The sequence below is a fragment of the Chaetodon auriga genome, chromosome 5 (assembly GCF_051107435.1).
Source record: "Chaetodon auriga isolate fChaAug3 chromosome 5, fChaAug3.hap1, whole genome shotgun sequence".
Taxonomy (NCBI): domain Eukaryota; kingdom Metazoa; phylum Chordata; class Actinopteri; order Chaetodontiformes; family Chaetodontidae; genus Chaetodon; species Chaetodon auriga.
Genome location: NC_135078.1, coordinates 12,659,466 through 12,731,554, shown reverse-complemented (window position 1 = coordinate 12,731,554; position 72,089 = coordinate 12,659,466). Strand labels below are relative to the sequence as shown.

General features: G+C 41.7%; 1 protein-coding gene across 1 annotated transcript; it reads right to left on the bottom strand.

The window, feature by feature from the left end:
* Window positions 1-17,857: 17,857 nt before the first annotated feature.
* On the bottom strand, window positions 17,858-60,520 carry rtn4r (reticulon 4 receptor). The gene is made up of 2 exons (XM_076730906.1): window positions 59,911-60,520; window positions 17,858-19,951 (listed from the first exon to the last, which is right to left on the bottom strand). The coding sequence occupies exons 1-2, from the start codon at window positions 59,930-59,932 to the stop codon at window positions 18,570-18,572; spliced, it is 1,404 nt and encodes a 467-aa protein (XP_076587021.1). The 5' UTR covers window positions 59,933-60,520; the 3' UTR covers window positions 17,858-18,569.
* Window positions 60,521-72,089: the final 11,569 nt, after the last annotated feature.

Genomic DNA, 72,089 nt, shown 5'->3' with positions numbered 1-72,089 from the left:
GACATACCTGCTCTTCGGAGCTCAAGTAGTTGTATGATGTTGCTGTTATATCAATGTGCTGATTGCCAGAGGTCCTACTTCTGAATTGTTGCTAATTTGTATATATGTCTATAAATGGCCCATTTTTATAACAGAGATGGTTCCTATAAAAAAGTTACTCACTAGAGTTAAAGTTATTCTCCATAATGAACTTAATTGAAAAGATACAATCAGACCACTCACCAGAGTAGCCAGTGCATTTTCGCAAAGATCTTCAATTACTGTCTCTTTAAAGTAAGAGATAGTTTTCATTGTGATTGTTTGTCAAAGTGAAAAATAAATAGAATTAAAACACAAATTAACTTGCCAGCTTCTTTCACAGCCTGTAGCAGTTGTGGCTCCAGCTGTTTCTATGGTTAGCACAGTCTTTCTCCTTACATGAGATGCAGTGAAAACACTCTTTAGACAGCACCTCAGATACGCTTCCTGTATTGGATTTGTAATTACGCTAATGTTGGTTTGGTAACAGAGAAGCACAACTGGCCTAATTGTTGAGCAGAGTAGAGGTGATACGAGAAGGTTCGCAAAGTCTTTCATGTGCCGGATTCTTGTTTAATTCAAACTCGAGATGTTTATTTTTTTGCCAATTTAAATCTACAACCCTGATTCCAAAAATGTTGAGATGCTGTGTAAAATGAAATTAAAAGCAGAATGCAGGGATTTGCAAATCCTTTTCACCCAACATTCAATTAAACACAGTAAAAACTGTAACACATGCAGTACGTGGCTCGGCATTGTGTTGTTGTCTGGATGGCAGCATATGTTGCTCCAAAGTCTTTCAGTATTAATGGTGCCTTCACAGACGTGGAAGTTAGCCGTGCCACGGGCATTAACACACCGCCGTACCGTCACAGATGCTGGCTTTTGAACTTTGTGCTGGTCACAATCTGGATGGTCCTTTTCTTCTTGAAACAGAAGGCATGATGTCTATGATTTCCAAAAACATTCAAAAAGTGGACTCATCAGACCACAGCACACTGTTCCACTTTGCAGCGTTTCTGGTTGTTGTTGGTATTTACTTTTCTCTTTGCATGGTAAAATTCAGGAGTCTTCACTTACATTTACAGATACAGTGATGAACTCTGTTTATCAACAATGGTTGTCCCATGTGTCCCTGAGCTAATATAGCAATATCCTTTCCTGATAGTTTTTAATGCAGTGCAGCCTGAGGGATCAAATTTCATGAGCATTCAATGTTGGTTTTCGGCCTTTTCTCACAGAGATTTCACTGGATTCTCTGAATCTTTTGATGATATGGAGCGTAAATGGTGACATCCTTAAATTCCTTGCAGTTGTGTATTGAAAAACATTCTTAAACTGTTGGATTATTTGCTCACACAATTCTTCAAGTGGCAAACCTTCCTGTCTTGCAAACGATGCCTCTGTCATACCCGATCATGACACTCTCACCTGTTACCAATGAACCTGTTTACCTGTGGAATGTTCCAAACAGGTGTTTTTTGACTTTCCCAGTCTTTAGCTGCTCCTGTCCCAACTTTTTTGAAATTGAAGTCGATGAGGTAAAGTATTAGCTAACTATGTTGTCTTGGAAAGGTTTTCACAAAGCACAACTTAAATGGACATTAAATGATTGACTAAGTGAACTTTCTTTACTGACCTTGCTGGCAAACAGCAGGATTTACACTATCAATACAACTAATCTCCTCCCACACAAGTCTCTGACATGGCATCCTCTGACCCATCACATCGTCTACATTCACCCTGTAATTGACTTCAACAACAAACTCACATTTTCACATCAAAACAAGCCTGCAAGAAAGGACAATGCAGTACTTCATTACACTAAAAGGCTGAGGAACGAGGCTTTAAAATCCTTCTGAATGAAGTGAGCAGTTAAAATTGGTGTCTGTTTGTGCGCGTGTGTGCGTGCATGTGAGTGTGTGTGTGTGTGTGGGAGTGCAGTGGAAGTGGGGGGTGGAAGTGCCTTGAAATCCCACAGGGCGCACTAGTTTTGAAGGCCAGAACTCTCAGCACCTGGTAATTGTTGAGTCGTTGGTATTGATCAACAACCCCATTAACGGCGTCCCCTTCAACGTATATTCTGAACATTTGGTGCAATGGGGCAGTAAAAATCATACTTACCGCTACTAAACGCAGTTTCCACTTGTCTGAAAGGGGACTTTTAGCAGTGACAAAGCTTGCAAATTAAATAACCTCACTGAGATTAGGTTCTCTGGAAAATGACGATCTTAAATGCAGGCTTAGTCTCAGTGGAAAGATGGTGAACTAAGCGGGTGTTCCTTATGTGAACTGCATAAATATTAAGTTTCTAGTCCTCAGAAGTGTGTGGCTAAATGTTGTGAATTTGGCTTGTTCACACCCTCTGCACAGTGTTATTAGAGATGCTTTTAGTCCCTCTGAACTCTGAGGTCATGCTGAAGGATGGAGATGATGACGGCGGTGATATTTTGAGTCTAATCTTAATATTTTCAGTATTTTGCTGTCAGCTATTGTCAGTAACGTTTATGATGAAAAGGGAACATGACAGCTGTTCTTTTTGTTTTGGCCCCCGACGAACTCTTCTGTCATGCATATTGTTTGAGCAGGACTCAAGACATTTAACATCGTGTCTGTCATGTATCAAGGCTTGAGCATTTGGTAAGAAATGTCTCTCAATGCCTGCTTGAAAAATTCCACTGATCTAACCATGTTTTTCTGCAAAAGCGTTTCGATATGAGTCTGGCTTATATTCCCTTAGCTGTCTGTGTGTAATAGCTCGGGCTCAAATAGGGGTAATATATGCATGCCTCTGAAACAATCAGTCTTGTTTATCCAGAGCCCTTGAACCTCCAGGATCAGAAAGTTTTTGCAATGAATTCTGATTTACTAAATCCCTGTCCAATTTATTGCCTCAACTCTGCACAAACATCAAAACAAACTCTCTCCCTTTTTGTGCCACCAGCTGTTAGATTTGGGCGAGAATAACAGAAAGAAAGGGTTAGATGATAGAGACATGGAGGATTCACAATTTGTTTATTAATGTCTCTTTCCTTCGCACCCTGTCTCTGCCTCCCTCCCCTTCATTTCTGAAAAATCTTCTGCATCTGCACTGCAGTGCTTGCTTACTGTGAGGGAACAGTAAAATTTTGATCGAGACCTTGAAGGCTGCCTTCGCAGGTGGATTCATTTGAAAGTTTCCTTGGTTGACTCTCCTGCCACACTCAAGAGTTATATTTGGCGTTCGTGAAATTCTGTTTCCTGAATGTCTATGAAGTTGTTATAAGGAGAAGGAGCAGTGTGGGTTGAGGGCACTGATGCATAATTTGTATCTCAGGTGCTCATTGAAGTACACTCGCTTGGCTGGAGTCACAGCTTTGCCCAAAGTGTAAAATCTCAGTTTATGGTGCATCTGTCCTTTTTCAGCCTTGATGAAAGTAGATGGAAAATGGAATTAAAAGAGTCAGATTTAGTACTCGGGATGTGATTAATTGCTCAAAGCCACAGTTGCTGTTTGGACATCTGCTTACTTGTTTTGTCTCTAATTAAAACGATAAACAATTAGTAATGCAAATCTGCATCCCTTTGGATTTTGGGAAAATGTAAAAATACTCTGCTGGACATGCAGCCTGATTGTGATCTGCATATAATGAAGGAAAAAAATGAATTATAATCCACACTGCAAATGTTTATTCTTATTTGCTATTATCCAGTTTTAAATGATTTGAGATATAGGAGGAATTAGGACAGCCTTCAGCCCTGCCTATATTTAGGCACAGCTGTGCTTTGTGCTAAATGCTAACATGCTCACAATGAGACTGTGATACTAATGCTACACAGATGCATTGTTAACTACAATCACCATCTTAGTTTAGCACGTTAACACCGTAACATTCACTGTAAAGTGAACCTGTGGTGATGATAATGGCTGTATATAGACCCGCCAGGTGGTGCTGGGTAAGGTCATCCACTGGGAATCATGAATGAAATTAATGACACACATCTAATAGTTAATAGATATTTCAGTCTGGACCAAAGTGGGGGACAGACTGATGTCAATGGTAACATTTAGCTCATAAGCTGCAATGTAAACTCTCACTAATGTTCTCTTTAACTTTCAATAACAGCCCAGCCCTGCAAGAAGTTTCTTAAAAGCTTCAATCCTGCATTTGGTGTTCAGTTTGATCTTTAGCCAGACCCTGCGTGTCAGATGTGTTGGATGTGATTCAACAACCTTTTTTGATCTGGAGATGGTAATGGCTGTATATAGACTAGAAAATTCAGGAGGAACATATAACTCTCCTTCTCATCACAAATGTCAGTGTTTTCCTTTAACATCCAGGATCAATTTTGCATATTTCTCATTTTCTTTTTCTCTCTCTTTTTTTTTTTTTTTCCCCACTAAGCTGTCTAGATACAACATTTGACATTCTAGTACAGTAGATAACCCTGAAGAAAAAAAAAATGCAGCAAAGAGGAGAAACTCTGGCTGTGAGGCGGTATATTGCATATCAGTCTATACAAACCTCTCAGATTACACTTTTTAATCACATATCCACATCAGCAGTGCATAAGGTGGTGGATCTCATTGCGATGACGAAGCATTACATTAGGGCTTCGATTGTGTGGGATATTCCATCACTAAATTCCCCCGTTGTTGTCCAGAAGCCCTCTCTGCTGCTGAATTTTATCATAACAGCTTGAGAGTAGATGACCCGCCAGATGTTTGTAATCTCACACCGAGAAGCTTGTGACTGGGGTCGCAATCAGATAACATAGGAAGGGATTATAAAGGCTGACAGTGGGGAAAAAGGCTATAGATTCCACCATAATCGCTGATAGATGGTGAAAGTCCTCTTTCAACCCTATCACAGGCCACTCAGTGTTCACGCCAAACCAATATGTGATATATACGCCTGTTTATTTTCCAGTGTATCTAAATAAAACCCACGGCTCATGATTATGTTGGTGCAGCTGTGAGTAAAGTGAGTGAATTTTAGAGCTCACACACTAGGCGCAAGCTCATTTCTTCTTGCTAGTTTGTAAGGCCCCATTGAGAGTGTATGGTTGTGTGGGCAGGTTAATGATATCAGCCTGAGAGTAGTTTTTAATCACGAACAGACTAATGAGATAGGTTGGGCTGGAGTCACTCCAGCAATAAACAGCATCGCAAGTCATTCCCTCCCTTTCTCTATTTTTCTTTCCTCTTTCTTCACTGTCTAAACCCAAGAATGAGGAGATTTAGAAGAACCTGAGCGATGAATGAGTACACAATGGTGCGTAATAAAAGGAATCAGTCATATTTACAGGAATGAACAGCAGGACATATTCACCCCGTGGCGAGGCACGAGCAGGTTTCTGGCAGCGGAGGAGCGTGATTGCGTGCCAATCCTGGTGAAAAGTAGAGAAAGAATTGCAAACATGTCCTGACTGCTGTTGACAGAAAGAGGTATTTGTTTGTTTACATTTATCCTGTAAATACATAAATAAATATTAATGGTGGCATTAACAGGATTTAAGAGTGAAAAAAATAATGTAAAGCTCTGGTCAAATGGCTTTAAAGGAACGTTGTCATTTATTCATAGAATTATTCATAGTGAATCAACTGGAGAAAATAGACCAATGCTGTGGGGAACGGAAGTTCCTTTTTTTTTTTTTTTTTGGACTCCTTAGTACTGAAACATGTTTCACTCCATTAGAGAGTGAAAATTGGAGGCATGGAACTGTAAAGAATTGGACATCAGTCCCCCTAAGCCCCTGAGGTACATCAAGAAATGTTGGCTTGCCAAGCTCTCCCAGTTAAGAGCATGTTCTGCCCGTGAAGATGGCTTCGCAGGAGAGAGTACATTAATGCAACATGTTACTCCACACCAGCCGAGCCAGCTGTGTTATATTTCATCCTGTAGCTTAAGGGTTTGGAGGGTGGCTGGTCTGATTGAAAAGCCTCACACTTTGCATTCTAATAGTCCTGTCTAAAGAGATCTTCCGTGATATTTTCATATAGATAAGTCGTCTTTTTTGTACTCCATATCATCGGCTGAGTGGTGATTCAACCTACATCCAGTTTACGAAAGCAGCATTTCCTTTTCTAAACATCCAGTGATGGTAGTCAGGAACTATTTTATTGAAAACAGCAACGCATTATGAACAGAAGAACTCGGTTACAGGCATGAGCAGCGATTTGGGAACGACACAATCACAAAAATCAACAGGAAGGAAAGCTTTGTGCTTTGTGAACGCTGCTCCCCTCACCAGCGTTCACCTCACGCACGATTTAAAAAAGTCCGTCATGGATATTTTCTGTCTTGATATACAAGGGGTATGTTGTTTGTTCATAGATATCAACACGCACCTTTCAGCTGTAGTGACAGTTCAATCTAAAGTTTGTGTAACTCAACATCCATCATGTGTAGTGAAGACACCCACCAGGTGATGGTAATCTGTTGCTGTCAGTCATTTACCATTTGAATGATTGACTTCCCGTCTGTCAGTTCCATGTTGTGCACATGTGCTTAGACACCTGTAGGCTGCTTGTGCTGCAAATTTTCAAAGTTCATTTCGACATCAATAGCTTTTTTTAAAATCAGTGTTAATTATAAGCCCGGAGTTGTGTACCTTCATCAGCATGTTGTTCTTCGGCTGCTCTATGTTTTGTGGTGTGTCCATCTTTCATGGTTTGGTTTGATGCTGGTTTGATTCACCGTTTATGCTAAAAAAGAAAGAAGCCACCCTTAAGAGTTGTTTTCAGCATCGACTGATGTGGTCAACAGGAAGTGGAGATCTCACAAATGTAAACTTTGGCTCCTGTGCAAGATACAATTTGCCTCATTGTCCTGCTGCAGAGACATCCACCGAATAAAAAAACAGAGTTATAAATCGAGCATTGCCTTTAATTCCTGAGCCGACAAGGAAAGGAGCACCACTTCCAGGAACTCAAGCTGCTTCAGCAAACAATACGAGGAAAAACGCATCACCGTGCTGGTTGCACTGTTTGAGGGACAAATAATTTGTTCCCAGCTAAAACCTTTTAACACCAAAGATATTGTGGAAGGAAATGAATAAAAAAGGAACACATTATAAATTCATTGTACATGTACATTCATAGTATTCAAGTACATGAATTTGCTTTTCACTTTTATCACTTTACATTCATCCCGGCTGGTTTGTGTTTGTGTGTTATGTCACAGTGGATTAGAGTGCTGCTGGGTGTTTTTTTAAGTAGGCGTGGTGAGAGTCCTGCTCTCAGATTGTGGACATTTGGTTTGGAGCAGATTATGGGAATCTGTGTGTGTTGTTGGCCTCGCGAGGATAACCACACATCGGCTCAAATTGCCGCACAAACTGGCATGGAAGTGGGTAATGTGAGGGGCCTTCGGTAATACAGTGTGTGAGTGTGTTTGCGTATGTGAGGGACGGACCAACAGAAAAAGAGAGGGAGAGCATGTGTATATAGCTTTATTCTTTTTAATCATATTAAGTTGGATCATTAGATGGACCCATTTACACAGTGCTTTCATGAGGTGTACAGCACCAAATCCTACTGGATATCAGCCTAATCTACTGCAAAAGCTCTGCAGCCTCCAGTTGCAGCTTTGGTGGGTACTCTGTGCTCCACTGTGCAGGCCTGGGTATGAACATACGTGCAGCATTAATTCGGCTGAATTAGGATTGAGAACAAATTGCCACTCTACATTCCCAAATCCAGGCGTGATTGAGAAATAATGAGCAGCTCAGCCCACATAAATGGTTCACGAGATTATCCCCCTCTGAATTATACAGCTCACCTCTTTCCTGGCCAGGAAGTCAAATAGTTTCATGACGTATGGACTTACCAGGGACATAACGAGTCTAGATAAAGCCTTAGTGTGAGTCACATAGGACTGTCCTCATTAGACAAATGCTCTCAGTATTGATGTCAATCTGACAATAACTCCACTCTCGTGATATTTAGGGGATGTTTTCCAACCTTGTGTCCAACGCATCACATTCTGCATCACTTTCAGTGTGGTGCAAATGTTGCGATATTGCCGTAGACTTTGACCTTCCCCAGATGGTGAAATCCTCACTCTCAGTCCACTCCCATATAAAATGCTCAAAGATTATCCCTTAGCAGCATTTCACGCTATGATAGCACTAATGGCAAAAATAGAATCATGATCCTCATCGTTTAAAAGAGGATCAGGATGAAGGTCCTGCTGATATGACCTTTTGAGTGGGCTCTGGGGGCTAAAGCCAATACAGTCACAATTCTGGATTTGGCTCAAGAGACCACTGAAATTGGTGATGGCCAGATTTCCCCATCCCAGTGTCAGAGCCAGGGTAAGGTCCAACTACACTCATTATCGTTGTAGTATATGGGAAAAAAAGGCTCTTAAACCAGCCACAATAATGTTGACCGGCACTAGGCCCGGGTGCAGCAATGGAGTCACAGGGGACCTTGTTTAGGAGGAACATTTACACATGGGGAGGCAAACCCTGGCATTAAAATGTCTATGTCCCTGCAAAAGAAAGGGTAACAGCTGCTAGCTTGTTTACATTCGTACTGTTAGCAAGCAGGTCAGGGTTAGGGTAACTTGCCATTTTCAGCATAGATCAGTATGCAGGTTGCTAGCTCGGAGGTTGTTGTTGTTTTCCGTAGTAATGGGGATTTTGAAAACAGCAACGCACAGATAGCAGAAGGGCAGAAGGCTTATACCCACAGTCCTCATCCGGTGAGTCTGACTAGATAGAGGTGTCAAGTCATATGCTGTGTAATCAGCCTTTGGCCAGTATTCTGTGGAAGATAACAGAGTCTGGGTCATCACACTGGCAAAATCACACACACACATACACACACAGTTGATGTGTTCGAGGCTAGTGAGCCTAAAGCTAAAATTTGTGCAGCCAGTGCATTGCCTGTTTGAGGCAAATAAACCAGAGATGAAATGTGAGCATGTGATGAAATGAATTACATAGTAAATACATCAGTAACCCATTAAATATTTGTCACACTCTGTCTTGCTGTTCCTCCTCTCCAGCCTCGTTTCTGTTTTCCCAGGCTCTTCAGTGCTGTTCTTCTCTCTCACTTGTCCACCAGCAGCCCTCACACTTTGTCTCTTTTCACCTGACTGCCCCACCCAACCACACACCTGCTCTCCCGTCTGTCATCCACTCTGCCTGGACCCCCCCCACCCCCCCACCCACCTCCATACCTCCAACTCATTCCATCATCAGCCTCTGTATGTACTGGTCTGCTTCCTTTGCTTCGTGCCAGATTGTTAAGTCAGTTACCATGTGCGTTAGGTCTCGACTCTTTAGCCTCTGTACTTGCATTCTGTTTATCTGTTACCTTGAGACCTGAATCAGGTACCTGCTTTCCCGTGCCTGGCTTCTGTGTCTGACCTTTAGCCTGTTTACTGGAGTTTGGATTCCAGCCTGCTCCCCATTGGATTTGTTTGTTTGCATTGGACTGCCTTCTGGTTTTGACCCTCGCCTGCCTCACTCACTCCATAAGCATATCTACATCAGTTTATGTATTAAAGATACAGTCATTTGCATTTGGACCCATCCCCAGCTACCTTAAGTCCAGTTTGTAGGACTTAAGGGGGCCTATTATCAGTATTGTAATATAATATCCATAGTCATGTTTTCATTAGCATATAATCACCTGAAAATACGAACAGTGTTGAACTTGTTATATCTGCAGAGAGTGTGGGTCCTCCCTCATGTTGCACCACTATGTTTCTACAGTTGCCTTCGGACAAACCAACCTTGGCCACCATACAGGAGGGTAAGACGATCTGTGTTTTGTTGGTTGCGGTCTGCAACCTCACCACTAGATGCCACTAAATCCTACACACTTTAAGAGCAGATAGCATAGTCACAACTGAGTACTGCTTGAATGGGAAATTGTAGTCCAACATTGCATGATTTATTTTTCTTATTTTTTGATGAGTCAGTTTTCTTAAAACACTTAACTTGCACATGATAACTATACTTTTTCAACTTTTCCGACCTCTCGGTTGAGTTTCATGCAGTGTTGACAAACGGTGGAAATGTGTAACAGCCTCAAAACACATCAAACACTTTTTTGAGTGGCTGATCCTCATAGATATTATTCAAAGAGACTTTCCAAGCATGAATTATAGTCTCTGTGCGCTGGTAAAGGTGAGCAAGAGGAGGACAGGTAGAGAATGATGGAAATAAATAGACAGAGATAGAGGGAGTTGGAATGAGATTTGATAGAAAGAGAGCGTGATAGCATCGGAACGTTTAGTATGCAGAACGGAAGGCAACCACTTTTAGCCCTTCTGTCGAAGTCTGGGACTCCTCTGCAGTGAGCGGCCTAAACTTTCTCATATAAGCCTTCGCCTCGAGCCACGAACTCAAATATTTCAGTCACATTCACTGAAGTGAAGGAAAAAATGCCTTATTACTTATGATCAAAGGTTGGTGTTTTCTGGAGGAGACATGGAGCGTCTGCTAGAATTTGCATTAGGAGATGAAGGCGGGTCATTTTCAGTGAATAGAGAGACATCCAGAAACAGGCGGGGATTCGTTGTTTTCCCTGCTTTTAAGCTCGCTTACTTTGAAGAAAGTTTACATGGGTAAACAGAGCTACATGAAATCTAGAGAGGAGTATTAGGAATGAAGTGTTAACTATGTTTCTTCCAATTAAGTTACATGATCTTTCAACCAGCAAAGAAAAAAGTCTGCTTGACCTTTATTTTGTTTAAATCTTTCAGTGAATTTCAAGAGACGCTAGATAGGATTTTTGGTTTTATCTTTGACTGCTGCTCTCAGTACTGTCTTTTGCATCTAACTCATGAAAGACAGTTATTTACATTATATTATGGAATGAAGGGTGGCCATATTTAAAAGGTGTAAGATATTATTAGACAAATGATATGAATAAATGCAGAGAATTTGTGAATTTAACAAACAATTCAGTGTTTATTAAGCCTCATCTTATTAGTATGACATCAGCTGACGGTTATGTTATTTTACTATTGTTGTTCAGGACAATTACTGTATGCTGGTGACATTCACTTAATAACGGGAGAGGTTATGGGTTGTGTGTTTGTGTGTGTGTGTGTGTGTGTGTGTGTGTGTGTGTGTGTGTGTGTGTGTGTGTTTGTGTTTCAGTCTGCCATTTTGCGTGGTTGAGCATAAGAGTGACGAGAAAGAGAAAAAGGGATGAATGTGAGTATGGTACAGGAAAAAAGAAATAAAAATAAAATATTAACAATAGTAATAATGATGAAATAAGCTTGGCCAAAGGTGAAGCAGGACTGGTGACCGCCACTGGAAAGCACTCAAGCTGGTCAGCAGATCGACAATATTGTACTTATTGTTTATCTTTATGACCCCCGGTGCTAGAACCATTTTTCCAATCATCCCTTTACATTTATTGAATTGTTCTTTATATTGATTCTGCTTTGGGACACTCGTGACCCTCAGACTGCCCTCCCACCCCTCAGAAGAGACAACATCAGTCCTATCAGCAAATGCCCAAAATCAACATTCCTTTACAGTCAAGCACCAAAGCACTGTAGCAGCTGTAGGAGTAATGATTATGGTCGATTGAGAAAGAAACCATAAAGTGTGCATTAGGAGGAGGTCAGGGTGGATAGATGGGTCAGCGAACTGTGGGACTTTGCCACAGGAGACCACTGTTCATTTCCCACTTCCTACTTAGAGCCAACACATTGGGTTTTTTTTTTTTTTTTTTTAAACTATGACCACCATCATTTCCTAACCTCAACCAAATGGTTATTATTGTAAGTATGTCATATAACATGATTGCTGCATTAAAAAACTAAACTATATTTTATGGAGTTGTGTACTTACATTATTCCTCATTCTTCATTTACATTATGCGCTTCCTCTAACCTTAACCAAATCTTAACGATGGTTTGTAACAGCTTTGGAGGATACTGACATTGATGTTTTCCTGATGATAGGGGTGTCAGATCACAAAACACTGACGTCTCGTTCTGAGGGCAGTTACAGATGAAGTAACTTGTGGCTCTGTTGGGCTCTGCAGTTTCCCCTCTCTTTTGTCCCCCTGTGCCCTGTGCCTTTGTGTCTCCTGTCTGTGTCTCCCTTGTCTGTCGTGTGTGTCTAACTGCAGGGTGCACCTGCCTCTAATCATGTCATCAAGACTCACCTGCTGCCACACTATTTAAGGACAGGCTTTCCACCCAGTATTTGTTGAGCTGTCTGTTCATCCACGTGGTAATGTCTGAGACTCCTGAGATCTAGCCAAAGTATTTTTGCTACCTCTTTGCCTTGTCTGCTTACCTGCCTTCCTGATTGCTGTCTTTTGTGCTCAGGCGCCCAATCTTCCAGTCCATGCCCTGTCAGTCTGTTTGTCATGAGTAATCTGGATTTGGATACACTCTTCCTGTCTCTTCACTCCCAGTCAACTCACCAGTTTCTGTGTGTGGATCTCCTACCCTCATCCGTTGCACTTTTTGAACCATTCATTAAACCATCTGCTTTTTACATATATATATTTCTCCTGTCTCCATGTCTGAGTTCAGCATTTGGGTTCATTCTCTCCTGTGAAAAAATTCATTTTGGAGGACTTTGTTCGCCCGTCAGGCACATCCATTGGACTGGCCTGAATCACAGAGGAGGAACCACCTCTCTATGTATGAGATGGTGCACTGTTGTTTCATGTCATTTTGTAAGAGTTAGTTGTCACTGATCCGCTCACCTTTCAGCCAAACACATGCCACCAGCCTGTCAGCAGCCGTTAGCTAGCTTTCGTTAACTTGAACGACCAAAGAGACTCCACTCTTTTGGTCCATCTTCTTACACTGAATTCAGTAAAAAAAAAAAATAACATTTGAGTTGAGTGTTAATAATTTATAGACTTTTTTTCATAATGTATTGGTTAATTTTTAAATAGACTTCTGTATTAATATGATTATTTCATAACGTTTTATTTATGCATTTAATATTTGCTATTTTGAAGATTCAGCAGCTGGGCTGTGCACTCTGGAAGTCGTGCTGCGTGGTTTCTCAGCAAATTACACTGGAAAGCTTACAACTGCTCTGGCTGGTTTACATCTCCTTGACTTTTCAGTTTAAAACCTGCTTTGGAAGTGGCAGTCAGTGACACCTGCCTCTCCCCTGCTAAAAAAGCATTGGATTTGCATTAGTTTTTTAAAGCAGCTTTTAGTTTGCTGGAGAGCTTAGTGTGTCATGAGGTCTACCAAGTCCAAAAAAACTAAAAAACCAAAATGATATTCTGCAACAATTAAAATGATTTTCTGTCATTAAAATTGTTAGGTGGATAGCAACGAATAGTAGTTTCTTTTATCCAAAAATATTCACCTCCAAACCTCTTTGAGATAGACCTATGCTCGGTACTTAGGTTTTACTTGAAGACTATCAGGGTTAGGTCCATCTCAAAAATGGCTGTTGGTGTATTGTATGTTTGAAGCATGGTTACATGGGTGTCAGCTGCAGAGTGCAGAGTAACAGCTAAATGCAACATTTTGCTATGCTGTTTATTTTCCTTTACCAGAGTTTCTTCCATAGCCTGTAGTTATCTTGATTCCCTGCCAAGATGCTCATGCATGTTGCATCCGCACCCTCACTGCAGATGGAGGGCCCATAATTAGCTTCATTTCCCTTCATCGGTGCAAAAGGGGGGTAAAGCTGTTACTGAGACCGAGACGTACACTCTGACTGAAGGGATGGGTTTCAGTTGTTGCACCATCTGATGAGAAAGTTCTTGACGTCCAGCAGGAGCCTGCAGGCTCAGGTCATCATGTTTCTAGGCACTGTTAAATGGAGCTGTGGCCCCAGCATGGCACTGCTGTCAGACTTCACAGCCTCTGCCAACGACTTAGGGGGTTTGTAAGGGGGCCAGGGCTGATGGGTTTTTAGTCTCCTTGGGCAGCCACATGTAAGAAAATTGGAACGATCCTGTGGTATGTGTGTTGGTGTGTGTTATCATGTGTGTTGCTGGAAGACACACTTTGAAGGTCCAGAAATAAGGACATGTATATTTATACCTCCGTCTGGTTTGGGTGGGAAACCATGCAAACACAATTGGCAGAGGTTACGTGTGGGAAGCCAGTGAGGCGTCGTGCCCATGTCGCTGCTCTAGTCTACCAACCAAATGGTTGGTCAGAGCACCTGAAGGGAGAGAGATCTTGCAGAGAATAGTCTGGACCTCCATGCGCATTACACCTTATATGACTGAAAATAGCACTGTATTAAAAAGAGGCTGTGGAAGTGTGGGTGTGCGCTACAGAAGATGAACTACAATCTAGAAATTCTAGTTTGACTTGGATTCCTGAGTTGAAGGACATCACATGTAAAAACACTCCACTGTTATTATATTTAGATGAGACAATTTGTAAGAGAGAAGGTGGGAAAAGAGAGCGTAATTTTACCAACCCACCCTCAAATAACTCTAATTCATCATTTCCATAAATGTGAACTGTTATGTATTGGTTCATACCACCATTTCACAAGATGTGATCCTTTATCTGCCTGTGGCAAGTTCTCTGCATTTACTTTTTAATACAATATGTACCTATAGGCACTATTTGCAGGCTTGATTCAAACCCTCTAACAAAGCCACATTTCTATTTTAGAAATATTGCCAAAATATAAAAGACGATTGAAATAAATCACAGTAGAATGTCCAAAGAGAGCTGCATGAAAACCAAGAATTTGCTGAGAGAGTAAAGAGAAAAGAGGAAGTTTGAGAGAGACTATGAAGTCTAATGGTTAAGTATGTGTGAATGTAGAAGGAAAATGCATCCTCCAGTGTGTGAATGAGACGTGATGTACTCATGAGGGCGGATCCTTGCATCTTGCCAAATGTTCCAAATGTTATTCATGCTAGAAGGAACTCTAGCTTCCTCTCGGCGTGAGTCTCTTTTTCAAAGTCTCAAATCCACAGGCCTTGTGTTTGCCAGCATGGAAACGCTTCTGATGATCAAGCTAATTTAAAAGTATGCTCTTGAAGTCAAGACACTTCATAATATTTTTATCGGAGAAGTGCCTTTTTAAGTAATAATCCAGGACAAGGACTTCTATCACAGAACGCAGTGGTGAGTCCTCCCAGTGCATGTTTGCAAAACCATCAGCAGTGATTTCTGCTGAACAGAAAACAGCAGCAGTGATTTGTTTAAATTAAACAGAAAGATACACATGGTCGCATGAGCAGCGACAGCCACCATCACTGAATCGTGGCCAGTAGTAAACATGGAAGCAGCATTAGTGATTTAATCCTTTCCTTTCTGAGTGGACCAAAATGTGCTTTAGCACTTGCTGTTTCCTTTGGAGACAGAGAACCAAACTCTAGGAGGAGGGGAGCTTGGTAACGAATGTATTGGCCAGGACGACCTCAAAACATACTTTTCTTTAAGCCTTATCAGAAGAACAGAAGGTAAATTTTCTATTGCGATCATAACTTCTTGTGGAAAAAATGAGGCACGAGAAACATAAGATACTGTTACTGTTATATGTAATGTATGCATGTAATAATGGGAAATTTGAGTTGAGGAATACTGAACTTGAATTCATACACGGACCTCTATTAAACAGACACACAATTGTTGGACACATGTAAAGATCTTTTTCATCCAAGTACAGAATGTTGTTGAACATATAGAGCCCCATCGAAACATAAGAGAGCATTTGTTACCACACATTCAAATAAATTTGAAATTTTAGCTAAATGTTTTTAGAATATTCTGAGCTATCCTGCAAACATATCAAATTAAAAAACAAACTGCATCAAAAACAAACTGTGATGAGGAGACAATGACCTTGGATCCACCACTTTTTGTTTGTATGTGCGTATACATATTTAAATACATGTGAAAAATGAAGGGGTGCTTTTTCAAAAGAATCACGAATCTGTATTTTCTGCGGCACATTGGAAATGACAACAAAAACATATGCACATTGAAAAAAAAATACTTACAGTACATGACTGTGGAGGTGTAGTTGCAGAGGAGCAGCAGGCCCATTTGCACATGATGGTCGTTTTAACATATGAATGGGACTCAGATTTGGAGTGCTGTTTTGATGATTGCCTGAGCAGATATACAGGAAAGGTTTGACTAAGGCACAATTACAGGCATTCTCTCAGCCTGCCGCTGCTTGTGTATTAGCAGAGGGTATAGAGGGACTCTGCTGGAGGGGCCTTGATTTTCCCTGTTGATTCCTCCTCAAGATCAATATCTTCTCAGGTCCCCTTCAGTCCTCTTCCTTTCCAGGGTTAATTGACGACAATGGGAAGCTGTGGGGATTCGTAGAGACCCTGCCTTCTAATCCTTTCACTTTGTGCGAGATAAATTGAGGGCTGTTGACAAGATCTCAAGTTAATTTGGTGCAGAATGTAATTCTCTACGCTATCCAGGCCCGTGGACACACCAGCATGGACCCACCATGGGCAAATCAGCCCCGGAGAACTATATGACAACGAGACATCTCCAAGCTTAAATGATTTTGTATTCAAATGTTTCTGACTGTATTTTCCATGTCAGGAAAGCAAAGCAGTAATTTATAAGATGCCTAGAGGTTCTCTGCTGCTCACAAAGTCAAGGCAGTGATGTGAGGAGTCACTTTTTGAATATTCCCACAACATTTTCATACACTGTTTAATAATTCACTCAAAATTCTAAGAAATGTGGCAGTGTTTGTAATATACATAACTCGGTCTAATCATATGCTGAATTTCGTTAAGCTGCCTGAGGCATTTCATTCAACATCATCATACTGCATGCACAGCAGTCACTTAAGACTTGTAAATACACTGCATGGATGGATGTTGACTTTGGATGGCGACCTTGTTTTAAATTGCATATTACAGTATAATCATTGATTTGTTTGATCTTTCAGAAAGCCTTAGGAGATTGTACCAAGAACAGAAGTTGCAACTAATAAAGATCAAACACAAGCCTGCTAATTTAATTTCAGTGTGAGTTATTCTGAGGCCAACGCTTCCTTGACCAGTTTAAGATCAAAATCAAAATAGGTGGTTACATCAGTTGAAAAGCAGAGGTGAAAAGTTCAAAACGCATGTCAATGAAAGGGTAATTTATGCCTTCTCTTCATTTCTGCTCTTTATTTCAGCGCAACTGAGCTCATGCCCGTCGTCTCTGGAACGTGTCAAGCGCTGCGATGCCAACGTCCTGAAGAGGCTGAGGAGAAAACAACAAAATCTGGACGCCTGAGGTTTGGGACAAGGCCAGATTTGACAAAGCAGTCAGTCATCACTCTCCCAACAATCCTGAAAACAATGAACACGCCACAGTGGGCCCACCATCTGTTTGGGAGGAAGAATTGTTGTTTGGCTCTCAATGTGGTTAGTGAGACATAATATGAGCTGCTGTTATGTATTTTGTAAATTCAAATATGTTTTGGTACTCATTTACAACAGTTTTGCTGACACAATCTTAGAATTTGGTGCCCTATTATGTAGCTTTTCTTCAGCTCATTAAAATAGCACAGAAGATGCTCACGAGCTGCAAATATTAAGTACAAGAAGTCCAGTAATTACCTTTACTATTCTCTTGGGGGTCCTGGGGCAGCAACAAATTATCATTTTTATCACTGATTCATTCACTGAATATTGATGAGATAATTTTATCAATAAAGCATCTGAAAACATAAAATTTCTTTTGCAAAGTGTTATAATAATGCAGGTGAATGCCTTGAAGTTGCTCAGATTCATCCAACTGACAGTTCCAAACCTATAAACATTGGATTTCTAATAATATCAGAAATTTAAATTTGGAAATATTATTTCTAAAAGCAGGGAGAAAAGCAGCAAGTCCTCACATTTAACAAGCTGGTGACCATGTGCTCTGTGATGCTGGAAAATACCACGCAGTATCAAAAGTTCTACGAAATAAGAACTTTTATTCATAATATATTCATAGTTGTACACAAGTAAAATAAAATGCATATCTATGGTTCCATTGCAATCGCCATAAACAAATTGACAGCATTCTTTTGGTAAATGCTACCCATATACCCTTTCTGTCATGAAAATAGAACAAAAATCAGGGGGAGGTAAAACATTTGTTTAAAAACATAAAAAACATAACATTACCCAACAAATGCATCACTTTGAATAAATAATGGGGGGGAGATCGTTTATCTTCATTAAACGGACCCAACATTCTTTGTGTGCGCTCTGTCTCTGATTTCCTGGATTTTTTTTCTTTTTTGTTGTTGTTGTCTTTGACGTTTTTTTTTTTTTTTTTTAACTCTTCCAGTGGTCTGTCTAAGCAGTAAAAGCTTTTGAGAGGGAAAAAAAAGGGAGGAGTCTCCGAAGTGTAGCTTAGACACAGTACAGTTAAGTACATAGAGAACAAACAATTTTGGGCACCAATTCATTATATACATTAGATCTGTAGTGTTCTGTAAAGGCATCCATTTTGTTAAATGTACTCTAGCGTCCTCATCATCGTTTGTCCTGACCCGTGCTGGGTCAACGTGACTCCTCGCTTTTCAGTCACTGTCTGTTGTAGATGTCACTGCATCTTCTGGTATCATTGTCATGAGCATCAACAATCTTGAGTCCTATGTTCAGAGTGAGATCAGGAGTCCTAAGACATGGCTAGAGATATCCAGATCATGGGAATGAAGAGAAAGCGCAGCACTTGCAAATTAGAACCCCGGCCTTTGATGCACTGGGTGTCTGATTTGGGCTTTTTGGAGCACTTCTTTTTCTTTTTGTTTGATGCTGTCGATGACTCCAGATTGTCTATAAGATCAGGGTTTAGATTTTCCAAAGACTTGTCCAAGGTGTTGGACAAGGTTCCCAGCGGTCCGTCATTCTGCTTGTTCTGGGTCTCGTTTTTCGTTCGTTCCGGCTCTTTATATTTAGTTTTAGACATGTTCTCCTTTTCCTTAAGTGGGTTGTTAGTGATTTGGCGGCTCTTGCCAGATAGGATGGAGGACTTGTCATTATCTCCAAGGCAACACCTGGGAATGGTGTCTCCAAGAGGATTTTCAGTGGAGGGAAATTTCCCAGACTGTGCTTTGGAACTGAATAGATTGGTCTGGATTTGAGGTGTTTCCACACACCCCTCTAAGTCTTCACTTTTCAGTCGTTTCAGGTCCTTCCCTGCCAGGAATTCGGGAATGTTGCACTCCAACTCAGAGCTGGAACCTTTGAAACGTTTGAACCAGTCCCACAAGGTCCTCGCCCTGCAGTCACAGATCCACTGGTTCCCATTTAAACGCAGGTACTGGAGAGACACCAGGGGGTCCATGGTCTCCCCCGTCAAGACAGTAAGGTTGTTGAAGAACAAGAACAAGGATTTCAGCTTACCAAGGTCACTAAAAGCCCTTTGTTGGACATAGATAACTTGGTTCTGGTGTAGCAGCAGCCGGTCCAGATTGATTAAGCCTCGAAACATGTTGTCTGTGACTATCTTGATTTTGTTATTGTGCAGGTAGAGATAGGTGAGGTTGGCAAGGTCCAGAAAAGTGTCATCATGCAGGGTTAGAATGTTATTGTCCTGCAGGTAAAGGTACTGTAGGGAGAACATTCCTCGGAAAACCCCAATGGGGAGCTCTGACAGACCACACCTGTGCAGGTGAAGGGTGTGCAGCTTAGTTAAGCCCCGGAAGGCTGTAGGGCTGATGGTGCGGAGTTTACTGTTATCTCCGATGTCCAGTTCCTCCAATTTTTCTAAGCCGTAGAAGGCTCCAGCCTCGATGTAGCTGATGTTGTTGGAGTACAGCCAGAGAACAGTGAGATTGTGGCAAGAACTGAAGCTGGTGGACCTCACCACCGTTAGCTTGTTGCTCTGGAGGAATATCCGCTGGCTCCGCACGGGGATCTCAGTAGGGATGGAAAACAGTCCTTGTTGTTGGCAGGCCACAGTGGGCCTGGGCTCACTATAGCACACACACTTGGCAGGGCAGCTGTCAGTTTGAGGCACAAGGTTCAGCCACATCACTAGAAACAGGAGTCGCCCCCCTATAGAGACAGAAAAAACAGAAAAAGACATCAGTGGATTAGTAAATAATATATGTAAATATTAAAAGTCACAGTTCTAATATAGTTGCACAGAAAGAGATGAATTCAGGTCAGAATGTAATATGCATAAACCTTTGAAAGAACACCCTCCATTTTAATCAGACAACATAATTGGAAAATCAGTCTGATATAGAGCATGAGCATGGCTCTCATAAAGCATAGATGAAATAGATTTTTCATATTTTTGGTATTTATATGCCTGAAAATATATATATATATATAAAAAAAACATTAAGGACCCTGCTGTATGAGCAATATTCAGTGTACACAATTTAAGCCAACGACACTGTACACACCACCAAATTAAATAACAAACAAAAGTGTTTTCTTGCATTAAGTTCAGCATTCAGCGCACTGCTACATAACAGGGAATCCTCTTCATAACAGTGATTCACCGTGTATTTGAACGGTGGTGTTATGTGGATTGAGGGACACACCTCCTCTCTGCTGCCCCTGCTGACAGGTAGACTCAGCTGAAGAGAGTCCTGTGAAGGCACTTGTTCAAAATGGGTGTGTGGCTTTTACGTGGAATTAGCTTGCTCTAATAGCGCGGACATAACTAATGGTGTTTCAGCATTCCTGAGGTTGACATTTAGTCTGACGCTGGGAGATAAGCTTTCATGCCAGGCTAAGAGATTGATGCCTGGGGCCACGGTGGAAAGAAGGCTACAGAGGCCCTGCTAGAGTTTCCACTGTGCAGCCATGACTGAAGCATTTTGAAGATGAGATACACAAGAGGTGTGGTAGCACTCAGAGCGAGGCTTGTAAAGATTCTTGTATGGCTTTGCCCTGAAGGCATCCATGTTTAAAATGAGGCGTATTCCGCATTTGCTTGCATTAATAATTTCTGCTTGTCCTCTGCCGTGGTTCAGATCAGCTTGCTGCACAGTCCTACGATAAGAGAAATGGGCTGGATTATCACATGTGAACGATCACTTCGAACATTGCACTGTTGTCGCTACCGCTGGGATAAAAATACAGTGCACCTATTGGGGCTCACTCATTCCTTCATGTAGAGATGATGGCATCAAAGTGTCATAGGCATGTCTAGTATCAGCATATAATGGCAGGTACTCCTCCAAATCTCTGAATCCTCTTCAGCACCTGTCCAGACTGAGGATTTCCTATCTCTGCTCCCATACACATGTGAGGAATCCCAGGCTTGCAGGCATGACAGGTAGAGAGCCTCTGGAAAAATGCATGAGCCTTACTCAGCCCTCCCCCCCATTCCCACTCTCCCTCTTCTCATTCCCCTGCAATGTGTTGTGGTGCAGCTCATCTCTGGACCTTGTTAAACGGAGCTCTGGTGTGGCCTGACAGCAGCCCTCTGCTGCACTTTCCTTCCAATCTCCCTGCTCAGCCGTCAGACTGCCACCGGAAAGCTGTCAAGACTTTCCACTCTTTCTGCATCGCAGCACTTTTCCCTCAGCACTGCCTAACAATAGCAATATTTTATCGCACAACACGCTTCGTGTATCTCCTCTGCCGTCTTCATTTTTTCCCTGTGTGCTGTCTATTCATTAACAGGCTATTTCCACCCACGCCTCGCATGTCAAAGCCTGGTTTCCTCAGCTCTCTGCATAATATGTCTTGTCTTTGTAGGCATCTGTTGAATGGCAGCCTAAGCCCCACAATGTCATCAACTCTGTCCCAATTATTTTTTGCTCACTAACAGCATCTTCACATCTGCACCACACTGCATTACCATATGATGCAAACATAAATCTCTAGTCATGACTGACATCTGTGTGCAATTTCACTCTTTCATACGCACGTTTCCCAATAACCTCTGCGTGGCTTCACAGTTAGACCTCTCACCTTCCACTCTAGAGACCTGGGTGCCATGTTCTCACTTTTGATCACCCAACAATGCTGGTCTCCCCCCTTTTATTTTCATCCCTACTTTGTTGTCTTTGCTTCCAAATCGTAGCAGAGATTACACAAAAAGGAGCTAATGTTTAGCGGTTTGTCTTTACAGCTGTTGTTGACACAAACTCTACTATCTTAAAATACAGCATCAAGGTTTTGGGTGAACCAAAAAAAAAAAAAGAGAAACAAAAAAAAATCCACTCCTTATCGTCTTTTGCCAGCTTTGGTTTCAGTACTTAATCTTCCCATATCTGCTGTGTCAAAACAAGGCCCCGAGCACTGCCTTCCTGTTACGGACCCTGCCAGTGGCTTCTCTTCTGAGAGCTATATTGCTGTACAGTAGTGATCATCACTCTGTTTAAGAGCAGACAAGCCTCTTTGTTTCCTCCTCACTGACACTGTTGCCCCTTAAGCTTTGAGTAGAGCACATCACTTCACCCATTCCCTCTCCTCCAAGACAAGCACTTCTATTTACAATAGGTGCCTGACAGTATATGGCAGGTTAAAGAATCGAGGGTGACCAGTGTTCTTGGTGATACAGCTTCATTGCTCGACTAATTAAATTGTCTGTCAAAGCAAATTCTCTAAAATGGCGTGATGCTGCTGAGGACACTCTGGTCAGGACATTAACTTGGGCTGATATTGGTATTCTACCAAAAACTGGATGTTGGTGTTGGCTGGATTGTGATACGAGTTGTGTTATCCAGGCAGCTTCAGGCATGACAACCTCAAATGAATCCTGCTTCATTCTGCATGAACAGCTCACCTTAAAGAATTTCATTAGTATGGACTGCAGGAGAGCTTTGTCCTGTGGTCAAAAAGACAAATAAAAATACTTTGGACTTCATGTCCAAAAATACTGGTATGAGTTCTAAGCCAGAGGACACTTCATTCAGCAGCAAAACACAGAGATGCCCACAGGAGGAGAATGAGTGGGTACAGACAGCTTTGTTTACTTATTGTATGAGTGCATCACTTAGCCAGACTCCTCGCTCATTTGCATGTGTCCCTGGCATGTTTGGAACCCAAAACAAACTCTCAGCGCTCCTTTGTCTTATTGTGAAAATACAACACAAATTTAAACTCTTCCTGTCGTTTCGAAAACCTGCAAGGAACACAGAGGGCATGTCAGGACAGCACATTCACAGGGCCTCCGATTCATCACGGTGGCTTTACTTTGAAGGGCTGGGGATTGGGCAGGGACAGCTAACATGACAGTCTTATCCCCTTGGCCCAGAGTGGAAGTGATGTCTCTGTCAGAGATGAATCACAGTAGTTTTCCAGAGGGACCTCCTGGCCTCTTTCTGAAATCATACATTATTGTGTTTCTCAGAGGCGGGCCCGCATTTAATATAGTCATGATCCTTCTCTCTAAGGTCATGTATCTTGTGTAAATCCATCCATGCATATATAAATTGTTTTTATATCGCATTGAAAAGAATAACTTAGAGAAAGTGTATAGGATATGACAGTTGTATGAAGCCCAATTTTGGCACAGCCATGCCAGCTATAAATGACTTTGTGAGCTGAGAGTAATAAAGGGCAATACCTTGGTGCAGCGCAGACTCAATAACACAAAGTTCTTATGAGGAGTGAATACAAAAATAGGAAGATTATATTCCTCCACTCAGAAAAGTCCTACTTTTTCCAGTTTGGTATTTCTACCGATCTTCTGTATACTTCTGACTGCAGACATAGCAGTGCTTCATGTCACCTACAGAAGTTTTCTGATGACTCTGCATTGGTGGGCTACATTACCAACAATCAATCAGAATGCAGCGTATCAGAATGAGGTGGATATCTTTGTCAGTTGGTGTGATGATGCCCATCTCATTTTAAATATAGATAAAACTAAGGAGCTAGTGTTTGATTTTAAAAGGAAAAAAAAAGTGAGGTAGCCCCTATTCTCATTAGAGGTCAGCCAGTAGAGGTAGTCCCTCATGTAAATACCTTGGTGTGCATTTAGATAGCAAACTAGACTGGAAGGAGAACAGTAGAGTTACTTTAAAGAAGACCCAGTCTAGACTATTTTTTCTTAGGAAACAGAGGTCATTTGATATGGTCAGGCCTATTTTAAACATATTTTATCATGGAATACTGGAAAGTGTCCTTTTTTATGTTGTTGTGTGTTGGGGCGGTAGCCTAACTGCTGAGGACAGGAACAGGCTTAACAAACTCATAAGGAAGGCAGACTCCATCATTGGCTCATGCCCAAGTTCTGTGGAGGAAATAGTAGAAAAGAAGGTGATGAGGAAGATGAGGAGTGTGTTGTCAAGGGATGACCATCCTTTGCACAGCATCTTCACTATGAGTGGTAGGAGCCAAAGGCTCCTTCTACCCACATGCTCCACTGAGATATTTAGGAGGTCCTTTGTTCCCACAGCAATCAGACTCTATAATAAGAGTTGTTGACTAATTTATGATGTGGTGATTTACTTAGTGGTATTGCTGTGATTATTGTGTCCTGTCAGTGTCTATGTGGTACACCTGTTTGTGTGTTGCTGTAGTGTATGGTGTACTGTGCCCTGTCTTGATGTATCTATTGTCCTGCTGATTGTATGTTGTTGTGTGATGTAACTTGGTGTCAAATGAATTTCCCCCTTGGGGATTATTAAAGTGCAATCAATCAATCTACCCGAGTTAGACAGGCAGGTCACTGGGACTCTACCATCTTGTTTCGTATCAAACGTTATGGCACTGTTTTTGTCTGTGTTGAATGTGTTTATTTCTGTTTTCTCGCTCAAGCCTATCGTCAATGGCTGACAATTCCACTTCCTTCTGCTCTCCCTTCTGGTACTCAATATGACATGTGGTCTACTTGGCTATCTAGTCAGGCTAAATCCATTTGAATTACAAATAAAGCAGGTAGTTAGCTACATAAAAAAAAAAAAAAAAATGTTCCTTAATCACACTCATGCAAAACACCGGCAATTTCATCAAAGCTCAGGCACACCCTTGATGATTATGTCTGGTTTATGAGTTTAAGAGATACTATCCTGAATGTGAAGCAACCAATTACACGTACTCTCGTTATTGTAAATGAATTCCTTTTTGTCTCCTTAAACTTTCTCTTAAGTGCATTCTAAATCAGTGCTTCTCCTTTTCACTCACGTAAAGTTTTTGATAAAGTGCTACTTTTGGAAAGGCAAGAATTACAGAGTAGCCTACAGTTACACTGTCATGGCAGACCAGGAGAGTATTCCATTTAAGTTTGCTTTGAAGCTCTTTTCCCTCATAAGCCTGTGAAAAAGTTTTATTATAGAGAAGAAATGATCTTCACTTTCAAGAGCATCACTGAATTGCAGAGGGATTGGTTGGTGGGGCATATTCATATGGAAAAGGTTGTGATCAGAAGGCCACATTGGCCCTTTTATGGCTGCCATATTTACCCTGTCACTGAGAGTGCAATGTTCAAAAGAGCTACTTTACTTCTTTTACTCAGTTTTCAGTGCAATTATTCCTACTTCTAGGTCAAGTAATATTTCTTCACTTGTACATTCCGGGACTTTTTCAACCTTGGCACTGTCTAAATCTGCTTCCTCTTGGTGTCTTCACCACTATAGTGCGATTGTGGTTGCAATGACGAGTGCACAACCATTTGACCTTTGACTTAAATGGCGAATGGACTCAATGTTTGCTATTGAAAAAGGCTGCATATGTTTCTGTATTTCATTCTCAAGATGATTCATCTTCACCCCTTTCCTAGAAGAGCACAGGCACACACACATTGCAAACACACAGACAAGCTCACAAAGACAGATTTGTGCTTGCCCTTACAACATTGATGAACCAGATGCCATGATCTTAAATAAAGATGCACACATCAGATTAAACAGGTTATTTGGGACATGATGGACCACAGCGTCAGGCTGGCGTCCCTTGGCTAACAATGGACCGTTGCAGGGGCATCAGTGGCGGCCTCAGCATGCAGAGGAGGACACAATTAGAAGATGAGCGTGGGGACAGATGAGGTCCTGTTTGACACACATCTGACACAGCACTTGCCCAAGCAGATGGCTCATGAATAACTGAGGGAACCGGAGGTCGGCAGGCAGAAGGAAAAACAGAGCCAGGACCACAGCGTGTGTGTGTGTTTGTGTGTGTGTGTGTGTGTGTGTGTGTGTGTGTGTGTGTGTGTGTGTGTGTGAAGAAAAAGAGGGTGTTCGTAGATTTGTATGTACACATTGCACACATGTTTGTGTGGAAACATGTGTGCATACATGTAGATGGAAGTTTTCTGCAAGAAAGATGAAATCAATCGTGCCCATTCAGTAAATACATCTGTTTCAGCCTAACTGCAGTAGGCAGATAGGCTGTCATGTGACTCTACTGAGAAGTGACAGCAGTAACAATAGGCCGTCGGCTGGCAATATCCTGACAGTGAGAGAATGAGCTTGCAATCAGAGGGCTGTCGGATCGAATCCCTGCTCGGCTAGCGAACAATTGGAAGATAAAGTAGAAGCGAAGAGTTCTCCTTTTCAACAACTGTCATCAAATTACAATCGACCCTTCAGTGATGTAGTGACCTCCGAGCTGCTCAAATGCTCACAGCAGGATATCAGTCAAGACTGTGTTGTGCTCAGCATTTACAAACTGCTCTTGCTTTATACAGTGGTGGAAAGTAGCTTGATAAAGTAAATTTGCTCAATGCTATACACAATCTTTTATTGCCACTTGGCAAATGTTGTTCTTTTCACTCCACTTTAACAGTTTTTAATTAGTTACTTGTATTTTACATACAAACTGTATCATCAGCTCCTAGAACATGATATCTCAAGATTAAATTACCTAACAGGACGGGTGAAAGCAATAGGTTGTAGGAATCTCAGTTTTAATGGAATATTTTACCTTGTGGTATTTAGTTAAGATTACACTGATTTAGTATTGCACTCCTATTAAATTTGCAGTGGGGGACTGAGAATGATTTTTAAAAAGAGCAGTCAAAATCAATGCAGCAGTGGCTGAGATATTCTGACTTTTCGTGCCTTAGGTCAAGCTCCAGAAATGATTGATCCCACACCTACTACTGCAAATCCATAACCATCCTTTATTTGCCCTTCCTGCCTGGTAAATGCCCATGTCTTTCAAACCCAACGGTTTCCATTGAAGGCTTTCCGTTACAAATTGTGTAATATAAAAGTTAAGGCTGAGATAGTCAAGGTTTGCTTTCTGAATATATTTCTCAGACTGGATAAAGCTCCTCCAGAGCCACTGAAAACTTTAACTGTTTTCAGAGGCTGTGTAGTACTCCACATGACTATTACATAGTTTCTGGCATGCACAAGTGGTGAAGTGTCCCTTTAAGCAGAGGATGGATGCTTCTTACACCGCTGACTGTAAATAGTGGCAGCTCTCCTGCAACTATCAATCAACTTAGTTGCTAAAATGACAATGCTTTTTCTTCTAAGTTGCATTTGAAGAAGACTGAAATGGAGTTAGGTATGCTTAAATGCCACTAGAGTGGATTAATTGTAGTGTGGTGGCAGAGAGCCACTGGATTAGGGGGCAAAAATGGCACATTCCTCACAACTCTATTGTATAGTTGGCAGCAAACCAAGGCGCCCTCAGTGCTGCTACAGCTCACTATGTAATGTTCCACGGAAGGCATTGGGAGTCAAGTCTACCCGTGAGGTTTTGCAGAATGGCTCAAATCCAGCTTTGTACCCGCCTCCACATGTCACAGACATGGCCAATTTTCACATGTGAAACCATGTAAAATGCATAATTCAAGTAATGTAAGCTGAAAATAATGCAGGCATCCGCCGAGCATGAGTGTGTGGGGGTGTCCAGATGCACTTTTCAAGCCACAGAGGAGCAAAAATTCGGAATGCCCTACTTTGGATTTTGTGCCGTGCGGTCTGCCAGTAGTGCAGCCAAGCATTTTTGCTTAACAGAGTGTATAAGGCTTTATCTTATCTACACATGGCTGGAGAGAAAATAAATGAGGGTAGCTGCTACAGTGCATGCTCTATGTGTCTTGGTGTTGCTTAGCTCTCAGGCAGACTTTAACACAGGTGTTAACAACATTAGCAGGCACACTTTTTTTTGGTTAAAACAGTATATGTCATCCTCCTCAAGTACTAAGAGGATTTGTGTGAAAATCTACCGTGCAAAGAAATACAGCAATGAGGCTCGCCCTGAATGTCATTATGTCTTCTAGTTGTGCCATACATGGCTATTTCCTGGATAGGTTAGGCTGCTTTGAAATGTTTGGTGCGACATTTGGTATGCGAGTGTTGCTATACATGTTTATGCATGTTGAAGGAAATCTGCAATTTGAAATTGTTTAGGGTTGTTCTTTATATGTCCAAAGTCTTTTCTCCATAATTAACTGCATGTTGATGGATCGAGAAGAACATCTTCTAGTGATTTGACAGTATAAAGGCATATTTTGGCTCAGTATTCCAAAAAAAACTGAGAGTTAATATTAATAGAAACTCATTTGAGTCTATTCAGAGTCTAATCATTATATTTCCCGAAAAGCTTTGTGTGATGCAAACAGAAAGTAATGTGTTGCCTTGGAGTCAGTGAACGAATCCATTTTTCCAATTTTAAATTTTTTGTTTGGCGCAGCCTGGTTTGGCAATCCTGTCTTGGTTACTAGCATTTCTTGTTTTCACTGTAGTCATTGTCAACTGAGCTCTAATTGTATTTAGTAGGTGGTGTTGAATCCAACAGTACCTGGATCATGTACACGCGTTTCCATTTGACTATGACTCTGAGAGGAAGGGATGTATCATATTTTGAGTGAGGTCCTTACATTTCAGGTGCACTAAAAAAACATGATTCACCACTCCCAAAACTGGTCCCTCATGCAGTTCTGGGTCTCTCGTGTCAACAATTTGAAACTGCCGAGGGATGCGAGCCCTCACAGCTAATGCACTGCACTGGCTTGAAAGCAAATGAGGCCTAATGAATCACTGTTGTATTATCTAAAAAGGATAGTGGCCTCAGTAAATATTCCATGATAGCTTCAGATAATACTAACACCTCCTCATATGAAGTGTCAGCTGGAGAGGGAAAGAGCAGTGGCAGCATCCACAGGCAGTACATTTGGGCATGTGAAGATGAGAAAACACATTGAGGTGGTCTGAGCAGAGAACACGCTGTAATGAGTGGTTACACAGTTTGACTCTAGTTTGATGTCACTGTATGCTATGCCTACTTTGCTGTAGGCAAAAGAATGGTCTATTCTGTTTTCAAGGCCTGGAAGTGGAGCGGGTGCAAACATTATACACTCCACATCTTTCTGACAGCTTCATTACTACAAAATTCCTGTGTTTGGCAGCAGCCCTCTCAGACTGGCACTTGTTGTGCTTGTCGAAGAGAAACTAGCTCCGGATGAAGTGTTGTGTTTGTGTGAGTTGCAATTGGGGGAAAAATACATCAAACAAGCACTTAATCTTTGACCAGTCTAGACTAAACCAAAGTCATTCTCTGAGTAATCTATTTAGTTGGTTTGGAGAACTGCTGTGTAGGAAAACATAGCTGGAGAGGAAACCAAAGAATTTCTAAATTGCCAGCACCTTTCCTGCTTTGTTCTTGACATGGGCTCTCTGTTTAACCTTGCAAAGCCCTTGCGCCCAGGATAGAAACAACTGCAAGCACACACATTAGTCATTCCAAGGTTATGCATAGGTGAATGCACTGTACAGTACAGAGAGGTATTTTGAGTAGGCAGATTTCTCATTCATGTGAAATCACAATGAATGATACAGGTATTTTCACTGCCTGAGGCGAGAAGTGGTGAAAATGAGCCTGAGAATGCTTCACAAGACAAACCATTATTGACACCCTTTTTACTGCCATAATGTGTCATCTAACCTTCCCCACTCTTCTCCAGTTTCGCAATATTGCACTCTGCCGGATTGGCCAGCTGACTATGCAGACTGGCTGCAAATGTGTCATATGCAATCACCTCAGACTGACTGAGACTGGACAAGCCCAGAAAGATGTGCTTTAACCAGCAAGTGCGGCTTCAGAGAACCGTAAACATCACTGAACTCATCCTCACTGAAGTGAATACAGTGCATGCCATTCCCATATGTCGTGTCATGTAAAGACACACACACACGCACACAAGATCCATTTGGTTCAAAAGATTTGAGCCTGTGGTGGCATCTGCTGCAACAATATCCACACATGCAATTACGCATGTATGTCGTTCATGAGATTTTTATATAATCTCTTAATCTGAAATCATGTCTCTGTCCTAAAATGGAGAGAGTAGAAAGGGTGAGCTGTCACTACATAACGAGGCATTTAAAGCTGCTAAAATATATACTCTTATATTAACAATGGATCAAATAACTGCATGACTGTGAAAGGTGTTGTTTGATGTGACAAACCCACAGAGTATAATCACCTGACTCAGCAGTTCCCCTCAGCTCTGAAAAGCATTTCCCTTTGAGCTCAGTGATTTACTTTTCCTTCACACCACTTTAATGTTTTTGTTTAATCTCATCGCGCTCGTCAGCGTCGCTTCGCACCATCAGCTCAGCTAAACGCCCTAAAACTCGATGTATGTTACCTGCCAAGCTAGTGAACATATCCAACTATTTATTTGCCGAAAAGTCTGATTCTTCCATCAGGAGCTGGTGGTGAGCAAAAAAGAGCAAAAAGGAGAGTGAATATTGGACTTAATGTTGCTGCATGTCTGCTGGATGTGCAAAAAGGAAACTGTTTGCTAAACAAGTTTGCTACATCAGCTTAAAAGTTGCTAATATGAGTTTACAGTTTGTTTCTCCTTATACAGCCCTCTCCCTGTATCTGTGACTGTTTTCTGTCACAGTCAGGTAGTTTTAACAATTCTATAACATTTTGTTGTGGACTTTGATTTAGAAATTGGCCGTCTACGTCTAGTCATCATTTGTTACCTGATAAAGAAAATAAGAAGAAGGCATTCATTGAAACACCCTGTGGCAAAACACGCAGGTTGAATACAGTGCAGACTCTTCCAGTCAGTCAGTTGGTTATTTTTCACATTAAAAATGCAGCCAGACAGAATGACATAGCTCACCATGAGATGACATGTCATACAGCACAGTGCTCATCAAGCTGTTATTTGTGATGCTAGCCACAAAGCAGCTCAGCTACGCTGTGACATATGAGAGATTTGAAAGAGATGAAAGGGGGCATCATGTGGGATATACGGCCCGCATCTGCTAGAAGAGCAGGACATTTTAATGACGTGTGAATGACAGAGAGCGACCCAAATGGCGCCTAAGAAAAGGAAAGTCGATGAGATCTCGTGAGTGGGAAGATGAATGAGGTAGATAACTGGGGTGAGGAGGGCAGGGGGCATCCTGTTTGCAGTCTGTGGTGACTGACTGCTTTGTTGTTGTGCCGGTGGTATTTATATGGTCTATTTCATCACATCAGGACGTCTGCATGCTTAATTTCTCAACTTCTATTTACAGCATATTCAATTACATCATCTCGCACGACACATGCTGTCACGTACTGTCTCATAAGGTAGCCATTAGTTATCCATTATCTCACACAATGACTGTTTAATTCCTTATTGGCCCCTGTGCATGACTCATCAGACACGCAGCGGAAGGGATACGAAGACACTATGTGCCCACAAGCATCTGGAAGAATCGCTAGGGGAAGAAAGAAGTACTGAGACGAGCAGAAAATGGAGACAATAAAATAAATAAATAAATTAGGTAGATCATTGTGCGAGTGTTAACTAATTCTGGCCAGCTCTCTTGTAGATCCATCTATTTTGGATGTGAAGGCAGCCCTGGAGGGATGCTGACCTGAAAAAGACAAACCCCTCTCTTCCTTTCATCTTTTGAGTCAGTTCCTGCAAGCGAATGTATTAGGGCCAATAACACAAGGCCTACTTCTGCTGTTCTGCCCTGTAACAAGAGCAGCGTTCTCACCAGTGTTTTGCTCCCATCACATTGGATTTTTTTTTTTTTTACTGGCTTTTCTTTCCAAAATAGTGCTGTCAAAGGGATATGTTGGGATTTGTTGTGCAATGAAAACTATTGAAAATCTGGTAAATATTTGTGGAGGCTGCAATACTCTCTGTGAGTGTGTGTAGGTGGACCTTTGACATTAGTGAGGTATAGGATCTCATATCTTGCCATGCCTCCACATACGTCTGATTCATTCTCTCTGCTGGACCTTCCACTTAAACCCAAAGCATGTGAAAACGGCAGCTTTGAAACTGAGTTTGGCTGCTTCTGTTGACTCAAACAGTATTGACTGTATATATTAAAGCACAGCGGAGAATAGAGACTTTCAAGCACACTATAAGGTCTCCATTCTGTGCTTTAAAGAGAGATCCATTGCAGCATTTTGATTGCAAATGTAACACCACTGGAGTGGAGTCACAGAACTGAGTGAAAACAGGAGGTGAATAACAAGAACACTCGTATTTATTTGTAGAGCAAGTGGAAAAAAAAATGTGGACCAGATCAAAAATAAAATAAAGCAAAAGATAATCCATGACGATACTCAGAAGAGGGAGGAAAAGTCAAAAAGGGACATGTCAGAGTAAGTCTCAGCACTTTCATGTCAAGGTTACAGTGCTGCTTGTCAGGAAAGGTGAGCAAGTTTCCCAAACTTGACTTTCATCAACATTGCTTTGAATCCCGTACAGAAGACGATGGCCATCTGCTTCTCTTTCTTCATTTTTTTCTGTTCTAAATGTCAAAGAATTCATAAGCAAGTTGGCAATCTTGTCTATCGGCAAGAGATCAGGCACTACCTGACTGCAGGATCTCTGCAGTGCACCAGAGCATACGTACACTTAGTGGCTTTGCGAGCTGTATGCATCTTCAATTTGGATTCCTCTTCTAGTTTCACTGAGTAAGGGAGTGGGATAATGGGCCCTTGCAGCAGATATTGTCTTTAGGGATATTTTCATTTTTACCTCACCTCGCCCCTAAAAAAGGAATAGAAATGACGCGGCCTGGTTGGTTTAATAAGCCCACTTCAGAGAAGGTCTTATAGTGTGCGCTCCCTCCTTTGGAAGAATTGTGGAAGACTTGTGCATTATTTACCACCAGCCTCAGTACCGCTGCACCCTGCGCAGACAAAGCGGCCTACTGCAGGAAAATGGATTTTTCTGCAGAGGAGCTCAGATAAGAAGGATAGAGGGAGTAAAGGATAGAGAAGAGAAAAGGAGGAGGTGAAGACAGAGAGACATTAGGATCACCCCCGCTCAGCCAAGCCCAGAATCAGTTAAATTTCTTCACACCAGCCTGTCTGCTATCTCCTCCTCTTCCTCCCTGTTGGCCTGATAAGGGCAGTTCTTTACATCAGAGGCTTCCACGGATCAGTCACCTTTTTTACTGGAAAGGTCGAGCACTGGCCCAAAGCTCAGCTCAAGCTGGGAAGTCATCATTCCTGCTCTTTATCTCCCAGGTGAGGGATGATCCAAGGCTGAGTACCATGCCAGTCTGCCCCCAATATGCCCTCTAACCTCTTCAACATCTCTCTCACACCTCCCTGGGCTGCATCCAGAGAGATAGAGGGAGAGCCGGTGACGTGTGAGCACCGGTTTCACAACACCTTACGGCAACATGGCAATCAGATAAGACCAGAGTAAAGATCCAATAGTGGCAAGTCGTCACGGTGGCAGTATCTGAGCAATGGGTTGGTCAGGCTATCTCCTCGCTTCAGAACAAGTGAGCCACGAGATGAGGAGAAGGGATAAACACATCAGCATATGGCAGCCACCAGAGACTTTACCCTACCACCCAGAAAACAAAACTCTCCTGCGCACATTGCTCCACTGGATTCCATCACAGGTGTGCGTGTGTTCATGTGAAGTTGTGAATGTGTGTATCGCTGTTGTCACAGTCCCAAAACGACTGTAGCACTGTAAGTGATGCGCTGGCGCAATTTGCGTGTCACTGTACTGTGGGACGACCCAAATGACAAGACTTCCTGCTTTGCTGCCTGGGTAATGAGTCATTCCAGCCCTGGAGAAAAACAATCTGGTATTTTTAAACTGCATCCTTCAGCTGTTCCTTTCTCCCTGGAGCTCCAGCTTGTAAGCTCTTGGTGACTTGTAATATGAATGCCATTTCTAGTGCTTGTGCTAATGGGCCTGATATGCAGGAATAATACAAATGCATTGCAGTGCTTTTAATGGTACTTATGGTCCATCCATGCCCTGCTGATTAAGACTTAATGCTCTGCACAATGCAACAAACTACCACACACATTTGAGTTCAAAAATCAACCACTAGACTGTCTTTTCAGGTAAAAACACTGTTTTGAATGCTGCAAAGAGGAAAACAGTATTAGTATGTGTGAGGGAAAAAAAAGCCTCAATTTCAGGAGCTAAATAGTACACGACAAGCATGTGAATATTGATTCATAGAATAAATGTAGGCGGAAATGAAAGGCATAAAGTTAAGGAGATTCTGTCCCTGAATTACATAGAACATCAACAATTAAAGAGCAACAACTAAAGATTACAGCAAATCTTCTGTCCTCTTCAAATGGAGCAGGTAACTGCATCAGGGATGGATAAAAGGACATCAGTGGAAGAAGTGTTCAGACCCTTCACTGAACTGAAAGTCCAGGTATTGTAAAAGGTGTTATGTCCACGCATACTCTTAAAACCTAAATGCAGATTTTATTTATGAAATGATGTGTATAGTATTCAAATCTTATCATGTTTTGTAAATATAAACACGATCTGCTTTCTAAGTAGTCATAACTATCATATAATTAGTATGGAATAAGATGTTGAATTTTTGCTGAAATGTTGTGCAGAAGTATAAAATATCATAACCTGGGAATACTTTAAAATTGTACTTGTATTATATTGTATTATGCCGCATTAACAGGCTGCAATTTTCATCGTCTATATGTGATTAGGAGCTTGAATGGTTTGGTGGTTGGTTGTTTTCTTGTCTATGCTAATATCTCTAACAAGTTGCTCAGTCGGTGTGGACACATCCAAGAGACTGGATGTCAAGCATTTCATGCTAGTCCGCTTTTATAATTAACATCCTTTGATTGTTTGTGTTAACATGTGGGGCAAACTGTATACTCTGCTGTCAGTGATACATTTGTATTAGCTAGTGGTTTGTACATGTGCCTCTTCGCATTATGCATATGTTTGCAGGCTGCATGTGGCATGTGGCCCTGACAAGAAACAAGAAAGAAACAGACAGCATAGGACGAAATCCCTCTTGATCCCGTCTCATATGGAAACCTGTAAAGTCTCCTCTCTCCATCTGCATTCTGCTTAGAGAGGCGCCAGTGTTGTGCCGCATCACCTGAGCAGCCATCACCTGACAGCAGGGATTTCAATCATTGTGCTGAGCTCGTAACCCATCTCCACCACCGCCTCCCTCTCACTCCCAACGCAGCCACCCGCCACTGTCATGCTAATTTACGAGTGCACACTGATGCGAGCGCTCACGTTTTAAATCTTTCTCATAGACCCCATCATGGGCTGACAATTAAAGTTATGCATGATTTGAAACAGGAGCACAAAAGATGATAGTTTTGCGCTCTCCTGAGGAAATCCGGCTCAAAGGTCATAAGACAACAGTGCGTGGTTATACACATATATCTTCCAAAAAGAAAAACAGCTCCGGGGCAGGTAATGCACGGAGAGTTAGTTACAGTTCATGCAGCTTCACAGGTATACCAGTGCATTTCTACAGGGCATCCAGAAAAAGATGTGCAGCAACTGAAGTGGTTAACAATAGATTATGTTTGCTCTTCCACTTTTGTTGGCTATATCTATGGTAAACCGCCTCCGGTAAAGTAGAGTACACAAGAAGAGGCTCTGTGTCTGCTCTGAGCAACAAATCATGCTCCCACAGATTATCATTAGTCTCACCAGCCAGCAGTAAGCAAGACAACAGCCTTGTGCCGCAATGAATTGAACACAAATTCAGTCATAAAGAAGAGCAACAAATCACAGCGTATTTGTATTACCTTTTTGCGTGAGTCCAAATTAACCACCTTTATAGGCTAATCTTCATATCCGCAAGGCTCTGCATGGGATTTTGAAAACAAAGCACTTTGCACTTTCAGAGCTCACCGGGAGCTTCTGGAGCTTCCACACTTTCTCATGAACATGACATGCCATTTATGATTAATGGCATTGCTGGCTGGGCCAAGATAAGAGCTCAATTAGCTGTGTGGGCAAGGACCTTGACTCTATCTCCAACAGCTAATCCCATGGCTTTTGTTATGATTAGCAAGAGCAGAGTTTTAATCTTGGCTCCTGAGTGGATGGCATTGGCCCAAACACGACAGATTCATTTGCAGTTAAAATGCACTTCTGCTTTGAGTGGCACAATTCAGCACTGCGTGATGGCGGCTACATGGATGTTTATATCCCCCTCGATCTACCAATCTATGCCATTCATGTGCTTTTGCAACATCAGTGGCAGCATTTATTGGCAGGAAATTAAATTAAGCCTTTTAAGTGAAATTAATTCATCCACCTTGTTAATATTTTAGCAAGAGGAGCCTCTTGAGAGTTACCATCCGTACGAGCCCACTCATCCTCCTGGAGGGGATGTCCTGCCTACATGCTTGAACCGATGCTAGATTCCTACAAATATATTTCTAGCTACCACAGCATCACCCAGGGAGTTTCTCTGAAGCCCATAATCTCTACAGAACTTGGCAACTGTCAAACAACTGTGGATCTCTCAGAGTACTATAGCACAAAGAGGTCCCCTGATGTAGCTCTTAATAATTCACCGGTTATCCACTGAAAACAGTCAAGGACAATTATTTTAATCATACAGCTTTAGTTTGGTATGAAAACTTTTAGCGGGGCATTATGATGATCCTTGATTAAATATTTAGCAAAAAGCTAACACAAGGATAAACCTTTTGAACAAGAGGCAATGCTGCAGTATGCGGGGAAGTATAGAAATAAGTTTGGAGATGTGTGCATGCAACATGATGTATTAGTGTTTATCTGTGCCGTTGGAAGGCACAAAGTATAAGAGATCTACTGTGGTATTCTTTTATGCAGTAAGACCTATCTTGCATGATACTGCACTTTGTAGCGCTCACGCTCTGCAGGGGGAAACGTAGCGCACCATCTGTTCGCCGATCCCCAGGAACAAAACAACAGACAGACCAACACAGCAGACAGACCAGCAGACACAGGCGGGCACCACTCCCGCACCAGCAAAGGATTGTGGGAAGCAGGGAGGCAGCTACACAGACGCAGGGCAGCTAAATGCGGGATGAAAGCAGTCATCAGCTGCTAGGATTTGATCAGGAGGCCTGAGCTGACACCGCACACCGAGGAATGATGCAAATTGAGGCAGACACTGCAAAGGAGCCGCCGTGCAATGAGAGACACTCTCAGAGCAGGAGAAAGAGAGACGAAGGGTTGGGGCAAGAGACGAAGGAGAAAGAGGGAAAAAAAAAAGAGAATGTAGCTGCCGTACAATGAGAGAGCCTCAACACACAGTATAAAAGCAGGAGAGATTAGAGAAAGAGAGAAAGGCTAGCGTATTTTAAGAGGCAGTCCGCAACAACAGAGGCTTGACAGTGCTGTGTAGGGGTTGAACAGAGAGAGAGAGAGAGAGGGAAAGAAGGGAGGGGAAGAAGGAGAGAGGAAGATTTGGGGATGCAATCCATTTTTAATCCGAGATGCCAGAAGTCCACACAACTTGCCTCAATCAGAATGGTAAATAGCCCTACGAATGTTATTTTTGGATTAAGATTAATGTGGCTCACCACAAGGAAGCCCACACCCAAACAAATATGAACAAACGTGTGAGTTCACAGTCTGTGACATAGCACTGTGACGCCCGCGTGCGCACACACACACACACAATCCAAATTGTTAAAGGATGGGAGAAGAGAGAGGAGTACTAATTGCCTAAAAATACAGTATGCTATGGACATGTGAGAAAGGCTTAAGCTTGCCCCCTAGTGTTCATCCCAGTCCCTGATGGCATCACAGTGCAAAGATATCTCCATCTTAACAGCCATCATGTCTGTTATTACATCCTAATATCCAACTTCTCTTAAAACAAGCACAAGGGTGGTTTTTGACCTGATTTCAACAAATACTGATTCAGTATTTTTCTTTAACCAAGTGCCATTTTCTTAATTCTAGTGCAGCTGTCTGCCTTTTTCAGTCTGGTTTCAAGATAAGTGATGCTCACTTCAAGACATTTGCTCACACAAGGAATGCTGCATTGAGAGCAAGTTTAGTTTTTTTGTTTTTTTTTTTTTTTTGGCTTACTGTTAATGGGGAAAGATCCTTTTAAAGCTATTAATCTTCATGTGAATATTTTCAGTGCTTCAATAGAATAATTTGCATGTTCAAATCTTTGAATCTGCTCAAGCAGCATTTGCGGTAATTACTGTATTTGGCATGAGAATATATGATGTCATATCATGGTTTGTCAAAGAGTGACCACCTACCCAACATAGATAGATAGATAGATAGATAGATAGATAGATAGATAGATAGATAGATAGAAATGCAGATTGGGTTTACAAGTACGTTGATATATAACAAAGCAGTCTGGCATCAAAAGCCATGAAATATGTCCCCCAGTGGAAAAAAGAAGTACAAAATACAGTGAGGAGCAGTCAGCCTCATAACTAATAGTGTATAAGCCTGTGGATCAACATCAAAGTCAGCACTACATTAATAGAAAGATTCATTATTTGGAAGATAAAAAAGAATGTGATCCATTAACTAGACCTTCTTCCGCTCAGCTCTGGAAATTCTCCATTTTGTATCGCCAGCAGCACATTTGATTTAATACTGTGCAATGATTCAACAGTGAAAAGCCGGCGCCAGGCAAGGCAAACAAAGAAAACACATCAAACTGTTTACATTCAACATGCTTGGACTGGGGAAATGACATAAAGTTGTTTCATGAAAATGAAACTGGATGGAGAGTTTATGCCCTCATATCCTTCATAATCATAACATCTGTGAAAAACAGCCCAACACTAAAGGTGCAGTTGTTTAACTGAACCAAAACTAGCATCATACAACACTGATGTCATACACATAAACCATGATCATCTCTAGTGCAGAGAAATATCTGCAGTGCTCTTTGTCTTCATGCAGCTTATTTCCATTTTTGTTAACCTTTTCCAGCTGCCCAGGCAACATCTTTCTGTGTGTGTGTGTGTGAAAAGGCATATTCATGAGAAACGCTGCCCTTGTGTCCATGCTGTACACCAGAGAGATGTTCTAAAATGTTTTCGTGTTTTGCATCTCTTTGTTTTGAGCTAAGCGTTGCAGTTTGACAGCTCAAATCCCAGTAGCCAATGGTATAAAAGGCAAATCACAGCCAAGTGACTGTAGCAGCTTATGCTGTCATCAGCTCAACGTGGTTATCAATGGTGTTTTTAAAAATATCACTGAACAGTGTCAATAGCCCTAATCATGGTAAATTCCTATTATCAACACCTTGTCAAGAAAGGATTTATCCTCCAGTTAGGCGATTATATTAGCAGACAAGAGGACAGAATGCCGATCAATACTCCATTTGTAAATGAAGCAGTCGGTGGAAACCACGCGATGGCATGGATTTTATTCATTTTTCAAATTTGGTGCTTCGCATAAAAGTAGTGTATGCAAAAGATGCACTGAAATGTTGGCAATTTTTCTTGTACAAAACCAAAACGTAACTATGTGGGTTCACTTCATGAAACAGAAAGGACACAGACATTAATGGCAGGAAACGTATCAACTAAAAATGAAACCAACAGCCCAAAACTGAAAGATCTCCAGGTTATAAATGGTACATGGCTGTGCTTTCATCCAAAACGCTTTACAATTTGCCTGTCATTCACACACATACACATGCACGCACACACTGATGGCAGCCAGCAGTGCAAGGTGCTGGCCTCATATCTGGAGCAACTTGGGGTTCTTTCCGTGTCTTGCCGAGGGACACTTTCACAATGGACAGCGTGCACTGGGGACCATACCGCCGACATGTCCTGAGCCGCAGCTAAGATCATGAGGAAAGGAGCAAATCCTCACATTTGAGGAGGTTGAGCCACAGATTGTTTGACATTTCTGCTTGAAAAATGACTCAAGGTATTTTGTCAGTAAACTGATCAATAACTCGTTTCAGCATCAGACCACTGCACACCACAAGAGTCGATTGTTACTTCAGAATCTCACATTTGTATTATATATTCTTGCATATTAACATGCATTTGGACCTGACTGGTGTGGTGTTGTTACTGTTTTACTCTGTGGTGTTTTTATTCCCAGACTGCAGTCTGGGAATCCTAACACTGGAAACCTGTCTATGATGCTGGCTCCCATTCAAAACTCTTGCTCGTTGAGGGCCAATTCTTGGTTGGGGCAGGAAACGCCTACATGCAACAACAGCCTGCGTTTAAACAAGCTGCTTCTTTTTCATCGTATGATTTCACAATTAAAATTCTACCATTTAAAGTCATGTTTTAGACTAAATATCAGAATGAAAAACATTCTTTAATGAGTCTAGCAGAAAAGCAGTGTCATCAAGACAGGAAGGAATGTGATAGATGACCATGGTAACAGCATGAAACAGGCAGCTTTGGTAGCATAATATGATGGAAGGTCATTAGTAAATCCTAATCAAAAGTTGCTAACTCATTTCTACCTCAGTCTTTTAACTTTTAGTCTTGTCTCTTGTCTTCTCATTATGATTAAACAGGGCATAGAAAAACAATGCTGACAACCCCCTGATACTTAGACCTATTATCTAAGCATTTCTGCTTCCCTTAGTGGAACAAATTGGTTGTCTTAACCATGACTCCCTTACACAGTGCAAGACACAAAAGGGGAATGGGGCCCAGGAAGAAAAGCACATGTTTCTCACAAAAGAGAGCATCTCGTTCAATAGATTCTTCCACAGTATTTCCTCCAGTTTTTCACTTGAGAGCTTGTTTCCCCGCTAGAGATGGTTGGCCATCACAGAGCTGGACATGAAGGTTATGATCTCGTGTCTCCAGATCTGTCTGACCAAAAGATGCTATACGGACAAGATAAGCACCAGCCCTTTATAAACGAAGCAGCCCATTACACAGAGTTGTACAATCTCGTCTGTGCGGGCTGCCCTCTGATACAGCCGGGCAGAGCTTAGGAGTGAAAATGCAAAGCCATCATCTTATTGCAAGCAAAGGCAGACTGTGTGGATTACATTTTTTTTTTTTCCTAGTGTATCACAACACAAAGCGGGGATAAGCAAACAACAGCAGGAAAATCTGCTTGTACGTTTAAATGTACTATCAGGCCTGTTTGTGTTTGAAATAGTTTCTTGTTTGGCATTTCCATATATGTGAGCACACGTAAAGGGATTAATTTCTCTGAGAAGCTTGCAGGATTGCGAGGCAAGCTGACCAGCTAGACATTATTGGCGGCAGAATGGAGCCAATAGTGAGGGTGGAGAAAAAGACTCCAGATCAAAAGCAAACATCAATGGACTGTTGTCACCCTCACTAATGCCATTATTCAAGCCCCAGTATTTCCTGTTCAGTCAATAGGGTCTGGCACCGGGCACTAACAGTCGGTTGGTGTCTGCCCTCTCCTCGAGACTAATATCCTACCAGGAGAACTTATCTGATGGGACGTTACACTTAAATCAACACTTTGAAGATCAGGGCTGAGGTCACCATTTGGAGTCTATTCCCTAAAAGATCTACTTCCTTGTGAGAGGTGAGACTAGACACACTCCCCAAAATGGAGTCGATAAAGTATCTGCTCATCAGGAGAGTGTGACAGCCTGAGAGATGAGACCACATCAATCACATGGACTGCAATAGCTGCTCTGTGGCTCAGATAAAATAGGGAGCACAGACTGGAGGCTCCTTAAATAGGCACCAAAGGAGCCAACTGGAGACCTTCTCCATCTCTCTTATTCGGAGGGAGGTCAAGAGGTCATTATGCCCTCAAGAACTTTGGGTTTTTTGCTGCTGTGTTGATTGAGAAGCAAACACTTTCTGAATCCCAAAGCAAGCTCTCCTTCTTCTTCTCTTTTTTCTTATCACTCACACCGAAGTCAAGCTGACTTCTCTGAAGTGATCTAAGCGAGATTTGCCCATACCTTCAGGAAACAAATCAAACGCGATGCAAGTTCCTGTATAAAAAGGAAGATATTAAAAGGCCAGTTCACCCCCTCCAACCCCAACCCCACCTCCCAAACGTAACTTCGACTTCCACTCAGCCTTTTCATTGTCATGTCTCATTTCTGCCATAACAAACTTTGCAGAAATGTAAAATGGGATGCGCGATGAACCCAAACCAGCTCTGGCATCGCACTCCCCAGGGCAATTTCAGAGCAGGCGAGTCACAGCAGCAACAGCTGTTGTGCTCTGGCACCTGTTGACTACGATGTCACCCGAAATCTGAACATGTGTCGGTGAGCTACTTAGAAGCACATTGCCTTTATATTGCTGGGGAATCCTGGAACTTGTTTTGAAGGTTTGTGTTGGTGGTGTGAATGTATTTAGAGAGAGGCCCCATGCCAACTTCCGACCTACTTTCTCTTTCAGAACTCTATTTTGACATCTTCTGTCCAACATCGAACCCTGCAGTTAAACATTGCCATTTGGTATTTTACACATTTTCCAAGTCAAGTCAAATCTTTTCATACTGCACATTTACTTTAAAAAATACCATCTGACCATACTGTGCCGCATTCCTGTCAGCTTAACAAAAGCCAAAAGATTTTGAGCCAAACAAAAAGTTTCTAAATAACAAAATTTAGTATTTACTCATTGCGACTTCTTCTTCTTGCCAGTCCAACAGTTATCAAGAACTTGTGTTGAAGAAAAGTAAGCCTTTCTTGACTGATAGGTGCAATCTCACTTTACACATTCAGTTTAATTTACTGGCAATTAGGTGAAAACAGCTCAATAATGCCCTCCATGGCTGTGAAGGGAGGACTCCAAGCCAGAAAAATTACCCTGCTGATGTTGTTGTGATGTCATTTGGGTTGGGCTCGGAGAACACATATATTTGTTGTTTAGGCTGCCATTTCTATCACTTTGGGAAGCATACTAATAGAAAAAATAGTAGAATAGAAAAAGTATCATCCTCAAAAAAACCTTAACTTATTTGTTGATACAGTGACAGAGATAGGAAAGACAGAGGAGAGAGAGGGGATGACAATCTAACCTGGGCCACTGTGGTAAGGACTCAGTCTTGATACACAGTGAGCTACCGGGGGCTGTCCCATTTGACTTCTTTTTCCTAGATCTCATGAATTAAGTAGGTGATTGATGCCAAAACTGCATGAAATCAATAATTTGTAGTGTATGTCAACATATGACCGCAGCTATGTGCCTACAGGCCTTTGAGAATCAACCCATATATCTCCTCCTCCATGCTGACAGGACACCAGCATGAGTCACAGTAATCTGTTTCCATCACATCTTCTCAGATAACCCATTTGAGCGCCTCCTCATGTATTCACTGTAGTACAGTATGCAGCTAATGACGCAAATATACTGCAGACACCCCGCCATTCATCTCCTTACTACCATCATTTCTAAGTCAATTAGCCCAGTCAATATTGCTGTGTCAGTTATTACCTACGATACACCATAGGTGAATTACTTCCATGCAGCGCAGACCGCTCTATCGGGTTGACACCAGGGTAAAGGCCTTTGGATGGGAGTCAGGAAGACGGATTAATGGCACAGAATGGAAACAACCTCAGCTTGGTGATTCATGTGTGCTCTAGTGTGGAAGTTGTATGCAAAAAAAAAAAAAAAAAAACATTGTGAGAGGCATCATTAGATATAGAGAATGAACCCTAAAGTTGAAGACCCCTACACAAAGTAATGAAAGAGAGACAAGGATCCAGAGGGCGGCATTAGTATGCATGCTTCCCCTCTCTTTCCCTGCCTTTCTTAGTTCCCAGAGTTCTCTACTGCAGTCTGATCTTGCGTGCCATCACCAGCCCTGCTACACCGTCTTCCGAGATCCTCTATTCCCTGTTTTATCTTAAACATGCTATGTCGGTGACAGCAACATCGCATGGGGAAAGAGCAGCCGAAATCTTCTTTTGAGAAGCTCAGGAAGCAGTTGTGACACTCGATCTCGGAGATTATGCTGGCAGCCGGCTCCGCAGAGGAGGGCGAAGGACGTATACTCCTGCCGAGGGGACATGGTTAAAATTTACTACAGGTTTTCGAGATACAAACACAGAAGGCAAAGAAACTTTCAAAGAAACGCAAGGCCCATGAAATATACAGTATATGGTGCTGGGGTGACAGCGGAAGAAGGTTTTGTCTTGCAGTCACACTGATAGATGTATGTTTTGTTGTGCAGTGGCAGTCGATGCAGAATGGGCTATTTCCATTCCCCTGCTGATCTGAACAGCCTATAGGACGCCTGTGCCGACTTCCATGGACTTTATTTAAAACCACTGTTTGGTATTCAGAACAGGTTGCACTTGGCTTAACTCTTTTTAATTTCCACACCACATTTGGGAGGCAGCATTGCCTCATCAGAAGCTCATTTTTTAACAAATTGAGTGGGGAACAGCTGCAAATGTGGAGTTTTTGTTGCCGACATGGAAAACAGTCATTAAAGCAGTTACTTGGAGTGTTTGTGGAGCCCATCTTGCGTACCAATGAAACAGGAGTCACCTGGGAATCCAGCGAATTCACAAACCAGCTCACCCTGGAAAATATTGAAATTTAGTTTTTTTTAGAGTGTTATTAGGTTTACCGCTTGATGTTGTTGCCAAACATTTCAATAATAATTTCTTTAAACAAGAATGAAAATAACAATACAGCTCCAAGTGTCCCATTTGGCATGGCTCAAATTCCTTGCAGATCCAACCTGCGTATAGCTGAATGTTAATGAACCTGATAGTGCTGAGATTGAATTATTAAACCGGCAACTGACTCATATGGTTTCAAAATACCTTCTCCTCTGTAATCAGTCAAGATTTACAAGAGTCCATTAGTTTTTAATATCTAGACTGTTAGAACATCAGCACACGTGATTTGGTTTGTTATAATAAAATGTGGACAGTACCAGACTGGATTAGTGGGGAAATAAGGCCTGAGATGGTGCTGTTAATGAGAGAGATGTTTTCTTTCTGTCAGATCAATGCTTCCAACCTGCATGTCCTCTTTTCTTTTCCTTCCTTCTCTCCTTCCTTTGTGTCTCTGATATTTTAGGTTCATTTCAGTCGCGTTGCATTTTAATTTGGGCTGGCATCCTTGAAATTAAAGGAAGATAAAAGGGAAACTGGCGCTATGTTAATATCTCTTTGAAGATGGAGTCAATCTGGCAACAGAATGCCTAGCCCTTATTTTCCCTTCCCTTTCCCCTCTTCCTGTATTCAGCACAGTGGATAAGAGGTAACTGCAGACTCAGCTTAGCAACAGCTTACCTTAGGTGGAGGAACTGTGAAAGCCCTCTGCTTTCATCTTGCTCCTTGTGGCAGAAACCCAGCTTTGTTTTGTCTTTTTAATCTGCATCTGGACACTGAATATTTATCTATGTAATTTCTGCTTATTCCTACATCATTCCCTGCAGAGGGACTCCGGCTGCACCTGTCTGGTTGGATTTTCAACAATATACACAGAGGTGGAAGAAGTACTCACATCTTTTACCTAAGTAAAAGGAGCAATACCTCAAGGTAAAAATACTTCAGTATTTACAGCAAAATGTATTTTAAGTGTCAAAGGTAAAAGTACTCATTATGCAGAACAACACCATATCATATAACTGGATTATGCAGTATTGTATATGCAGCATTTTAGGTTGTAGCTGGTTAATTCAATTATAATAAATTTATATACTGTTAGGTTTTTTAATGTGTAACAATGCATCATATTTGTAAACTGACCATGACTTCCTATCACTGGTTGTAGTGTCCATATTAAGTAGGGAAAGTATACAACACTTTCTGCTGCACCACAGGCTGCAGGCTGTCGTCAACTGCTGTTTCTGGAATAATGGCTGCACAGTAACAACAACTACGTGTGTGCAGTCGTAGCCATTATGCAAGTCCTTCATGCATTTAACCTCCATAATCCCCCATTAGAACTCCTGATAATGAAAAGTAGAAGCATCTTGGTACATGGCAGTACAAAATTCAGTTAATCACCAGACAATTTTATGTAAATTCTGATGATGTAACCTATAATTTTTCCCAAGAGTTACTCTTGAGAATTGCTCCAAAGCGAGGCAGAGTTTCAGCAAATACTGCAATACAAATGAGTGTCAGCAAAAGCAGCATCTGTAGTCGTAATACCTTTGGAAGCAGCTTTTTCAAAGCTTCCTCAAGCACCTAATTCAACTGTTTTCCCAACTTTCTCCCACTGCAGCTTTTGCATTTATATCTTATCATATTCTTATCACCACTGTATGAATGCAGATGTTTGGATGTTGATCTAACATTTAAATTAAAAACCCAAGAGTTATACTCATCTGATACTCTGATATATCTTTGTTTCAGTACAGACTCAAGGAGAGATTTTCAAAGAGTAAAGTGTGAGAAGCAATCTGCCAGAGTTTTGATGACACCCGTATCAAGACTCTGCACCCAAGCCTCCATCTTGTCTCGTCTAAAAGCTGCCGCACGCGTCACGCTGCGACTTTAATACCCAGTTAATTACTCTCATCTTGACCTGCCGGTAAAATGAGCTTGGCTGCCACTGCCACCCATGTTTCTGTTATCTGTGCAAAAATGCATTAGCGTGTGCCCCCTTTAATGGCTTTAATTAGTCGTAAACGGAGCTGATTCTCCTGTTAAGTGGATGAGGAGTCGATACTGTAATACAGTCCCAATATGCACAGCTCCAACTCTATCTCATTGAGAAGGTGGTGCACAGGAGGATACTTTACACGGCAATAGCAGAGGGCAGACTGGATAAACCCATTCAGTAATAAAGAAGGTATCACATACTTCAGAACCATATCAGGCAGAACTCACCCACTGCTCTGATAGGAAAAGGACACAATTAGAGTGCTGCTACACTGACAGAGTAATCCTTGTAGAGAAGCTGTTTCAATGTCAGTTACATAATGTAGAATAAGTTTCCACTGGAGGAGACAAAACATCAGCAGGGCCTATTGTCGGCGGAGGGTAACTGGCTTGATTATGACATCTTCCTGTCATAATAAAGTAAACATATCCCTGGAATGAGTGGGAAGAGAATGAACATGGGCACAGCAAAATTGGAAAAATAACATAAGAGCCTGTTTTTTCAGTCTTTCAAGAGGGAAGACTGTCTGAAATAATACTGTCAACACAAAGACATTGTTACCTCAGCTTTGGTCTACAGTGTTTTCCCATTAAACGCTAACCCAATAAAAACCCTGCAGATTCAGAAAATGAGCCTACTTTGAGGAAGAGATACTCATAAAGTCCATGTCAGTAAACCATATCTCCTTTCATCTGCTCATCTGCAATAAAGTTTCCAGTCTCCAGTGCCTCCATTTGCTGAGTAATGCCTTGCCCAGCTAGTGGTGAGGTGCAGTGCCCTCACACTGGACGAAGCTAATGGCTGTTTATGGTTTATAATGCATGATGCTATTGCTTTTGAAATAACAGGTCTCTATTACGACACTGTGAGCAGATAGAAATCATTGACAGGAAATACTGTGATACCACAAGTGACCTCCTGGAATTTCTAAATGTATATGTCTTGACATTTCTAATGGAAAAGTACCAACACATTAAATGTGGCTACGGACAGAAAGAGCTTATAAAGTAGATTAGCTTACCAGGCACAGCTAAAGTGTTACTTATAGTTGGTGACTGGTAGAAAAGATAATTTGTTATGGCATACACAGTCCTCTATATGGAGCCAACAGATGGAAATGCTAACTGCTGAAATTCATCCTATTCCCCCAAAAATGTCGTAAAATGTCGACAATTGAGACAATTTATAAGAAACTGCAGATATCAACTGTAATGTAAAGCAGAATTTAGGCAAAGATTGTTTGTTTTTGATGAAGAAAAGTGGCCAAAAGAGGTGACATGACATAAAACGGATACATTCTTTTATACATTTGGGCTTACATTTGGGCTTTTTCCTACCTGCTTTTCCTTTGGATTTTCTTTTTCTTTCTTTCTTTTTTTTTTTTTCTATTTTTTGTAATTGGCATCATTTCTGAAACTGCAGCATGTTTCTGCTAATGGAAATGTTTTGAGCCACTGCGGTGTGTTTGCCCTTGTCAGCCACCGTACAAAGGAACTACATAAAAACAAAGACTACCAGCACTGTGCAGAAACCAAGAAAAATTAAATCAAGGCTTGAACTTTTTCAGAGATAAAATAGAATAATAGAACAACCGATAAAAATAGAAACAGGCAAATATAAATGATTCAAGCCATGTTTCAACTGTGAGTATGTTCTACCTTCAGAGGCAGAAATAGTTCTGAATGAGGTCATTGGATCATCCTGAGTTTCAGGGACGTTGTTTCTGAAAGGACATGTTGCTTTTCAGATGCAACTCTTTTCCATTCACCTCCATTGTATTAGGGTGCAAACAGAAATCTCAACAGCAGATATGACAGTCTCAGTGAAAATGCAATATTGTATTTGGTTCTTAAAGGCATGCATTCAAATACTTTATGCTCTCTTAAGTTTTACCCTGATATAGAATCTAATTAATTTGTACATTTATACAGTTAAAATAAACAGTTTTTTACTACTCAGTTCTTTTATTGTTGTCCTGACTACTTAATCTACATAATCTATTTAAATGTATTCATCCATTTTTTATACTTTTGCAATCTTCTTTCTGTGATTTTTATTATCTACTGTTTACTCGAATAACTAATGAAGACGTATGGACGTTAGAGGCCTTTCTTGACTTCTCAGTCTATGTTCATGTCAATAGATTGTACAGAGTTCAACATTTTCACGTCGATAACAACGTGGCATAATTGACTTGAAAGCCCCTCCTTTAGACTTAATACGTTAATGGTGAATGGACTGCATTAACGCATTTGGTGCTTTTTCTTACCAGCCACTCAAGGCACTTTAAAACATCATTCACCCATTCACGCACACATCCATACGCTGGTGGTAGAGGCTACCACGCAAGGTGCCGTCTGCTCATCAGAAGCAAAAACCATTCACCCTCACACACGATGGCACAGTTATCTGAAGCAATTTGAGTTTCAGAGTCTTGCACAAGGACACTGCAACATGTGAACAACAGGAGCCAGGGATTGAACCCCAGACCTTCTGATTGGTGGATGACCGCTCTACCTCCTCTACCACAAAAAGCTGAAAGTAGCCTTGGTAATTCTGGAGAAGTACAGTTTAATGATGATGAATTCTGCTGCTGCTTATGTGAGTTAAAAACCCTGAGGAGCTCATGATAGACTTTATTATCCCTGATAGGGGAATTTGAGTGGTCATGATGCAGAAGTACACAAAACAGTCATAAAACATAAATACATATAGGCAATACGCACTCACCCCTTCCATCTCCCTTACACACGCAAGCACATGCAAACACCCACAAAGAGCATCTCCAAACATCCTTGCTCAAGCATACCCTCACACACACACACACACACACACACACACACGCACACACACACACACACACACACACACACACACAGAGCACTTCCACACATCCTCGCTCTAGCATTCACTGGCACACACACAGACACGAACTATAGAGACAAATAAATGTCAGTGGTGCTAATAGACACTGTATGGCATAATTTATTAGCTGTGTCAAAAAATATATTCATTGGTACATTGGGTTGTTGACAGTAAATGTAAACTCTGGTATTGGCTTCTGGAGGAAAAGTAGTCCAGTACTTTGATTTCTGTGTTTCCAGTGGACCCGTATTTGAATTCCTTAGTGTGCTTTTGAACTGCTGATCAGATTCTGTAGAGCTTCCAACGCCAATTTCAGTGTCACAGCAGAGTAGGCAACAATAAACAAGGGAAAAACCAGGGGAGGCTCAGGTGTCTTTAACTTGGAGGGGAAGGTGTACCTATTTCATGGCTGTTTCTTCAGAGTTAACTGTGGGAGATGGGAATGTAACATGTACTACTCACCCCCCTGAAAATACGGTCCGCCTCCTAAACCTTGTGTGAGTCAGCAAGCAGCAGGGGGCTCTTGCAGCCGATGCGTGTGTGTGTGCGCGCACGCATGTCGAGCTCATCTCACTGAAGTGTGTATGAGCTGAGAGGAAAAGTGGAGGAAGAGTGTGTTCTCTCTCCTGTCTCATATTTCTCTGCGGTATAATGTGCCGCCTATTCATGCGATGCCTTTTAAAGGCATGGTGGGAATCGCTTCACAGTCAGGCACGAAACTCAATATGCTAATGCCTTCCAAGGGAGCAATGGAGGGGGAGAAAACATAACCTGTCAATTACCCACGGCAAAACCGCTGAAAGATTTATTGAAAACCACCAGAAATTTCCACAAGACAAAGGAGCTTAAACATGCAATAGATCAAAACACAAGCCACCAATTGTTTGACTAATTACAAAATCATGTCAGTAAAATTAACCTCCTCTGACACATGGCAAAAAGTTGAATTATATTACATTTAAGGGTGCATACGGCAATTGTATCTTTAACAGTTTCTTCTTGAAAGTGCCAGGTTGAGATTTCAAGCCTTGATTTAACAGAGAAAAAGCTGGATCTGTCAAAACTCATTATCCAAACAAGTGGAGCAGAGTCTGCACTTCTGATGAGAGATGCAAAATGGGTAAATACAGCTTGGGAAGACAAAAAAAACAAAAATACATCACAGATACAGCGTACATCTGGAAGGCACTGCTGTTACAGCCAGCTTCCTTCCTGCGGCGGCACAGTTTCACCCCCACGAGTATCTGCTGGCTGAGGACCCCGAGAAGACGCAGCGGGACCATCAGAATTGGTTTCAGATTATTTCGCTTCTCACACCGACATCATCAAGACCCCTCAGCATAATTTGTTTACAGCTCGGAGATGGAGTGTTGGCAGTGCTCATCTCCCTCACTGGATAATTGCTGAGATGATAGGCTTTGCTGGGAACACGGACAGGCATGTGAAAACAAGCACCATTTCTGATTTGAGGTTTTGGAAAGCGAGCCAAGCTGATGCACCCGCGACATATCCCCGGCACAATCTTTTCGCTCATCAGATCAATTCTTCCTTTGTGCTGCCCGATCCTGAATGTCAAAGGGATTCCACGGGAAATTTTTCTACACAGGTCTTCCTCCCACTGTAATGCATTGAGAGTCGAGTCAAAACGCTGCACTGCAGGAACTGTTGTTTCAATGATGCCATGACATAATCATCCACAGTGTGTTCAGATGAATACATGTCCACCTCTATCACTCACTCAGAACACATTAGGGGGGTAAAAGCGTCTATATTTTCTACACCCTTGGGGAAAAATCTTCCGGGGAACAGGAGGTGATGCATTTTGTGATGGTACCAGCAGGATTGGTTGGAATAAAGACAAGAACCAGGGTGTTATCATGATCACTGATTGCTGCCATATGGCTGAACACAAAGATCATCAAACACTGCTGAAGCCGTTGCTTTACGATAGAAAAGACAAGGATGATTATGTCAAACCAGCATTTATGGTGCAGAAACACAGCAGCAAGGACCGCTGAGCACAAAAGTTGGAGTCAAAAAAGAGCGAAAAGGCAAAAAATAAGGGGAAACATCAGCTTTTCACTAACTTGATATGCTGTATACAGTAGTTCATGACCTCATCTTGTGATGTTTCAGCATTGAAAACCACTCTGGTTCATGGGACTTAAACCCATGGATGACATATGGTCCTATAGCCCTCATCAGTGGAGGGAAATCCGTGTCTGCCACTCTACTGCCAGCTCCCAGATACATACTGAATCCCCCTCCATCATCATCCCTCTATCTTCCTACCCCTCCTCCCCACTGCTTCCCCTGAGCCCAGCAGATTACAGATATCATTATAATGGACGTCCTGGCAGGCTAGCTGTGGTCACATTTAATTTGCCGTGGCCTGATATCTACACAAGATAATCAGCATTTACACCTGAGAGTGAAGACATAGGGATGAGCATCAGTGTGTACGTGGGTGAGACAGTAATAGAATTAAAAAGAGAAGAATGACCAAGACGTTGTGCTGGGAGCAACAGCATTCCAGAGTGAAGGAAATGTGAAGAATTGTAGGGAAATACGTATTCGACACACAATCCACAGAGACAAAAGGTTGAAGCACACTTGTCAGATTTGCATTTTAATAAGACTGACCTGCTCTGCTCCCCTGAGATGACTGAGAGCAAAACCTGATTCAAACGAATGACCCTGAACACGGACGTTATATCTTGCAGGGAGTTACCTTTCCCTCGTACTGTATTTTGCTTTGAAGGGGCAGCCCTGTCCAATTACATGCAGATAAACAAGAGTGTTGTTCTTTCAAACTGAAGGTTATAGGGCACTCTTATTGTGGCAGACGAGTGGGATCTTCATTGATTCCACTTTTGTGCTTGTGAGTATGTTTAGAAAGTCTTACCTTGCTCCTGCAGCAGTTGCAGGATTATGCATTTCTTGCTCAACAAATCCTTTTACTCCCACATGCCACTGAGGCCATTGATTTGTGTATGAAAGAAAGTTATATCTGCCACGTAAAAATTGCGGAATTCTTGTACGAAGCCACCAGAACAAGTATATATTATATATGTTTAGCACCTACGGAATGAGCTTTCACATCTATAACAGATCAATTTCCCCTGAGCTGAGGAGTGACGACCTATTTCCTTTGAAGGGCTCCCCATACATATTTCAGCTGTGAACCACCTACCAAGCTCACAGGGAGGCACAATACTGTTGTGAATGTATTGCAATGTGACTGCATGAAAGAATAATCTGTCACAGAGTTCCTGAAGGGCTTTGTTTTACCTCAATTTTCAATGGAATAATGGCACTGTAAAACTTATCTTTTTATCTATTTTTTTTTATCAATGGGTCCCATTTTACTGCATTAGCCATTCAATGTATTTACATTCAACAATTCAAAATCTCTCTAGACAGAAGTTTAGTGGTAGGCTGGAGTCCGCTAATACCACACTTGGATGTGAATCCCTCATGCTAAGCTAAGCATGAGGGAATCGCAGGAGTCCTTGGAAACTCTGCATGCCTGTAATCCAGCCAGTTTTAGCTCATAACAGCCTCACTGTTGACTCTGTTTACACCATGTCAGAGCTGTGTCGAGTTATCCTACAACCTACTGCTTCTTCACATTGAAGGCGTTCAGCTGGCGAAACACTTTTATTGCGATACCGCCACAGAAAACTGATGCTATTAGGTGGACAAAACAAGGCAGAGGTCATTGTCTGCATTTTGTGTCAGAGGATCCTTTTAAAATTTTGCACTCGAGTGATGGAACAAGAAGGAGCTGTCGCCAGTAAGCTGTTGGATGAAGGGCTGCAGGTGACCAACTTTTCTGTGCCCTGCTGTTGTGTGGAAAACTACTCACACTGGCTGCAGCAGGAAGTCAGATCAATGCAGTTACTCTTGACAGACTTCTTTTCTTAAAACCTGAGATTGTTTGGCTGCACTGTAAACAGATACACCAGTTGATCTTATGGTGTATTTCTGAAAAAGACGCTGCTCACGGAGTGTTTGCTGTGGCATTAAACTGTCAAGGAACTTCAAGGAAAATTTCTAAAAATGAGCACCACCATCTTGAAACAAGCCTGGGAAAGGCAGCTAGCAGGACTATAATCAAAAAAGACATTTGACTAAAGAAAAGTCTTGAAACAGAATGATTTGTGTAGGGAAAATGGGTCAGATAAGTCAGCCTATTGGAAGAAAATGAGATTTTAAAGAGTTATAATGGGCACAATACCAAGATGGAGCTCATTTTTCAGTGTGTTACTAAGTGGGCTCCTTAAAACCTAAAATATGCAGTCTCTGCATTGAGAATACAGTATTTGTCCTTCACATAAAAAACACCTATATATGCAGCTATTTTTGCCACAGACTCCTTCTCCTTTATTCTTGAATAAAGACAAATCATGAGGAGAATAGGATCTAACAATGCATACAGCAGAGAAAGGTGAACCCCCCACACCCCCTTTTGCTTAAGCGCCGCAATGACGGGGTGCCAGGGATTGAGTAAGACGCAGCATCAAAACACCAACTCCCATCTGCCCATCTGTCGAGGTAGTAAACTAATCATAACAGGCATACTCACTCTGGATGATCAGGAGGATGGGTAAGGAATCCATTTTGTGTCACAAACACTAATAAGACCAACCCGGCTAAAAATACCAGAGATTATTTATCTGTTCCTGAAGGAAAGAAACGTGAGGATCTTCCTCGGGGTATCCTCCATCTAAAATATTCGCTTGAACATTTTACAGTCCTGCTGTTGAAAGTGGAGCTGCCAATACTGGCTGAGTGCCGACAGATCAGGTCATATGTCAGCAAAACACGGCTAATTATATCAAAATGTCCAGAGTTCATTGAAGCCAAGTATTGACGGACCTGCCTCTTCGCTACGATCAAGCTCTCGTTGTAGATCTATGAGAGCTGATTTTTTTGAAATCTGCACATATTGTACACTGTATATCCAAATATCAACATATCACTCTTGATTTATATCTTTAAAAGATTCATTTATGTATCTATCAGGGTTTGGCAGGAGACAGCGGGTCTGAGATTGTTTTTATTCACTATGTTGCTTAATAGTCTCTCTAGTTTTGAATGACAACTTCTATGCTCTTATTACAAGTAGTCCGTTTTTTTATCCTCTAATCAGCATTGACACTCAAGTATTCAACCTCCACTAAAACCAAAAACACCTTTTTAAATGAAGAACCAAAAGGAATTTCAGGGGTTTTTCGACTGTTGCAGCGTAGGCGTGAATAAAAAAGGAACTTGCAGGATATCATACCAATTCAGTCTTTAATAAAAGGCCAACACCTGAATTACACACAGTATCTATGTGTGTGCGTTTTGGTGTTGATCAGTTATGCTAACCCTCCTCCTAACACTGTGATCAATGACTTTGTACTTGCGCTCACGTCTTGGATCAGCCAGCCACTTTATCTCTCTGAGTGGCACTGCAGCCTGCAAGAAGAGTAGCGGAGCAGGGTTGACTTATAAGGCTGACAACGGCTCCATTCATGCGTCTAATTTAAGAGCGGCTTCTGCTCTGTCTAATTAACAATTTACTAGGCCATCAGTCAGCCTCCCCATTGTGGTATAATCAGCGTCACCGACGTTCAGCCGGCTCGGTGCACACTTCTGGATCTGCAGTGGATTAGAACAACCATGCAACTTTCATGGATACACGGACAGAAAAGTGGGCACGGTGAGTTCCAAGGACACAACAGGAACAATTGTGAAACCCTAGACTGAAAGCTAACACTGTGCAGAGGAGAAAGATTAGCAACATGTTTGACAAATTAGTTAGCTCTGTTTGTGCACGCTATGCGCCGCAACCATCTAATGTTATTGGCTTGTTAAAGGAATCAACAGATGCATTTGCTCCCCTTAGGGGGGGGGCTTTTGCATTGCTGCCTGGTATGTATCACGACTCCTATCACGGTGTGAATGCAGCTCTGATGCAACTGCATATTGTTTCACTTGTCTTTTATTTACGGGTTGGGCTTTTGCACACTGGAGGTTTTGATCGCTCCGTCATGCGTATGCACCTTTAAAGGATTATGATACAGTGTCAGAGTGGATTTTTGTAAAAAGACATAAATAAATCCCCCCATAAAGACTTCACCCGCTTCACCACCCTAAAGTTGCATTCTAATTCTTCTGGTCCTCCCTCTTCTCCCATACCCTCCTTAAGACAAGAGCCAACACTTATTGTTAGTTTTTATTTTTTCATTTTCGGAGACGAGTGGGGGGAGTGGGGGGTAGCATCGTCACTGTGATTTCTGCTCGCTGTCCCTCTAAATTTTCTGACAGTAGAATAATAACCCACAGAGAGGATTAAAAACTGGTAATCTGGGGGAATAGTGTGTTCCATTTCTACTGCTGTCTGTGTATTTTCGCCCCTTAGCTTCCTCTGTATAAACAAATAGAATTTTACTCGTTTATCCACTTAGTTCCTCTGTCTTGCTGATTAGCAGTGAAGGGCTGGGAGGCTGGGATAACCTAGAGCGGATAGTTCCAAGGATATCTGAGGCCAGCATGGATGTGTGTGTGTGTGTGTATCGGTGGGAATCTGTGTGTGTGTGTGTGTTCATGTACTGTATAAACAAATGCAGCGCTACTTGAAGGGCGCCGCCAATTAAAAGAAGCCCCTGAAGGAGTGATGCTCATCAGGATGCAGTGAACACAGCAGATCCGCTCTCGGATAGCCTGCTGCAGTCTGTCACTGTAACTAAAGCATTAATACCACCAAGGCTATGTAGCACAAAATATTGACATCTTCATCCTTTATACATTTAGAAGTCGATAAGAAATATGAATACAATGGCTCACAGGGTCAGAAATTGATAAGGAAGCCCAAACAGTTTAATGTTTGAATCACATTTATTGCACAAACTCCTTTATCTTGCATGTGTTGTGACTGATCATGCAAATACTGTATTATACTGTATATACTGGATATAAAGCCATCACTAAAATTTCTAAACAGTTGAAACAATAATACAATATAACATTAATAAGAAGAATAACTTTTCACTGTTAAGTTTGAAAACTAGAATCTTAATAAATTGTGAGAATTGACTGGAATGAAATGTGATCTTCTGTTATTTTGTATTGATGATGTACAGCATGACCCCAAAACTGTCATCCCTACATAAAACTTGAAATAGAATGCCAAGACCAGATCTCTTCATTTTAATTCAAGAACAACTCTCCAGAGGTGTTACTAGATCATGCAGCAGCATATTACTTAGAGAGAACAATTACATTTTGAATGTGTATATAGAAGGATAAAAACTCTTTCTGGTAAGTTTTAAAACAGCTATTTCTTACTACAAAACTTTAATTATGAATCTGGGTGAACACGTATCTAAATAATTGGATGGACATATTATTGACTTGTGAGGTGAACAAAGAGATCCTGTTGTGTTGGAACAAAAAAGGTAGTGCAGTGTTGTGCAGATAAGACAGAGACAAGTGGAGCCAAGCCTGGGTGTCTGCATTGGGGCCAATTACACTCAAAAAACTACCGTCTCTATTTACCCTCATTGTCCACTTGGTCCAGAGGCAACCCAGAGGACAATGCTGATGTGTATTGTGGAGGAACACAATTCAATTGCCAAACCAAACCTCCCATGTATCTCCAGTGTGATTTGTCTTGGGTTGCAGCCAAATGTTTCACTGATCACACCTGTGTTGATTCGTATTGACCCCCAGAACTTCATCACAAAGGGGGCAATAATCAAATTGTGACCTTTATCGACCTCTATTGGTGACCAGAAGGAACTGCAACAGAATTAGCAGAACTTATTATCTCCTCTTCTTGGAGCTGCTCAGGTCTCTGGTACAAATAATGAGGCTTATTAGTCTTCATAGCTGAAAGGTCTTGCACATAGCACCATCCTCAACTGTTAAAGACTTGGAAAAAGTGAATAAATGAGACCAGAGAGACTGGGAGGGGCTTTGAATCAGGATTAAAAACCTAGAAATGAAAGCCAGAAATCACAGCACCTGGCAGAGTAATCAATGAGTCAGTTGTACTGATCAACAACATTCCCAGCTACAGATATCCTGTGGTCATTTTGTATCATAGAGTGTTAACAAAATCTGACAAATTTCCCCTTGAATGCTTCAAGAAAAGAGTTATTGGTCTCAATGTCGGCCTTGGTTAAGAGAAGAAGGAAAACAAACACACAAAAACTCAAGGAAAATTCACCAGAATGCAAACACATTGTTCATTGACAGAATAAAAGGGAGAGCTGCTAATATGTTTTCTCTCTCTTTGCAGCAACATCCATGCAGCTGACACGTGTGATGAGACACACACAGAAAACACATGCTGGCAAGTCACGATAAGTGGCATTGCGTTCACGCCTCTCAATTTCACATGCATTCTCTCTTCCCTTCCTGCTGTCTGTCTGTCTTCACTGCCTCTCCCTCAGACCTCCCCATACACTCATAGAACCCTGCGCCCACACACACATTATCCCTCCCAGCCCTCCCCCTGTGCTCATATATACACCCATACAAACACAAAGATGGATCAATTTCACATTTCAGGATGCAGAAGATGCTGTGTCTCATTGTGAGTTTATGACACGATGTTTGAGGCCACCTAATGCAGTGATGCAAATTAGCTATTGTTATTTTGCATGCTATCTTTTTCTTTACTGCTCGACACGTTCTGAACAATTATCTCGCCACTTCAGATGCTGCATCTTGTGGCCTATTTCTGGAAAATAGGGCAGGGTTTTTGGCAAGGCACTGCCAAAACAATAACAAAGTTAACTAATTGAAAAAATGCCCTCATTGTGTAGTGGTTTAAAACTCCTGAAGAGAAAGCTTTCAGTTCCACCATAATGGTTTTATCCATTCATTTGGGCTTTATTGGCTTTGCTTGGCAGTAGACAGGGAGCAACGGCACCCCCGAGCAACAGCTTTCCCACAGAGTCATTTGATCATATGCTGACTGGGTGAAAAAGAGTGCAAATTAAAGTCCCTCCTCACTCCGACACCTTAAACACAAGACACGACAGGCCATATTTTCTCCGCCAAATCAGCAGCCTGAAAGATGGATACCAGTTATAATTGCATCAGGAAAAAAAAAATCAGACATAGGTGTGTGTCAGGAGCCTGGTGCTAAATCACAGCAGCAGTTGGATGATGAAAACCTGCCTGACGGGTCTGAGGGACCCAGAGCCATTCTGTGCCAATGAAGGGGTGTGCACTTGAATTTGCATCACCCTGTGACATATCAAAGAGAATGCACAAGTAGAAGTGCCTCTTTGATTTTGCTAGTTGTGAAATGCAAAGTTACTCTGTCGGCCCACAATAATCTGTGGCTTTCTTACCATAATCCTGCAGTTTTAGCCAAGTAATGAGCAACGTGAGAGAGTGTATACAGCATGTTGCATAAGCACTCTGCGTGTGTGTGCGCGCGTGTGTGCTGAGGCAGTGTGTGCAGGGGTGGGGCAGGGTGGAGATGAGGGTTTACCACAAGCTCTTGATGGAACAAATTGGATGTTACATACATGCACTGATCTCATCGTGCTGCTGCTTATCAAACATCACACGCCATGTCAGTGTTATTCTCACTGCACTGCATTAAACATATTTCCACAAAACAGGCACGAGTACACTCAGGCGTGCAGGAACACACACGCCAGGTGCTTCCTCCTCCCTCCACCTAACGGTACACCGGCGCGCGCGCGCACACAAACACACAGCCGACGGCACGCTCCTGCCAAGAAATTAAATTTCTTAGCCATCTCCATCGGGAATGTAAGAGCATTCCTGTCCTCATTAGAATAAATGCGCGTCCAGTAGGTGAGAGCTACACGGCCCAATTTCCTGTCTTTTTGGCGGCACCCTGAGTGGGACGATGCCACAAAAACACCAATTATAAGCCAAGGAGCTGGAGGGTGAAGCAATATTATTGGGCCGCCAAGCGGGCCATCTGTAGACTTCATCAAAAGCTCAGCCCACAGTGTCCAGACGGGCTGATCGGATGCCCGGGTTAAGTTGCGATATCATGCAGAGCATATTGACCGGCACAAACACTACACGGCCTCTCACTCCCTCACGCGCGCTCGCGCACTGATACACACACGCACACGAAGAGATAAAGACAGAGGCACGCACAAAATCTGCTTTGAATTACGACTCAATTAAAAGCCACTGAGTCAAGGTCGTTTACAGCCGCAATATCCATAACTGATATTGACTCTGCGAGTTAGTCCGTTCCTAAAAGAAAATACTAATTTGGAGATGAGATGTGCTTTTTCCGCATATTGTCATCCATGGACCAGTTTAACCAAAGCCCGGAGGAGCCAGCAGAGTAAACTCCAATTAGGACATCTGATTTATCTTTGGTTGTTCTCCACAGAGCAGTGACGCTGCCCGATGTGGATGTGAACATTGCGCAGTAACCAAGCAGGGTCCTCCCGTCTGCTTTATGTGAAAACTTTACAGAGATGCCCTATTGTCTACTGTGTACTCACCATCAATAATAACGGTCTTCATGATTTAGATGGGGGTGAAATCCAGAGGCTGTATAAATCCAAGTCGAGTGAATCCCAGCGTGTGCGGAGACAGATATGATATCCGCTGTTTATTGCAATTTATGGGTAATTGCGAATCCAGTGCACGGTAGGAGACGGACAGCCGAATGCACCCCTGCACCCTTCAAACTTTAGCCGTAGGTCTTCCCGAGTGGGGAGCCACGTCTCCGGCTGCACCCGAGCTCAGTCATTTGGACGAGGGATTAAAAAATAGTCAGCAATAAACATCCAAACTGGGATCAGTAGACTCGACAGACCAGTCGACACCTCCCCAAAATATAGGACGCGCAAGCAGGGAAGACGAGAAGTGTTAACGAGGAGTGGAGAATCAACGGCACAGGCGAAAAATCAGTATTGGATCCATGTTTTGAAACCGCCGCACATATCCAGTCCGATCACTTGCCCCGCTGTATATCTCCAAAGTACACGCAGAAAAGTGTGGTGGATGCGCACAGATGTCGGCCGCACTGGCGAGAGTCGGTGTGCGTTCACCACGGGGAGGTGGGGAGGGAGGGCGGGGCAGAGAGGTGCGTTTGGCGGAAAGAGAGAGAAAGGAGGAGAGAGAAATCTGAGATGAATGTTTTATGGGTGTATATCACGCTGCAAAAAATATCCCTCTTAAACACCAAAGTGGAATCTTCATATCAATCAAAGCAAAGCGAAATTTAGCATTTCATTTTCTGTCTGGGTTCACTCCAGTTATTTATAGAAAATCCCTTACAGACACACAAATGCCCTGGGGAAAGAAGTTATTTTACGTAACTGATGGACTTATAAGATTTCAAGAGTGAGAGACTTAATGACTTATTCAGACTGACATTTCTTTCAGCGCAGGGCTGCGCTCTAATGAATGTTTTATGGGAAGGGGGTGGTGATGGCGGGTGGGTGGGGGGTAAGGTGACGTGAGGCGAATCTATTTGGATCGGACACGGCCAGGCACGCACATGCATACGAAAATACCCCCAAAAGACAGACGGAGAGCCAGGCCTGCTGGTGGGACCCGCGCTCCCTCCCGGGGACTGGACAGTTTGGCTGCTCTGATGTTGTAGGCTGAGTTGTTAAAAACCGACAGAAAAGGCAACAAAGACTTCAGTTCTGCTTGGTTAACCGGAGAGACAGAAACATTTGAAATCCTCAAACTTACCTGAGACCTCGAACTGTTCCCCCCCCCAAAAAAAAAGCTCTCCTGATTTTTTTTTCTAACATGGCAAAAATGCTGCATTTGCCTTAATTTTTTACCATTACAATTTATTGCTCATATTTTGGATTTGTCCGAAAAAAAAGAAGCATTTTTTTCTATTATTATTGTTATTATTATATTACCATTATCATCTTTCAGCCAAGGGAGACATTTCTTTCTCTGTATTTTCCCCGCATGAGAAATCAAAGCACCTGCAAGCATAACATGTTGCAGTGAATCTAACATTACACATTCCGTTTCCCTGCATCTGATATGATAATGGTTGCTTTTACGAAGTGATTAGACTCTTGAGCACCACTGACACACTCGGGCAATTGCTGATTGGACCGGAGACCAGTTCACCGTCGCTTTGGTCTGCAGCTATGCTCGGTTTGTCGGGACCCTGGAGGATTGGAGAACCAGCAGCTGTGCTGTTATCTTTAGGTACCACACGCCCCCTACCGGCAAACATAAAAATAGATGTTCAGTCACCATGGACAGAGACAGAGAAGCCTCATCTGTGGAAGATGATTCCCCGTTCGCCCTAAGAGACAGCAAGAAATCATACTGTAATATGTGTTTGCAAGCTGTGGTATATAAATTGCACACTATACAGCAGTAACTATGCTGTATACATTTATTCAATTTCTTATAAGGGAATTTGGAATATTTGCATTTGCTGGCATGTACATTCATAATGAAATATTGGAAACTTTCCAAATTGCACACTTGGAATAGCAGCATAGCGGTTGAATTGTGACACATACAGAGAATAGCTTGTGTGTGTTATCGGTACGCTGGCACGGGATGAAATGCTTGTGTTAATTACATTACAGTATGTAGACTGAGACAGAAAGAAGCCAACAGATTGCCTTTGGGAGCAGGTGAATGGAAACCACATCCAGGTGGGTGGTATAGTCGGGTGAAATGGAGGTATGTGCAGCAGGCTAATCCCAACCTTACAACTATCACCAACACCGAATCACACCATCAGAATATGTCAGTGAGCCACTAGCCTGGTATTTGCTCACAGTGGAGACCGGCAGGGCCAGATGGCCAGTAGAGGCACAGTCCAAAGCTGCCGCAGTGACCCGCTGAGAACGAGGTCACCCCGTGAGAAAAGGAAATGTTGTCACCTTTCACAGTTGTATCTGTCTCTCCTGCTTTATCTGAATGCATCCGTGTGGGCAAACATGTGTGTGTACGTAACGCTTTCATGCATTTGTATGCTGTGTGTTTGTGTGTGCCCTGGAGTCTACTGTAACAGGCAAAGTGGTAGTTCTTGAGCTGGATTTTATAAGTTGTTTCACAGGAGACAGATAATGATAATGAACTGCCATCACCACCATTAACAAAGATGTGGGGAACAACAGGCAGAAATCACATTCAAACGCTGCATTTCCTAAACCAACATTCATATCTGCTGTCGTCTATACACAGAATTATAGAAAATGTATTCCAGAACAACCCAGTTCTGGAGACATGTTTACGTACTTGCTGTGAAATAACTTTTTGGAATGTGGTAAATGACTCCTAGCTTAAAACAGAAACATCATTAAAAAGACAAGCACATGAGATGCATGTGAAAAAGAATCTTAATGAAGTCACAGCAGAAAGTGTTGGCATGATCATAAAAATTGGCCACAACAAGACATTCCCAGAGTATAACCCTGCCTAAATATATCCTCAGCTAGAAAAACACTGATTTGGCTCGCTGGTTAAGCTGTCTTCTTCTGCCAGGAAGTGAAAGGTATACTGTAACTGATTACTATACCTCCCTCAGCTCATTATACAACATGCCCACTCACTCCTGCGTCCTCCGCTCATTCCATTACAGTACTATATCACAATGATATGCACCAGCAAGTGAAAAGGACACAGGTGAATTGTCATGGGAGCTTTGAGGCTGGAGGCCTTGCACAACGAGCAACTGTAAATTAGCTAAGGGTGGATCATTGCCATGTGAGTGAAAAAAAGAGATTGGGGATCTTTAATTCATGGTAGTAATGAAATGAGTCACTGTTGAGTCTCATAGGCAGCAGATCCTTAGGCTGAGGCTTTACTATTCTTTCATCACAAGTTGGACGGATGAAAAGGAGAACGGCATAAATGACTTCCTTTGGTAATGGGAAAGCTGGTTGTGTCCCACTGCCACAGGAGCTACAGTAAGAGCAGCGTTAATTACAGTCAATGAATGAAAGCTAAACCTGAAGGCCTTTACTCACTGCAGTATGAGGAGTTAGAATAATGTTGGTGCTTCATGTGTGTCTGGGGTCATCCATCCATCATGCACTGACATGAAGCATGACTGTGGCATATTCATTTTTCCTCTTGAATGAGCATTCCTGAGCTCCTTTGTCCTCCAAAACATGTAAAAATTCACCAAAGGAACAAAAGAGGCAGGTATTTTCCTTCATAACACATTCTCTGCTGCATTTGGCCATTGCTCGGTCATAACTGAGCTGGAATAGTACATTTCTCACTTAAGGCAATACCAGTCTTTTTACAACTTCCCCCACAAACCCGCAGCATGGGGTGATTAGAATTTTAAAAAATGTTTGAATTCAATAAATGGAACAAAAGAAAAGAAAAGACAATCAAAAATCTGTGTGTTAAAAAAGAAGAAGACAAAATGCAAATCCTCCTTGGGGAGGGGATCCCTGCTGGCTGAGTCTCACAGTCTGTGAAATATGATAGGTGAAACCAGCTCAGGGCAATACTGCTGTTTTTCCTTTTTGTTGTTGTTGTTGTTGTTGTTGTTGTTGTTTTTACACTATTTGTTGGAATATGCATTATTGGTCTCCTAACTCTGCACATAATAAAGAAATTGGAGGATTGTTCCTGTAGGCCTAATTAAACACACACACACACACACACACACACACACACACACACACACACACACACACACACACACACACAGATGTTAGGTTTTCTTCACTTGTGGGGACATTACATGAACTTACATTCATTTCATAGACTTACCCTAACCATAACCATAACCATAACCACTACTTGCCTAACCCTAACCCTAACCCTTACCCTAACCTTAACCTAAACCTAACCTAAACCCCAGTCTTCACCCTGAAATTTAATGATTTACATTGTGGGGAACTGCATTTTGTCCCCACAAGTAAGGTGAGTCCCCACAATGTGACTGTGTCAACAGATTTATGTCCCCACAACATGAGTAATACATGGGCACACATGCAGACGCACAGACACAAAAGCGGTATATAAAATGCATGAGAAAGTACAAAAGCAACAAAACACATTTGAACAGACTGATTGCACTGTAGTTCTGTACAATTAAAACAAATTCAACTAAAGCGCTACAGATAAGAACAAAGCATGTGTGTCATTGTCAAAAAGCTTTAGTGCTTTGTGCATATTGGCTGTACTTGCTCATAATTTTGGGTCTCGCAGACCACATTTATAGTATTTGTAAAAATAATAATAACTTAAAAAAAACAACCATTGCTCCCTCTAAGTGTACAGTTTATCTTCTGTGCAGTGTGTTATCTTGCATAGTGATTGTGTTTGGGGTCAGTTAGACCCCAGAGAGGCCTCATTTCCTGTTAAACCACTTCATAAAACAGCAATAACAGAATTCCTAACAGACTTATGTGGAATTTGGGAGGGTAGTGCTGCATACACAGTAACAGATGTAGTGCATATGAATCCATTGTATTTATGTCATCCTTTCATAATCATATTTATAAACAATTAGGATAAAATTAGGAAAAGCCACAAAGTAGTTTGAGCTGCTAAAGAGGTCCTGGACTCAGCAGGAGCCCAGACACAAAGATGACAACCCGCCTTTTTACTTTACTGCTTTCAATATAAACATAGCATAAATATAGGAAAATATATATATATATATAGTTCCCCAAAATAGCTGAAAACAAAATAAGAAAAAGTATGAATTATGATGTGGAGACAAATCTGCATCCTTGTAAGGGAAAATATAAAATAAACAAATAAATATATGTAGATCACATCTCTTGCTGCTCCATCAACTCAAACAGAAAACAGCTGTCTACAGTGTGAAGCCATTATACGGTGTGTACTCTATGCATATACTTGCTTTTGCAGCAATGGCTACAGATTTATGCAAATTAAGCATATCCAAACTTTATCTAGTGTTATATTGACAGGGCCCTATAGCAAGGAATTTTCAAATACTGCCTGGGGTATTTTATATGCACAATCAACTGTTCATTTATGTATATATTCTGTAAATTTAATGTCCTAAAAAGTAGGAAAACGTGACTATACTGAGTCCAAAAAATACTCCACCTTGTAGAATGCTTCAATTGTAGAATGTAAACTTACATACTTACAAATAATCCCCAATTTCCCTGGAAATAAAATCCATGGACATGAACTCAGTGTCCTCAGTTGGTTCCACTGTATGAATATTTATGCATAAATAACTACTGTAAGTTTAGGGTGGGTTGTATTGGCTATAGCACAGCAGGTGCAGGTGCTGGACACCAGTAGTGACATTATTACCACTCCTGCTTAGTCTTTGTATGTACTTTTGCAGTGGATGGTGACACACTTTGAGATCATTGTTAGTTTTCCGATTGTCAAGCTGATAAGGCTCCTTTGAATTGAAACTGCCCTTGAGGAGCAGAATCCAATCACAGCGATGCATTCCCTCTCAGGTGCCATCACTCTCTGTGCCATCCGTTTCTTATTTTTATTTTTGTGCTTTTCCTCCTCTTTCTTCTCCAAACTTGCAGGACAAAGAGTTCGCTCTGCTCTCCCAGCTCTTGCTCATTAGGCCTGGGAGTCAGATATTAATTCTGGTCCGGGTGAAAACCCTGTCGCCATTAAGATCCGGTGACAGCTCATTTTCCTTGGTGGCCTGCAGAAGACAAAAGCAGTGATGGAATTGTTTTTTTCCAGTCTGTAACCTCATTAACTCATTGGAATAAAGACAATGTGGAGTTGTTTGCATTAAGCTGTAATTATGCTGATTCACTCTCTTTGTCCCTCTCTCACTCACTCTCTCTCTCTCTTCTCTTTCCATTTGCCATTTTAATTAGATTCTCCTCTGCTCAAACATTGACAATGTGGACTTGCTTTTGACTCATGAATTAAGCACCCACCCACCACATCGTTTCCTATATGGATTTGAGTGCCATGTGTGAGAGGAGAGAGAAAGGAGAGAGGAAAGGGAAGGTCGACGGTAACGAAGGGCCCCATGTAAACATGCCATATGTCTTCACTAGTCATATATTACCTGGCTTGACAAGGCTACATTCTCTGAGACTGTCAGTGGGTTGGAAAGGACAAGTATGTGGAAATTTATTCTCCTGCAACTTCATGTGCTCGGTGGCCTGACCTTGATTTTCTCGTCCTTTTCAACTGAGAGACGGAGAGGGAAGAAAAGGAAAAAGAACGATCAAGAGACATAAAGAGAGAAAGAGTGATGCCTGGATGAGCACAAGCTTTGTGCATCTGTCTCATGTGGATTTGATTTGGTCTTGACTACTGGGTGATAAGGGCACAGATAGCGCGTCAGCTGTAACTTCCTCCTGTTGCTTTTTTTCAGTGCACAGCAGCGTGTGTTCACAATCTTCACATGAGATCAATGAATATTTTCCTGAATTATGTAAACATGAACATACAACCACATGATGTCAGGGATTTTTTGCTTATTCATAGGTATACTCACTGATAGCATGGGTTTCTTGAGGCAAGATGATCATGAGTTTACCCTTAACTTTGCTCGTCTGCCTGCCAGAAAGAAATCTTAAAAATCTGGCAAACTGAGACACAAATTAAGATTTAGTCCCAGGAACATTTAATCACATCTCTTACATCCACACATCTAAAACAAACCCTTGTTTCCAAACTTAAGTCCATCAAGACAATCAGAAAACAGGTACTTACATCAATATGAAGTTGAAAATCAAACCTCCAGTTGTAGCTGTTGGACAATAATTCACCGTTGGCAGACATTTGCAGTATCTGGGTGGTTTTTAGCTAGTATCTCATTACTTAATGAGGAATACCTGTGTTCCTGAAATGAGTTCCAAACAAGCCAGAAAAGTTTTAAGAAACCTGTTGGCAAGTACACACACGTTCACAATTTTATTAGATCAAAAAGAGGTTAAGGTCTAGCTGAATCTCCCAGAGACAGCAGTGTTCTTTACAGCTCATGTGGATGTGTTGAAAGGTTGGAACAACATACTGATGATTTTGCTTTTCTTACCTTGCCTTAGGGCTAAAAGTTTTTCTTGAGAGTTCCAGACAACGAAAGGCCATGTGGCCACTAAAACCACCTGAGTTCGCTCCCTCTGGTAGCATGAATGCGAGCAGCAAATTGCATAACACTGGTACACCAGATATATGTAAATACTAGACTAATGGTGCATAATAAGTCCGGACTGCATATCAGTTTGAAGCAGATGTTGAGTATGTAGTGTGTTCACACTCTGAAAAGTGATAAAATGAAGTGCACTTAAACTAAGCAGTATGCATGCTAATTAAGGTCGCTTTTAAGTGTCCTGACAATGGACACTATTTTTCCACAGTGGATTGCACAAAATAAATGGAGGAGCTGTTCATGGCTGGAAAAATAATGTGGGTATGGGTGAGACAACTCCAGAAAGATATCCTAAAAACAAAAAAGTATTAAATCTTATTTAAGACAGCTTGTTCTCTCTCTCTGAAGTTTAATTGTCAATGGCAACGTTGTACTTTGATTGATGCTGACTGTGTGTTTTGCATCATTTTCCATTAGTCTAAAATGGAAAGAGTCACTATCATCTTTGTGAGCTTGTGCTTAGGCACACTGGTGCTTTGAGCTAAGTAGCTACTAACGTCAGCATGCTAACAGGCTCACAATGACTATGCTAACATGCTGTTCACCATATTCCACAACAACAAACACAGTGCACAATCGAGTTTGATGTGAATTTCATTAGTCTTACAGATATTTCATCATACACCAAAATATTAACAAAAAAAAAAGTTGAAAAACAAATTCATGTTCCCAAAATTCTGTCAGTTTTGCCAGCAGTCATCAAAACATCTTGGTCTGAAGCGAGTGTCATGGTTCTAAATATTCAATTTTAAACACTGCTGTTCTCTGAACACTTAAAAGTCTTTCTTAAATTCAACATCATTTATTCATAAAGGACAAGGATGTACTGGGTCTTACTTATTCAAGATGCAAACTCTTCAACTTTTGGTAAAACTCACCCTTTTGAGATCAAAACAGGTTAGCTATGAGATTCATGTAGATCCAAGAAGGGAGGGTTGTACAGGTCGGGTCAGGGGCTTGTGTTCAGTCAATCAATGCAAAACCTGTTCTTAAAAACTCTAGCATTAGTTCTGTTAGTTACTTCTGATTAATATTTACTTTATAACGTTATACCATTAGCTAGCTTGTGTTGGTCAAAGGCGTAGCTTATTATCAAGCTAGCAAAGTGACTTTCCAAAATGGTACAGTGGAGGTGAAAATGACTCCAGATGTGTTGTGTTCTGTGGGAAAGGTGACTGCAAGTTGCGCATATTCCACATTCATTCTCGAACTCGTTTTCACTCCCAATTCATCCCGTACTGACCTTGGTCAGGTCACTTTTGCGTCACTTTTTCACACTTGGCAGGCTGTTTTTGAAAATCCCCAGCATCAGTTTTAACATCAAAACCAGTCATATCGGTAAATACTATCTGTGAAAATATAACAGTATGAGTAGCCTACCATATTACATTTCTGAAGTACACCCAGGGCAGTCAGGGGTGGGTGGGCAGGACCCCACTTGTGTTTTGATGCTAGTCTAATCTTTCTGATGTTATGGATTGCTGTTTTGGAAAAGACTCTTACTGGTAGTGTCTGGCATGGTCACAGCCGCTACAATAGCATTGGTAATGCAAGATCTAGTGTAATGTTTTGTATTGCTTCTTGTGTTATTTTCAGAATGAAAGAATTAGAGAATAGAGATGCGCTGCTTTTTTTTTATTTGCTGTACATGAATATTGATTGCCATCTCCCATAATGCATTGGAAGACTGTAGTAATAGCTAAACTACTTATTAGAATATCTTTTTGGTCAACAATGCTTTTTCTTGTACAGGCTTTAGGAATGAGGTGGACTTTTGTGCAATTTCTATTTGCCTATTGTATCTAACCTGCTGATGGGTAAGTAATTCATTTTTAAGTTGAAAAAATCCTTCAGTTTTCTCTTCAGATTAGGCCACATTGAGGCATTTAATCATTCAATCACCCTCTTCCCGTAATAGTCGATAGAGAAAATCGTTTTTCTCTATCCACGTAATGTTCGAGCCTTTTTACCTCTACCCTGTCTTTGTATGCCTGTTTAAAACAAGCAACTAGACTACCCTTAAGATCAAACACCTCTATTTTATATAGTGTGTTTTGTGTTCTTGTCTAACAGCCATACACCAGGACAATTTGTCCTGACTTGCTCTGAACAAAGAAACAAGTCAAAGCAATGGAGTTTAACACTGAGTAAGCCACATTGTGCTCCCTTGGATTCCAGGTTGATGCAGGTCACATTAAAAGTCTGCAAGGTGACGTGACAAGCAAAGCTTAGGCACTGCTCTCTTGGTTCTTTATTTCTCAAGTCCTTTTCATTCCAGATTATTTAGGGGTCTAATACCATCTCCACAGTAGATAAAGCCGATTACACACCGTCTCTAAATGGAATTAGGTAATTTGCCTCACTTCATTCAGTGTAATCTCCACTGCCAACCTTCAACCACTCCCTCTCTTGACTTGGTTTTTTCCCTTATTATCAAATCTAGAACCTGAAAAACCATTTGGGATATGCCCTGAGTGCTGTAATTGAGACCCAGGAGCGAGTTCTCTTTTAAATGAAGAAGTCACACACTACACACAACAGCTGGTCCAAAGGAAATGGCTAAAACACAAAGGTTGCCTCAGTTCTACCTATCAAATTATTATGGGAGTCTATGATTTGCCACCAAATTCCAGGCTATTTTGGGGCTTCTGTTGTTCACAAACCGAGTGAAGGCAGATCTCATTGTAGCTCAGAATCAGATTGGATTATGAGCTTAGTCTATTTTTTTCCTGTTCTCTCATTGTATTAGTCTCGGGGAATGCATCGCAAGAAGTGCAATGATGCAGTGCTTTTTCCCAGCACAATCAGATTTGCTGTATTCTTCAAGACAATTACCATCTGAAGTCATTCCTTTGCAGTAAATGTAAAATGATACGCAACAAAGTTATTTCAGAGAGCTTTATCTATTGATGATCTTTCAAGCCACTGGAGTCCAATATTAAAATCAAAATGCAATTCCTGGCCACAGTTAGTGAGTTTATGATTTGTGAAATCATATAATGAGATCTTCTTACTTGCTGATACATTGATGGTATCATCCTGCAACATCAATAATGTGTGGCATGTATTGCACAGCGATAGACCCACATTGATAAAGTCTGATGGCATGTCCATGTTCTAATTTAAATGTAGTCTGCTGTTAAATCTTTCAGAATAAGATGGTTTCCTGTGAGATACTGAGACTCTGTGAAAACGTGTAATCAATCTTGCATAGAGTCGAAATCTTTTTTTTCTCTAAGCTTACAAAAGGCGATAAGACACAACCATCAAGATTGCATGCCAGTGGTCACTAAAAGAATGACCCCTGCACATGATTAACCAAAAAGGAAAAAAAAAAAAAAAGCATGCTGTATTTCTCAGATTGTCAGTAATCTGTCAGTCTGGCTTGCATAACTGTTCATTTCCTCTACAAAAATCTTCTGTCTGCCAAAGAGAAAACCCTAAAAGCCTCTTAGCAGAACATATAAATATACATTGTTTCCTGGAAATACTGCATAAAATCTTCCTTACCCATTTCATATGTACTCTGCCTAAATGAATTACACATGAGGCACTCCATTTGATTTCAAGAACCTGCCCATGTACAAGGGGGTTCCAAAGTAGCCCTGAGCAGGAAGTGAAAGAGCCCTCAGCCTGGCATGGTGCTTCTTCTTACTTTGCCAGCTTTGCCTATGAAAGTGATGGAAAATCAAAAGGGGTTTAGCCTGAGGATTCTCTGCTTGGACATCAAGAAACAGAACATAGGTAAATCCAGGGTCTTGTTTCAGATTCAATTTGGTTTAAAGTAGAAGCTCACTAATATTGCTTACTTTGCACTTCACAACAGGCAGATCTGATGACTTCCCCAGTGGGCATAAGCATCTATCAAAAGACACTTATGGCTGCCACTATTTACATGAAACCAATACATGATCTTCTCTAAGTGAAATAATGACTGCTCCTCATACTAGCATGATCTCTGAAGGAGAACATGGTGTTCTGTCATCTGAACATAAGGCACTTGAGCCTAGTGCTTAGTGCAGAAATTAATGATCAAGGGACTGAAATCCATCACATCACTCATAACAGGCACCAGGGGAGCATTTACTGTATGGACAGACTCATGGCTTATGCCACTTTACTACAGAAAACAATGATATATGGTCCAAAAATATTTAAGGGTTGGCTGGAAGTCTATTGCCACCCGTCTGTGTCCAACACATCTCTGAAAAATTTCTCAGTGATTGATGGCTCACATGTCTTCCTGACACCCTTCACGTGGCCTGCAGTCACAGATTTGACTGTTGGACCTGCCATCTGCAGAGCCAGGCATTTTTTGTGGCTCTGTTGGGCATTTTCTAATAGCACCTCAACTCCGTGGACACAAGGAATTGTATTCATTGATAGTAAGATTTAGGTATTGATAAAAAGAATATTAGTATATGGGCAGAATTCAAGGCAAATCAAAGGCAGCCCAACCCTGACAGACACTACTCTCTGCAGTCAAAGCACATTACTGGTTGAAAATGATGGTTGTGATTACTTGTTGCATTAATCAGAAGAACATGATGTTTGATGATGGTCAAGGTTAGCAAAGCTTGTGGCTGGGGCTTTCACTGG

What these genes read in the sequence shown, in the direction of transcription:
- rtn4r (XM_076730906.1), bottom strand. Translation starts at nt 59,932, where the DNA reads ATGAAGACCGTTATTATTGATG. An exon ending in GAAGACCGTTATTATTGATG is followed by an intron (nt 19,952 to 59,910) that starts GTGAGTACACAG and finishes CTGTCTCTATAG; the next exon opens with GGGGGCGACTCCTGTTTCTA.